The sequence below is a fragment of the Lycium ferocissimum genome, chromosome 9 (assembly GCF_029784015.1).
Source record: "Lycium ferocissimum isolate CSIRO_LF1 chromosome 9, AGI_CSIRO_Lferr_CH_V1, whole genome shotgun sequence".
Taxonomy (NCBI): Eukaryota; Viridiplantae; Streptophyta; class Magnoliopsida; order Solanales; family Solanaceae; genus Lycium; species Lycium ferocissimum.
Window position 1 is genome coordinate 11926181 of NC_081350.1, and position 72089 is coordinate 11998269.

A 72089-nucleotide genomic window follows, 5' to 3' on the forward strand; every position below is an offset into this window, starting at 1 on the left:
AAAAAATATAACGACAATAATAATGTTGATATTAGTATATCAATATTGGTATTGACATTTTTCCTTTAATCTTACTTATTACCGTATTAATCATCTTTTATTCTATTTTAAACTAAATACGTATATTAAATTACTTGTGTCATAATTTATATAGGTATACATTTTGTGGGAATTAATCAAGACGAAGAAGCATATTTTAATTAATTGATTGAAATAGAGGGGATTAGAAATTAATTCACCTACCCATAATATTGGGCCAATTCTCTTCTACCCACTAAAACAAAATCTGTGGCCCAAAACGCGCTAGCCCAATTCCCGCCGACCCGCCCCAACCCACTACCCGACCCGGCCCAAAACCCCCTAAACTAAAATCCCCTAAGTCCCAAAATCAGCCATTTCATCTCTAACCTAACCTCAACCAAACGACCATCTCTCTCTCCAAACCAAACAAACCTAACCATGGCTGCCACCCCAACGTCACCATCGCCGCCACCCCGTCACTTCCATCACTTCACCACCACCACAGCAACATCCCACAAAATCCGCTACCTACACCCCTCTTCTCTTTTCCCACACTAACTCTGAAAACTTGCAGGCTCCATGTGCCATTTCAGCCGATTTTAGGGTAAGTCCCATACCCATTTTCATCATCTCATCAGTTGAAAAACGTCTCCCAATTTTTTTTTTTAAGTGTAGAAAATCCTCTTTACGATTGACAAGTTCAAGTGTTTAAAATCGCCTCTTGAACAAACGCTCCACAACTGAAAACTAAGTTGAATTTTCAGAAAATATTATTCCTAATTCTAAGTTTTTTTTTTGGTTGTCGAAATCCCCTCTTTTGGTTCTCGGCTGAGCAAGGATTAGTTCGAGCGGATTCAAAGACTCGACAACTACAGTAGCCTTAGTTCGCTGTCCCGGAGAAGGTAACCATACTCGCCTTTGTATATTCTCATTCTTGTTCGTACAATAAAATGTAGTCGTTTAAATATTTCCCTTATTTGCTTGGCTCTGCTTGCTGGAATCTGTTTGTTGTAAGACGGGGTAAAATTGATTCAACGCACACTCAAGAAAAGCCATAGTGTAGGTTGTCAAGTATGTGTTTAATTTCTTTCCTTGTCTAAACATTGTTTACAAATATCTCTAAATTAACCTGCTTTGCCTATGGTTTCCCTTTGTTGGAAAATATTAGCTCCTACAAATAAGAAGTTCGGCATCTTCGACTATAGTATGGATGTATTAAACTCAACGATAGGAAATTGTCATTACTTGTTTCCCTGTGTTTAAAATAATGTCTCGGAAAGCAATGGCTCTTTCTCTTTCTTGAAAATTCTAGGTGGATTATAGCAGGACAAGGAGAAGGATTTGTCCAGGTTGTTTGGTCTTCATTTCGCCAAGCCTTTTTGATGAACGTTAGAAGATCTATGCTTTATGAAAACGTGTTCTGATATTCATGAATGTTGAGTTTAGGTTTACCTCTAAGTTTATAGTTAAGAGAATTAATTATGCTAGCAAAGGTACTAACTTATGTTGACATGAACTTGTTCTGGGCTGTTGAAGTTTCTACTAGACAGGGGCTGTTTACCTCACTCAGTTAAAAACACATGGGATGGTTAAATTGTTGGTGTCTCTTTTCAACTAGCAGGGGTGATAAATTGTTTAGGTTGTTTGTGTTTGGCATAAATCTTGGGGACATCAGAAATCAAAATTACCATTTTCCTTTATAATCTAAATGAGGTTAAGTAAATGATGGCTGATATACTACTAGTTCCTAAGTATGATGCATAAGTCGCAAGGGTTTTCTGTTTCAATAATAAATCGCGAAGGTTTTCTTTAAATCGGGCTAGAAGTTTTTTTTTATGAACTTTGAATTATTTCCACTGGTTAAAATTTGAGGCCAATCTATTTGCTTATACGAATATCTATCGTCTTCCTCTGTCCTCTTTTCATACTAGGATAACAGGGCTCTTGGATTTTTATGACGTTGTTAAACTAAATAAAACTAGGAAGTAGGGGTCCTGATTTGAAATCCTTTGTTGTTAAGCATATGTTGCTAGACTTATTGTTTCAGGAGTTAGTTGTAAAAATGCAGAGTTTAGCTTGAGTTATTTCGAAGTTGTGACTTTTACTCTTATGAACTCAGGGTGTCTTTCTGGTTTAGCCTAGCTCCCCTCTGTTTGCCTTGTTCAAGAGGGCATTCACATAAGTTCTCCAGTTCTAGAATAAGTTTGCTTGAAACAGATTGAGGTTGCGCTTGCATGTATCTTTGTGTCTTATTTAAGTAGGTCTGATGAAGCACATGAAAATGAGTACTTAATTTTGGGTACTTAGTTTTTGCTGAATTTCGATAAGTAGAATACTAATTATGTTGGGTTGTTGAAATTTTACTCCCTTTATAGTGGGATTATATTAGAACACTTGGGTTGGTTAAATTATCTTGCTATATCCTATTACCTTAGTTAATCGTAAATAAGATATTCAATCAGTAAATCGCTCTCGTCTCCATTTTTACTTCAGTTCATAAATAAATATGTAGTTGGGAATGTTGCTGCTGCTCGTCGAGATTCCTTTTAGGATATCTTGTCGAATGTGTTATCTCGATTATTCACTTGCTAAAATCAATATATGAAGGCCAGCAAAACATTTGAGGATACTACTTCTCAGTTAACTTCTTATTTGCCTTATCAAAAGTTGATCTAATTTTCTGATTGCCTTATTTATACCTGGGAACCATTCTATATCATGTGAAGATTAGATATCCTACCTGTAGGGAATGATTTTTTTTTTTTTATTAAGGTATTTGGCTAGCACCAAGGCGCCTTTGCTGTGTTTATAAAATATTGGAGTTTACTGTTTGGTCGAGCCTTCTATTTTGTTTAATAGAAAAAACCTGAAATGGTTGGGCACCATGCCTAAATTCTGTTTAAAGCGGAGTCGCAACGTACTCTTTTCCCTTATGAAATTCATTCAAGCTGATTTAGGGACTCAAAATTATTTAGGACATGTTCATGGTACATTTACTTGTCCCCTCCTCATTTCATTTAGCAAAGGATTAGTCAAAATTGTTATGGTTGAGGAAAACAGTTAACTTGAACTTGCCCTTTTTCAAAAGAAAAAAAAAAAAGAAAAAAGAAGAGTACTTTTTTTTTTACTGTTAGGCTACCAACTTAGCAAACATGTGACCTATCATGTATATTGCATTTATTCTTTTTTTTTTTGCACTCGCTCAAGGCTCAAAATTTATGTATCTATAACACGTCCCAGTATTAAAAACGGTTAGTGTTACCTTAGTATTCAAAACTGATTGATATTTACCCCGTACCTTAGTTATGCATGAGAAAGTGAATTAGCATGAAATATATTACCTTTGTGTTGTTTTGATTGTCCAACTTGCTGTTTGGGTTTGTATTTTGGTTTCAATACTCACACTTGTATGAAGTTAAGAGACCTAGTATAAATCCAAAATTTATTAAAAAAGACATTGGACTAAGGGCTGCTTTGTGTTTTTGGTTCCCTGAATAAGGTTTGAGTCTCGTTTTTCTTTTTACATGTACGCAAACTCTTAGACACCCTCTGATGAGTTTGTCGCCTCGTTTGGACTAATGCCTTGGGTTCATAAGTCTGGCTAAGTGATGTTTTGCTTAGAGTCTTAACTTTCACAAAAATGGAGTATGATTGGTACTTATATAGACTAATGCAGTTTTTTGTTCAAATCCAACGGTGACTAAGAACAAACCAACCCACTGCTATTTCAATGTTCTTAGCGTGGATATTAACGGGATCTTATTCATGGATATTGTTCTTAGCGTGAGGCCATATGCTTATCTTAAGGTTCAACTAGATGCTTTTTTTTTCATTTTTTAATCTGACATGCTTTAGTATTTCTTAACGTTGGCAAAGGCTAGTGTAATTTGTGGTACTTTGATTAATGGCTGCTAGCTAGTAATATTATTGATTTGTTCAGATACGGTTGTTGGGGGGTAGCTTTTACCGTCAGGAAAGGTTGCATAAATGTGTTTAGCACCCGCCTTAAAAAGTAGAATCATCATTAGTCCAATAAACAAATGTATGTGTTAATTCCACTCTTAAAGGAAAATCTGGTCTGGTTGTTCTGTTGTTAATGCTAATTAGTTAAAACGCTTGCTTTGTGATAGATAACATCTTTTGTTCTCATTAACAAATTTGCTTGTTGTTACTTATTAATGCAGTCCGTTATCTAATCTTTTCTTTCTTTCTTTTTTTTTTTTTTCATGAACACACTTGGGAAAATATTGGAGTTATGGCAACTCCAAGTTCAGCCCAGAATTAGAAGAAATCAGTAGCAGCTGCATTTAAGCGCGTGCATAGCCGTCCCTTATTTTCGTGTCAAGCGTCCCTCTTCCTCTCTTAAAATTTTTATATCTCTTGTATTATTATGCGTTATTTGCACCCTTTGACTAACATTTTTTATGGGTTTGTATTGATAAGATTTTATTTCTTGCTTGTCTGTGAATTCGCAAAAGGCCGAACTTTGCCGTTGGTCACTTTCCTTTAGAATTAAATTTGGGTCTCCATTTAGCTTTGCGTATTTCACAGGTTATAAACACCCTTTTTTACTAATAGATAAGGCGGAATTTTTTTTTTTGTATTTTTCTCTTTTCTTCTTCTCTTCTTTAAAGTTAATTAACGTTCCCTTTTTAAATCCATTTTAATAAAATGAGCGGTTTAAATAGGGGTTTTAAAAGGGATAAGATGCGTATTTTATGGGTAATCTTTTTCTATTTTATGCTAACATATTGAACAGGTTAGATTCATTAAATTTAAATGAGGAAGTTATATCAGAGCCCGAGTATAGTGGCTCAAGCTATTTTACGAAAGCCACAAGGTAAAAATCCCACTTTATATACGCTCATACATATATATACTATTCTATTTTCAATAATTTCTTTAATAGTCTTTTCATCATGCGTATATGTATACATTATTTCCATACAACAAAAAATAACTATTTTTGAACGATAATATGCCATCTGTCATAGGATATAAATATGGTACATATACATTATTTTTTCTAAAAAATATGCATTTCTAATATTCTCGTTTTTATGCTATTGTATACAAAATACATCGTGAACATATACGTATATGTTTACATCTCATATATACTAACTACTGCCTCTACGATAAACATACACGTGTATCATTTTCATATACATATACTATCTAATTCTTTTACATATCACATATATACATTAGTATTCTATAAAAAATATACACCTGCTTAATCTACATTAAACATACTATTCTAAACGTTATATATATTTTTCTCACGCAGGCATCATCATTATCTACTTTTACAAATATGCATTTATTCACATAACATAATCATCTTAAAATCCGCTTTTCTTTTACAAGTCATTTAGAGGAATAGTTTCTTTTCACAGGGCTTTTAAAAAAAATAGGTAATAATAAATAATAATAATCCCCCTCTAGTATTAATTAAGCTAAGTTTAAAGACTGTCCTCGGATAGGCTCAGAGAGATGCCTAATACCTTCCTCTCGGGGTAAATAAAACCCTTACCTAGAACCTTACAGGTTTCAAAGACTAAAAATGGAGTTTACATTTTTTACGAATGGTTTCCTAATATTTCCTAAAATTAGGTGGCGACTCTGAAATTTACAACACCAGAGGAAACATAGTCATAAGTTGTGAACTAGTTTTAATCCGTTAAAAATAGGGCATGACAATATCCAGAATAAGAAAAGACATCATGAGTAGAAGATCCTCGGGCGGCCTGGCATGAGAAGGAGCTCACCCCAAAATCTATCAAAGAAATATCCTCCACGCTAGATGTAAGGACGAGTAGCAGTCTCTATATCAAAATCTGTACTCAAAGAATGCAGCAAGGTATTATCAGTACAAACACTATGTACCAATAAACATCATAGGCCGACTAAGATTAGTATCATGCATATCTTATGAAATCACTAAAATAAACAAGCCAGTCAATCATACACGAATATCAATACATCGGACGCGGATGCGGGATATAACAATAAACCTCTCGTTTCCGAAACTAACCTCGGACCACGAGCCCATAAGCTAGGCCACATATGGGCCTTGTCATATCTTTTACAGAACAGTGTTTCTTACCTTCTCAATATCCATATTCACCTCATCATTTCATGTCACAATACCCTCGAGAAGACTATATTAACTGCTCCTCACAATACAACCACTACAGATTAAATCACACAGGAATTATGGCATGAAGCCTACACAACGTTCAATCACAACACATAGGAGCTCAACCATACAATTTCATGTAATGAATATTAGACATGATTTCTCCTAATGAAATCACAAACATACATTCAACTAACCAAAGTCTAACTCAAGTAAACCGTAACCTACCTCAAAGCAGAGCTGGAACAATGCAAGTCACTTTGCAACAGCCTTTCCTTTCCTCAAAGCCTCAGAACGCTCACAGTCTAGAAATAGAAGGCTCAATGAATCATAATACTCAATCACAAGTTCCAACGCAAGAATACCCTTCCCTTACCCTATTCCAAGGGGTGGATGATTTTATAGGTGATAAACAACCTATCTAGACCCTTAGTAATCATTACTCATCACTTTATAACAACATTCTATCAATATTCCCATTACAAGCAATTTTCCATGGCAAGACACCATTTTTATAGAACCCTAGGTCTCCAATCACTTAGTTTATGTCTCCAAATGTTCAATTTATAACAAATAGCAACCAACTAACGCATTTAGATGATAACTAAGCGATAATAATCATAACCCATCAAGTTTAGAAGTTTCATTAATATTCCAGGGTTTTTAATTCAATTTCACCATTAAAGACCCATGAGGATGATTATAATAATGAAGGGGAAAGGAATGATAGAATGAAAGCAATAGAACTTACCTCACAAGATTATCTTGCCCTAGCTTGAAAATTCTCTCTAAGTGTTTGTTGGGAAGTGTGTTGGGATGTTATGAATGAGAAAATAAAACTAAGGCATTTAAAACCCGGATTCTACCTCCCGTCGACCGCTGCGGCTGTCGCTACGCTGCTGCAGCGGTCCCGCTATAGCGGTCCGCAACTTTCTCGTCTGAACGCTATGGCGGTCGGTTTACCGCTATACATGCGGTGCGCATAGTGTCAACTTCGCCACGGCCACCAAAGAAAATGGTTGGCCGCTGGAAGCGGTCGAGGCACCACTATAGCGGTACCGCCGCAGCGGTAATCCCACCGCTGGCCCGTCCAATTTGGGCAGTGAGGTCGGTTTCTATCCAGTTTTTCCCCCCTATCACCCCACATTTCATCCAAGGCCTCAAAACACAATACGAAACATGCATGCATACAAAAAGACGCCCTACGAATCCACCCGCGGCCTCGGAATTCCCAATGGAGTCCTAAATTTCCATAACGACCGGAAGGGTCATTACAAAATCAACCTCCAGCCTTCTTGCCGATGCCAAATCGCAGTCAAGCAGCTTATTCGCAATCTGCTAATCAAGTTCCTACTCAAAGCCGAGCTAGTGTTGGACAAAGTTTTATTGCGCCAAATTTATCTTTCCCCACATCTGCTGCAAACACTTATGACATAGCCGGACAGAGCACCAAGAATGATTTCATTAAGAAAGATCACTAGGCGTACGGTGGGACTTTAAAAGAATGACATGAACTAGGATTTTTCTTTTTTTTGGGCTAGTATCTTTTTGGGAACAATTATGTACTTTTGTAAGATTTAATGATCAATCTTTTGTATGTCTTCTATTATTAAAAAAAAAAAAAAAAAAAAAAAGAGATACCTTTTTTTATGTAAGGCGAACTGCGCTTGACCTGATTCCTCGGTGGATAAGTAGGCAGCCCACATAAGGACTCGGTCATATTAGAGTAGAATTTTTAATTCCCATTTACATGTAGTTGGAATTACGTTTGACCTGATTTCCTGTCGGATACAGGATACGTAGGTAGCTTATATAAGGCCCGGTCTTATTATTATTATAAATTTTTAATATTCCCAAAAGAAGGAGCATCAAGACATCTTCATCGGAAAGCGTTTTAAACAACGGGCAAAATTTTGGAATATGCAATCAAGACATTTGGTGTTCGACATAAGTCAACCTTTCTTCAAGCATATTCTACTCCAATGTATTTTGCTTTCCCTTAAACACTCTGTTAATAAGTTGTTCAAAATTTAGGTCATCTCTTCTAGCAATCAAGACATCTTCATCTTCAACATGCTTCCAAATTTATTTTGTGTTTGTTTAGTTGCCTAGCATTGATTCAAAATGCCAAGACTAAAATGGAAAGAGATCAATACCTTTGGTGCAATGACGAGAGGAAATGTGGTTCTCATTTACGCAATACTTGAACACACTATTGTAGCTCAAAAACATTTCCTTCAATTTCTCCTCACAAAATATAATTTCTCCACAAAACCAAGCCATACGAAGTCAAGTTGTTCATCATCTAGCAGCCTATCGAGAAATGGAATAAATTCAATTAATTGGGATGACTCGGATACACAATTTAAGGAGAATTCTTTGAAGAAGAGATGCGAACAAGTTTAATATATGAAAGCTTTCATGCTTCCAAATGGAGTACACATGAGCCAGGACAATACCTTGATGGGAGAGAAATCTCATTACGCGGACTATTGTAGAACAAATTTAAGTTTAACATCGGGGTTAGTCCAAGCCTTTTTGATTAGATTGGTACATCGAGACTAGAAAGAATCTTTTCGCGACTTTGTATAACAATGCATCGGGGTTAGTCCAAGCCTTTTGATATGGTTGAGATAGAAAGAATCTTTTCGGGAATATGCCAAAGATACGCCCTTCATTGCTCGAGAATGAGTTGATTTCAACTTTTATCCAAATGCAAAAAGGCATAAATTATGAAAAGTTTTTATGTGCGCAGTTACGTGACTTTTCTGATCTAATTCAAGCTGGAGAGCAAGTAGAAGCGGGCATTCGAGTAGGAAGAATTGTTGACACTTCATCAATACAAGCAACTTTTCCAGCTGAGACATTCAACAACTTGCAATGCAAAAAGAGAGAAACTGAATCAGCTATCAGGTCTACAAATCAGCCGCAATCACGATAGAACCATCAAGTTTCGCATGATCATATACCTCTTAATCAACAAGGCTTTCAATATTAACCCGATCGAGCACAGTCTAGCTTACGACAATTGGAGCATGTAAAATTCTGCACTTTTATTCCTCTTGAAGAGTCATTAACCAAAGATATTTGAGAGATTGAAAGCCAAGGGACTCCTGAAGCCAAAGAAAGGATGGATCCCTAAAAGCCTACCGCCAGATTTTGATTGGTCTAAGAGTTGTGCTTACCACTCTAATATTCCAGGTCATGATACAGAAGATTGCCCAGGACTTAAGCATAAGATCCAGAACATGATTGAAAAGGATAAAATAAGCGTGCAACAAAATAAATCATGCAACAACGATGGCCCTCCAGTTGCAAATGCAATTATTGTTACTGGTGATCCATCAAAATTGGTACCGAGGCATTTGAAGAGGAAGCGTGGAACCAAGTAGAATAACTGAAAGGATTTACCATCACTAGCATTCTCCATCCACTCGCCTTATGATCCGTATTGTTTCTTGTAATTTTGCTAAACCTTTATATGAACTATTTTTGACCTGATTCCTTCGGGATAAGTAGGCAGTCCATTCTTGGACACGGTCTTAATATAATGAATAATTCTATTGTCCCCATAAGCAAAATTGGGGCAGCTTTGCAAATGGCCTATCATTATTCGACAAAAGCAGAGATCGAAATCACGAGCAATATATATTAGCATCGCCAGATTGCTGTAATGCCATCACTACGAGGAATGCAGATTCAACGCCAAAGCCTCAATGTTCAATGCAAGGCAACCACTTTCTTTTATACTAAGAAATTTTTTTTGAGTAACGCTAGGCATATTTAAGCTATTCTTGAATGATATTGCACGACATCCGAAAGCTCATCAAGTCGGAAGTTGCAAGATTCAGACGACGCGAAAGACAAATCCAAGTCAACATGAATCACACTTTGAGACTTACAAATTTCTTTGAGTGCAGGAACTTTTAGTTGTAAATGTTGGCAAGGTGGAAGATTTCCAAATCATTGGCACCGCATCATGAATATTTTCTACTACAAGCTCTCCTCACCGCATCAACCACATCAAGCTCTTCTCACCGCATCATGAATGTTCGCTACTACAAATCAAGCACCGCATCAAGCTCTTCACTCCGCACCAATTTGTTTTAGTAATTAAGAATCAAGCACCGCATTTGGCTTATCCGCCTTTAATAGGATACTTTAGGATCATCCGCCTTCAATAGGATATTTTAGGCTTATCTGCCTTGAAAATGATATTTTAGGCTCGTCCGCCTTCAATAGGACATGTTAGGCTTGTCCGCCTTCAAATAGGACATTTTAGGCTCGTCCGCCTTGAATTGGACATGTTAGGCTCGTCCGCCTTTAATAGGACATTTTAGGCTCGTCCGCCTTCAATAGGACATTTTAGGCTCGTCCGCCTTTAATAGGACATTTTAGGCTCATCCGCCTTCAAATAGGACATTTTAGGCTCGTCCACCTTCAATTGGACATTTTAGGTTTGTTCGCCTTTAATAGGACATATTAGGCTTGTCCGCCTTTAATTGGACATTTTAGGCTCGTTCGCGTTTAATTGGACATATTAGGCTCGTCCGCCTTTAATTGGACATATTAGGCTCGTCCGCCTTTAATTGGACATGTTAGGCTTGTTCGCCTTCAACTGAACATTTTAGGTCTGTCCGCCTTTAATAGGACTTATTTGGGTTTGTCCACCTTAAAATAGGACTTAATTATTTTATTTGGTTTTCTCCACCTTATAATAGGACTTAATTATTTATTTGGTTTTGTCCACCTTATAATAGGACTTAATTATTTATTTGGGTTTGTCCACCTTATAATAGGACTTAAAATTATTTTATTTAGATCTGTCCACCTTATAATAGGACTTAATTATTTTATTTGAGTATGTCCGCATTAAAATTGGACATATCAAGTTTTTATAAAGCGCATCGATTTTGCACTTACATATTTTTGCATTAATCTCGCAGGTGCACTAGTTTTTATCTCAACTAATCTTGCACTAATTTTTATACCTGAACTAGTTTTATCTAGAAGTAATTTTCTATTGATTTCTACACTTGCACCAATTTTATCGCATTCATTCTATCTTAATGCTTTCATTTATTATTAATGATAGCACCTTGTATCTTTGCAGCATATTTCGCAGGTAGCATCGCATAACGTGGAACTTTATCTAAGGCAGTGAACTGGGGCAATTTGTTGGGAAGGTACAAAACTTCCCAACAACGATCAAGGGTCTACTTCAAACTTTGCTCGGCTCTACCCTCAAATACCTTGTTTACATCTATAACTCGACGATTAAGTTTCTTCGTGTTCATAATTGGATTCCTCTAGTCAATACATTTTCCTCAACCATAATACCAGTGTCATCATAATTCGACACTGGGGCAACATTTTTAGGATTCACATCAACCTTGTTTCTTAACTCATAAGTATCATAGTTCTTCTCGAACTACATAAGGCCTGATTTTCGTGCAACCCGAGATATGTAGGCAACTCGTAAAACTAGAGTTCAACCATGACTTTTCCAGAATCTTCTATTTTTATCCCCATATTTTTTTCCTACACTTTGACTCAGCTTTAATGGTCGGGACAAAATCGGCTACTTCGTAAACTTTTTTGCCCAAAAACTCTTACATTGTCTCCGGTCCAAGAGGGGCAAGCTATTGACACCCAATTTTGACCCTCCTTTTATTACCAATTCACTTTTCGAGCTTCTAAATTAATAATAAATTAACTACTTTATTTTCATTTCTATTTTCGCTCTTGTTGTTGTTATTACTATTATTACTCTTATACTATTACTTTTGTGTTACGTATTAATCATAAAGTATAATCTAAATAATATTTGTACTGTATTATTACCTTACTTAATAATAAGATTATCATGCTAAATATAATTTATTATCATTATTATATTATACATATGTAGCATTTTGAAGCCAAAGGAATGAATTAGGATAGATGAAAAAGACAAATATTATCATTTGAAAAAAAAAGATCACTTTAGCACATTTTCATGCCCACAATATCAGCCCAAAATTAATTACCAAATCCATAACCCAAAATTGTCCACCATAACCCATCCTCTCTTATCCCAAAACCGTAAAGACAAAACAATTAGGTCTCATCTTTTCCTCTACGCCGCTCGTCCCCCTTTCCTATTCAGAGAAAATCCAACTCTCCCTTTCCCCTAAGCCAGATAAGGTCTCACCATTTCTAGCGAGGTTTGAATTCGGATAGGTGGATTGAAGCTAGATTATTTTTACCTTTTGTTTTCTTAAGTACAAAGCTTTAATTGCCTTTTGTCTTCTTCTTTCTCCTCTCTGATTTATGACTGCCATATCCATACAAAAAACCCTAACGTTGGATTTTGAATGGAGCATTTGATCAATAAATCCCGCTCAAATTTTGAACCCCAACAAATCTTAGAATTTTTCCTATAAATACTCACCCCCTTAGTCATTTTTAGGATGGTTTTTGCTTGCTGAAAAGCACCCTAAAAGCTACTGCTCTTACACTCTTCAAATTGTTCTGTTTTTTTTTTTTTAAAATGAAGTCCTTTCATTTACTTTTGGTCTCAGACGAGGCTTCGAATCTGAGAGTATTCAAGCTCGGAGTTGTCGGCATTCGAGCATAAATTTAAGACCCCACACCTCAGTTCACTGTACCCAAAAAAGGTCCTTTCTCCTCGCGTTATTTCTTTAGCCTATCTGTTAATTTATGTTAACATGTAAAAAGCTTTACGTTAGTCTCTGTTTTTGTTCTTTTCTCTTTTGCCATTTTATAAGATAGACTTGTTGCTTATTTGTTCAAGTGTCTCTTAAGTAGATCTAGTGTATTGAATTACTGTTGGTCGTTCTTTCTTATGCTGTAGAGATTATGTCCACAGGCAAACCTGAATGCAATTAAATGTGGTATCTAGATTATAAAATCCGACTAACTTTGAACGGGTATATTTAAAATATGTACTTTTCTTTGATTTTCTGGAAGTATTGAATTAGGAATTTTCCATTATAAAAAGCATGACAATGTGGCTGTATATTGAAATTGTTATCTTACTCGGCTGAAATTTGTAAAAAGGACTAAGGCATGTCTAGATCTCTGTGGTTTCAGGATAGTGTCCACTTCACCTATCGAAATATGTTTGGTTGATATATATCACTACTTAATTCAGATGATACAAATTTATATGCATTTTAAAAATTCTTTTTAGTTGTTGGTTGAATCTCAAGTTGTAAGCTTCAAAGATAAATATATTCCATGTATGTATTAGTCATGTTGTAAGCTAAAGTAGAGAGATGATTTCTGGTGCTAGCTTGATAATACATAAGATGATTTACTTGCACGTTGTTTAAATGATTCCTTACTCAGGTGTAATTACCTCTAGTTAGTATGTGGTTTATATCCAACGGAATGACTAATATGTATCTCCTTTCTTTTTCTTTTTCTTTTGCATATGCACTTTGGAGCAAATGGAGTCTTGATTCGAGACTCGCAAAAATGGAGTCTTATTATGAGACTCAACATACCCACGCTTGGAGTCATCAAACACTATCTTCCTTAGAATGCACCAAATAGCAAGAATACAAGCCTTGGTGCGCCTATGGCGTCATCCTCTTTTTCCTTTGTCGTCTGTCTAACTTATGTGCTTATTGATTTACTTATGTGTTTTTTTTGTGTTTTATCTTGTTTTTGTTTGGGTTACTCATGATAACATAAGATTGGAAATAAGGTCTTTATTTAGTCCTTTGGGATTTCCATTTTAATTATCAGTAAGGTACTTATTTTATAGAGTACAACGCCTATTTTCGTAAAGACCTTTGAAATCAGTTAGGCATTTTTACCAAAGCCTTTTTCAACATTCCAAGCGAACTTTGACCGTAAAATTACAGTCTGTTGCCTTAATCTAAAATGGTTCCTTCTTAATAATTGAGAGTTCAATTTCACTACTCTGAAATAAAGGAAGCTTTAAAATGGAGGAGCTTTAAATATATGAGCCCAATGTTTTCGGATTTTGAAAGACCTTTAAAATTATATAAATGCGTTGGACTTGAGATTTAAATTTAAGCATTGAAAGCATGTTTCAACGGAACGTTTTCCTTATATTGCTAGCTACTGTCTCAACACTTTTTAACAATTTCAATTTGACTTTGTTTTACATCTTTATTTACTACATTTAATTTTTTTTTTTCCTTTCAAGGATTCGAAACATCTAGTAAAGATGTAGTTTAATCAACCTAAGTTTGGCCGGTAAATCGTAGTTAACGGATCTTAAAGGATGCTTAACCTTTTCCCTTTAGGATAAGTAGAACTCTTACGTAGAATCACATTAGTTAAGTGGACCATTAATTGGAGTTAATTTTAAGTATTTACTTAGTTAAAATAGGTGCCCTAATTCACCTTTAAAAATAATTAGGTGGCGACTCCTTAATCTAAATAATTAGGAATCACAAATATGTTGTACTCTGCCTTGACCAGGTTAAAATAGGGTATAACAAGCAGGTATAGTAAAGTCCATGGTCAAATGTAGATTTGCTTTTTCCCAGACAACACTTAGCCCAGGACTCATCATAAAAAAAAAAAAAAAAAAAAAAAAAACTCCTAATGCACATGCTCAGACAGCCTGACCTATCCATTTATTGAGGTTCAAGCCACTTCCTAGAGGAAACCAGACATGATTACACTAATCCAGGTGATAGCATACATCCTATCCCAAACTAAACTCCAAGATACATATGTCCAAGCCAATCTCAAAAACAAGCATGGCCTTCCCATAGAAAGTGACCTAGGGAAGACCTTCCAAACAAACCGGGCTCATGGCAGTGTCACTTTTCCCAAGTAATAAAACAAGTTGACAAAAAGATTTAGAACTTTTAAGCCCACATTTAAAACTGGCAGTTCCTAAAAAAAGAACTTACCCCTCTTATTTAACTCAAGCACACAACAGGTTGATGTATACATCAAGGCTACCAGTTAATGAGTGAATAAGCTTTGGAAAACCTTTGTTAAGAAAAGGGAGATCCCAATGGATAAATCATATGGGCACTCAGTCATAATATTACAAAAAAAAAAAAAAAGGGTTTTTTGATTTCTAGGGATGGTCTTTGAACAAATGTAAACCAATCAGAAGTTCTTCTCAAAGAAACAAAGAATAAGGAGGGAAAACTTGAAATGGATTTGTGACATGATTACAGTTTTGCAAACAAGGAATTCAATCCTCACATAAGGAGTAAGCCTCAATCAATGAGCCAAAATGGCAAAGTTTCAGATACCAACCATGGATGAACAAGTTAAGAAAAGTTGGACAAAGGCACAAAGACAAGGCAAATAACACACTTGACACTTAGTTTTCTCATATGTGGACTCATGTCACCACACTGCCCTTATCAGCCCCCATTTTTCTTACACACCACTGGTTTGAACAATAAGACTCAAGGCAAGTAAATTCCACAGATAAAAGAAGCACACTTAGAGGTCACACATAGACGCACATTTAGGAGACATGGCAGAAATCTCGCATTACCTAAACTTTCAAACATTAACAGCAATCTATTTGATTCTAGGTATATCCTCCCCTCCTTGTTAGACATAGTTAGACTGTTCCAAACCACCTATGGCCTTTGTGTATCCTAAGGTCATGAAAAGAAGTTCTAAAAGAAAAGGATGGGGTCTCGGGGTAAGGAAAGGGAAACAGGATAGGGTGGGGTCATCACCTCCCCATTTCCTCCTCCTGAATCTCCTTTTAGCAAAAGGTCGCAGCCCTTAATGGAAGGATAATGCACGTTATGGCGACAGCCAGAGATTTAGGGGATCTCTTCTAATCCCATCAAGTATCCACGATCCCCGTGCAGTCACGAAAAAACGTGTGTAGGGTTAAGAAAATTAGTTAGCGAAGTCAATCCTATATTTATACCGTTATCCCCTAATTATATCCTATCTATTTTTTCGCCTAAATACAATATTACTCTACGCTGTCCTCTGCAAACACACAATTGTTTAAGATTCATTCATTAAGCAATTATCATTACTATCCAGAAAATCGAATAAAAATTTCCTTCACTTTATTATTTCGTTTCAATTATTATTACTACTTGGATCACTTAATTAAATGTTTGATAATATTTGAATTAATTGCGTTGCTGAAAACCTCTTTAAAGCAAATTCAATTGATTTCCTGATAAACGAATTTTAGGCTAAACACTCACCAAGACAATTCGTATTTTAGCTTATAAGCACTTTTATTTTATCAAACAGAAAAATAAGTCGAAAAGTAAGCTTAGCGAACGCCCTCTAAATCTATTAAAAAAATATGTTCGAAAATAGAAAACTTCTAGTTCTCCACGTACACTCAACTCTTGATTTTTTTTCCATTCACTATCACCATAGATTTTTTCCATGATGAAGCAAGACAAGTCCAACATTTCCAGTAAAAAAAGAAAAAGAAATGTACAAACTTAAAGCTTCAAAAAGAAAACTGGGACTGGAGTGGACTTAGCAAATGGCCATAGCACTGGTTATTCACTCTGCAAAACCATTCTCACCAAACCAACCTTTCTGTTTTACTACTCCCCATCATCTTAAATTCCACCATTTTCATAACCAAAAATTTATTCCAAGAATACCCTTTTCATCTTTCAGAAACAACAACAACAACAACCCTTTACCAGAAACTGAGTGTCCAGTGCCATTAGAACAGCAACCTGTTAATGAATTCAAGTCCCTTTGTGATTCTTTCCCATTTTCATGGGCTTCAGGTGACTTAGTTGAGTACTGTTCCCGTTTATTTGCTACTGGACTTGTTTTTGCACTTTTTGTGGGCCTGCCTGTTAACTTATTCGGGTCGGTTGGACCCGTACCCGAACCACTTAAACCATTCTTGGGTGCTGTTTCTGGTGGACTTATTGTTGTCACTTTGGCTGTTGTAAGGATGTATCTTGGTTGGGCTTATGTTGGTAACAGATTGCTCAGTGCTACTGTTGAATGTAATTTTCTTTCCTTCTTTTTTCTTTTTCTTTTTGTGGATTGAATTATATACTCTCTCTGCCCCAATTTAATGTCTTACTTTCCTTTTTGATCTGTCAAAAAAAGTAAAGAGTGTCCCTTTCATTCTACATGGCAAGTTTAAAACCAAGATTTAAAGTATATTTTAGTAATGACACATCTTTAATTTAAGACCACAAGATTCAAAATTATCTTTTTATTTCTTAAACTTTGTGTCCAGTTAAACTAAGACACTTAAATTGGGATAGGAAGAAGGGGGGGGGGGGGGGGTTTGGTAATTTCTGGGTAATTTTGCCAATTAATGACTTTCTTTTTGGTTATCTTGGTGATAGATGAAGAGACAGGATGGTATGATGGCCAGGTACTAATGCAATGCTACTTGGAAAGTTAGTACCTTTAGCTAATGTTATTGGAGTATGAATTAACTCTCTAATGCAATGCTACTTGGCTTTTTGCCAGCACCTTTATTCTGCAGAGAGTATTTTACTTTTTTTTCTTTTGTGAAAAGTTCTGATTTTTATTTGGACTAGTTGTACTAGTTGGAATAAAATGTGCCCAAATGGAACAAAATGGATGTAGAAGATTAATATATTTGACCCCAACTCTTTTGGAATTGATATGTGGTAGTAGTACTGGGTATGTTGTTGTTGTTGTTATTGTATGTGTTAGTAGTACCAGTTGGAGATGGTAAAATGTAATCAATTACTGGATAAACTGACTTCAATGTCTAATGAATTTCTATTTGCTGACATATTGGTAAGTACCTCTCAAATTCATTATTAGTGTAGTTTTGTTATCCTATTAAGAAAAATGCAGCATTACAGCATTAAATCATGAATAAAAAAAATTAACTACTCTTGATCCCTATAATCTAATTCAAATAGGATTGGAAAGATGCTGTGAAACACATGTTTAATGTAGAGCCAGAACTACAACTCTTGTTTGTGTCCAAAATTGTTTTGCTTTACTGATATTGCAATGACCGATCTTGTTCTTTCCCTGAACAATAATCCGTTTTGTGGTTACAAAATCGTCTTCAGTATACTGAAATGTGATATCTACATGAATATGACAATTTGGACAAGTTTGTACATTACCAGAAAGCCAAAACCATAGACATCTGTACAGGGCTCTCGTTTCCTTCACAACACCTCAAGTTTTAGATAAACTTGTCTCCAAATAGCGTATGCTTTTATAGGAGGAAGGCAGATTTTAGATGCAACCCTCATAGCTGACAAGTTAGTGAATTCAAGACTTTAGATATGGATGTTGGAGAACCTATGTAAGCTGGACATAGAGAAGGTCTATGATCAGGTTAATAAAAAATAATCTAATATACCCCTTGTTGAGAATTGGATTTGGATTGAAGTGGAGATATTGGATCTTGCATATCTCTAAGGTGAGATTTCTATCATGATTAACAGGGTGCTTCTTTAGATTCTTTGGAATTACTAGAAGCTTTGAGATAGGGGATCCCTCTTCCCTCTGCTATTTCTTCTAATTATGAAAGCCCTCAGTAGGATGTTGACAAGTAAAGGCAGGAGAATATATGCAAGGCTTTCAGGTCAATGGTTACGGTGGAGTGTATAACTGTGCCTCACCTCCTGTTCTCAAGATCCGTACATGTACAAGATCCGGTATCTATTCAGAACTTTAGAATGAGTTGAACTTTCAGGCCTGGAAATCAACTTAAGGAAGTCAGAATTGATTTCAGTGGGAGCAGTCCAGAATGCTTAGGATTTTCCCTAGCAGTGGGGTTGTGGGGTAGTCTCACTACCCACAGAATAATTGGGATTTTCAGTTGGAGGGAAGTTTAAAGATGTAGATCTCTAGAGGCTTGTGATTGAAAGATGAGAGAAAAGGTTGGAAAGGTAGAAACACGTGATTTTGTAAGGGATGCAAAATAACTATCATAACTATCCTATCTAATTTTCCACAAATTATATGCCATTGCCCTGAATCCTTTCTACTGTTGCTGCGATATTGAAGAAGTTAATGAAAGATGTCCTATGGGAAAGAAAAGAGTGGAGAAGACTTATTTGGATGGAAGACGAAAGAAGCTCTAACAGAAATGGATGGATTTGGAGTTTGTCAGTTATGGTCTTTAGTCTTTTAATCAAGCACTCTTGGGAGAATGGGAAAGAAAATGGATGTGAAAGTTGTGAACGAGGAAAATGTATGTAGGACTATCACTTCTAATTATGAAGGTGATATGGACATGCATAGTTGACAAGAAGGTTATATGTAGACGTGAATTCTCGACATACATTTATTTGTGGTTGGTTGGAAATGGGAATCATATCTGTTTTTGTTAGAACATTTCTATCCTTGAAAGAAAAACAAAACTATTTGTGTCCACCTCTTTTTTCACTTCTTTTTTCCTTTTGTAGCTGGCTTTGCGTTCTTTAACTTATTGATTTTCCTAGGGATAACTGTCTAATTATCTTCAATTAATGTTGTGAGAAAATATGAGAGAAAATATTATTATAGAATTGTGTATCTACATTATTACATTGAGCCCTATTTATAGAAACTACATCCTAATCCTTTTCCATGTAGGATACTAAATGCAAATCCTATTCCTATTCCTATTCTAACACTCCCCCTCAAGCTGGTGCATACAAGTCATATGTACCGAGCTTGTTACAGATGTATCTAATATGAGGATGACTGAGTGACTCGGTGAAAATATTCGCAAGTTGATCACTCGACTTCACAAATTTTGTAACAATATCTCCGGAGAGTATCTTTTCCCTGACAAAGTGACAGTCAGTCTCAATGTGCTTAGTCCTCTCATGAAATACCCGATTTGATGCGATATGAAGGGCCACTTTGTTATTGCACACAAGTTCCATTTGAGTGATTTCTCCAAATTTTAGTTCTCTGAGCAACTGCTTAATCCAAACTAGCTCACAAGTTGCTACAGCCATTGCTTGATATTCTGATTCAAAGACTAGATCGAGCAACGACACTCTGTTTCTTACTCTTTCAGGACACCAAATTACCTCCTATTAACACACAATATCCGGATTTAGAACGTCTATCAGAGAGTCATCCTGCATAATCAGCATCTGTATAGCCAACGATCTGCTCATGACCTCGATCTTCGAAAAGCAGTCATTTACTTGGAGCTGACTTAATATATCGCAGAATGCGGACAACTGCATCCCAATGACTTTCACATGGAGAATCAATAAACTGACTTACAACACTCACAGGAAACGAAATGTCGGATCTAGTCACTGTGAGATAATTCAACTTACCAACTAGCCGCCTATATCTTCCAGGATCACTGAGTGGCTCCCCCTGTCCTGGCAGGAGTTTAGCATTCGGATCCTGAATTTAGGAGTGTCAATGGGTCTACATCCCATCATTCATGTCTCCTCAAGAATGTTTAAGGCTTACTTGCGTTGCGAAATAACAATGCCAGATGTGGATTGGGCAACCTCAATACCTAGAAAATACTTCAGTCTGCCAAGATCTTTAGTCTGGAAATGCTGAAAGAGATGTTGCTTTAAATTAGTGATACCATCTTGATCATTGCCGCTATAACGATATCGTCAACATAAACCACCAAATAAATACTCAAATCGGAGCGAGAATGTCGATAAAACACGAATGATACCGCTTCACCGCGAGTCATGCCAAACTCCTGAATTAATGTGCTGAATTTACCAAACCAGGCTCAAGAGATCGTTTCGGTAATTATAAAGTGACCGACGCAATCGACACACCTCGATTAGACTCCCCCCGAGCAACAAAACCAGGTGGTTGCTCCATATATCACCATGGAGAAAAGCATTCTTAATGTCCAACTGATAAAGAAGCCAATGGCGGACAGCAGCCATGGATAGAAAAAGATGGACATATGCTATTTTAGCCACGGGGGAGAAGGTATCACTATAATCAAGCCTAAATATCTGTGTATACCCCTTCGCAACAAGGCGAGCCTTAAGCCGATCAACTTGACCGTCCGGACCAACTTTGACTGCATAAACCCAACAACAACCAACAGTAGATTTACCTAAAGGAAGAGGAACAAGCTCCCAAGTACCACTCGTGTGTGAAGCAGACATCTCGTCAATCATAGCCTGTCGCCATCCGGGATGAGAAAGGCTTCACCTGTAGACTTAGGAATGGGGACAAAGGACAATGATGATACAAAGGCATAATGGGGTGATGATAGACGGTGATAACTGTGGGTTAGTATTACGAGTGGACCGTTTACCTTTCCGAAGTGCAATCGGCTAATCAGGTGGAGACAAGTCCGCAGTAGGTGCAGGGTCCGATGCATGACATGAATCATCTGGACCTGATGTTGGGTCTGATGCTGGACGCGATCGACATTGATAAGTCAAAAGTGGTGGCACTGTGACTGGAGATGTAGAAGTAACTGTAGATTCCTTAAAGGTCGGTGTAGGTAAAACCTGAGGTATAGGTAAGACCTTAGAGATATCAGGATGATCAAAAGGAGACCTAAAGTAAGGTTGAGACTCAAAAAATGTGACATCGACAGATATAAGATATAGACGGAGATTGGGTGAGAAGTAACGATACCCCTTTTGAACCCGAGAATAACCAAGAAAGACACATTTAAGAGAGCGAGGAGCTAATTATCTGTCCTCGGAGCTAAGTTATGCACAGAACATGCGCTCCCAAAAACACGAGGAGGAAGAGAATATAGAGATGACTGAGGATATACTATGGAATATGGAATCTGATTCTGAATAGAAGATGAGAGCATTCGATTAATTAAGTGGCAAGACGTGAGGACTGCATCGCCCCAAAAACGTAGCGGAACGTGGGATTCAATGAGAAGAGTGCGAGCAGTCTCAATAAGGTGTCTATTCTTCCTTTCTGCTACCCCATTCTGCTGAGGGGTGTAGGGACAAGATGTTTGATGAATAATTTCTTGGTGAGTCATAAACTGCTGAAACGGGGAGGATTTGTATTCTAAGGCATTATCACTACGAAAAGTACGAATAGAAACACCAAATTGATTTTGTGTTTCAGCACAAAAACTCTTGAAGATAAAGAATAACTCAGAACGATCTTTCATTAAGAATAACCAAGTACATCTGAAAAAATCATCAATGAAACTAACAAAATAACAAAATCCTAAAGGTGAACTGACTCTACTAGGACCCCAAATATCATAATGAACTATTGAAAAAAAAAAAAGACTTTGCATGACTCTCAGGACTACGTGGAATGGTAGTGCGAGTGTGTTTCCCAAGTTGACACGACTCACAATCCAATTTGGACAGACTAGACAAACTAGGCACTATCTTTTGTAGCTTGAATAGACTCAGATGTCCCAATGGTTTATGGATCAAGTCTAGAGGATCTGTAACGAAGCATATTGTGGAGGAATTAGGAGAGGTAAGTGTTAGATAGTAGAGGCCTTGTGTTCATATCCTACACCAATCACCTGCCCCATACTGCGGCTCTGCATAACAAAAGAATCACCAAGAAATATTACGGCACAATTTAGGGCACGTGTCAAACGACTGACAGATGCAAGATTAAAAGGACAACCAGGGACATAAAGAACAGAATTTAGAGTGACAGAAGATTAGCTTGTCCAACCTCTTTTGGTTTTGTTTGGATCCCATTGGCTAAAGTAATAGCGGGAAGAGACGGTGACTAATCAATATCAACAAAAGCGATTTATCACCAGAAATATGATCAGAAGCGCCGGAGTCTACAACCCATGATCCAACGGTATTAGAATGTGCGACTGAGGCTACTTGTGGAGATGTCTGCTTACTTGCTCGATATTGAAGGTACTCATTATATTCTTCTTCGGATAAATAAACCCGTTGATTACCTGTGGTGGCAGTCTGAGCAACATAAGCATTCTTGGGTGGTGGACCATGCAGAGAATAGCTACTTCACGAGTGCAGACTATAAAAGATAACATCTTCAACTTTATCTTGTCATGATAAATTAACCAAGGCATAGAATTACGGATTATGTGATTTTGAAAAGTTAGATCAGACATTTTAAAAGTGTTATTAACAGGAAACAGCACCGCTTGACTGGAAGTGTAATTTGGAAATTTAAGGACATCATGATCAGTAAGAAGAGAGAAATATTGCAGAAGTCTAAGGTGGCAATCAACTAATATAGATGAATAAAGTGTGTGTTCGGTATGGAGGAAAACATTCTCCAAAACATGTTTTCTAACTTTCCCATGTTCGGTTGGACAAAAATTTTGGAAAACATTTTCTCCAGGAAAACGAGTTGCTTAACAATGAGGAAAATGTCTTCCCTAGTGGAAGTAGGGAAAACAAGTCCCACAAGTGGCATTTCACATTGATTGTGCCCTCCCCACACCCCATCACACTCCATCTTCAGCGCAACCCTTGTACCCCCCATCCCCACCACCCCACACCCCTACCCCGCACTCCCACCTCCCGTCAAATTTGTCTAGATTATATACCAATGTTTTTTGGATAATATTTTTTGCTACGTACTTGACACAAGAAAATAAGTAAGAAACTCACTTATTTTCCTAGAAAACATTTTCGTCCATACTGAACACACCCAAAATAAACAGGAAAGTGTTAGTCTAATAACTTTTTCCATATTTTACTCTACAGCACTTAGTCAGTGATAATAATTTTCTATGAGCAACATGTAAGGCGACTGAGCACTCTTTTTCATCTTCAGATTATAGTGAAGCCGACATTGCAGATCTGTTGTATATATGTTGCCAAACTTCCCATGAAGTCTGTTAACTTGAATTGAATGGAAGAATATAGCTTAGGCTAAATGCTGATTTCATGCCTGTAATTTGCTACTATTAATAGGCTGGTCTTTAGCTAATTTCTGATGAGTATATTTCCACATCCTTTGGTAATGAAGGAAAAATTTCACTGCAGATATGGGTGAAGACTCCTGAAGTTTTGGCACGGGACCGCCTTTTGGGTTCTTTCTCAGTAAGTAACTCAAACTTGCTCAAGTTATTGGATAGACTATCTCATTGTGGGACAACATTGTGGCATATTAAAAAATTAAGAATAATAATTAAAAATTAAATAAATAAGAGGTCTGATAGTTTTTCAAGGGCAAAAGTGAGCCAGAAAGGTGAGCAGAGGGGTATTTTCAGCAAAATAGGTGGATGACGGGTATATTTAGACCTTTTGAGATAGTCCAGGGGCATTTTTGTCCCTTTTCCGTATTTTCTTTTCTAAATAAAAGGTATTCTAAGTCTGAGTAAGATGGTCTACTGCTTTTATTTACTGACCAAGGTTATTGCTTGAAATATGATGTGTTAGTTATGTAGGAATAGCTATTCGGGTAGACTTCTCTAATGGACTTAGATTATGGCATCTTCTTATGGCAAATCTTAGTAATTGAATCAGTAGATCTTGTTCAATGCATTGTCAAGCCCATGCTATGGAACTTTTATACCCTATTCGATTCATCACAGCTCAATACAAAAAGACTCAATTACTCATAATTCCTAATTGTAATTAAGTGACTCTAAACCTTTGAATGAAAGAAAGATGCTCGTAAGCTGACAAGTGATAACCACCTAATATGGGAAAAATTTCCAGCATAAAATCTGCTCTAGTTGGACGGAAGGGTTTCTGAGTGCAAACTGATTGAATTGTGAAGTGATTATTTTTTCTGGCCTCACATGCAGGTCAAGCCTGTCCTGAGTAGATTAAAGAACACCTTGGTAGTTCTTGCAACATCATTGCTTGTGTGTGTCGTCGTTTTTATCAATATTGAGAATGGCCAAAAGGATGCTTATATACCACCTGAAGAAGCTGGTGGTAGATCAGTACCAGGAGTCTACAATGACGAGTCTGCAAGATCATTTGAACCAGATGCATTTTGTGGTGGTGAACCTGCTGGTCCTTAATTCATAATAACTGCTAGGCATTCTTCATGCAGTTCTGTATATGCTACCTTGTATTATGTCAGCCTCATGTGTACACTGTACAGTAATAGATTTAATGCATATTCTTCTATCTCCATTATGCATTAATACAGTTAATTTTGATGCTATTTTTCTTTTAATTGTAGTTCATGTTACTTGTGCTTAACATTGTTTTCAACCTTTTAACTCAAAAGTATCAAAAACCACTTTATATTTATCTTGTTCTCCACCTTGTGCGGTTTTCATGTGTTATTTTTATATTAAGGCCTAATACATACGTGGCCCCTTAAACTTGCATGAATTTTTCATTTAAACACTTAAACTTCACTATATTCTTGTTGAACACCTGAACTCAAACCAAAGTGTGTCTATTAGACACAATGTGATGATGTGGCAGAATGCATATCTGACTGGTGGTCATGCTCAAAGTTAAGAATTGAGGTATTAAAACTACTCGAAGGAGCTTTAGGTAATTTACTGCTAACAGGGGAAAAGGAAAAAGTGGAGAAAGACTAGATTTAAGAGAGCAGACAGGGTCTTCCAATTTTGATTTTTTCTTTTTTGGCGACGTGTCTTTTTCTTAGTGGTTTTACTTGTCACGTTGGCAGAGAGTGATGTACACTCACTTCAGTTTGCTTGGAGTTGCAAATTATATGTCTAAAAACACAATTTAGCTTGAGTTCAGGTATTCAATAGAAATAAGGTTAAGTTTAGGTGTTTAAATGAAAAATTTGGACAAATTAAGGGGCTGCATATGTATTTGGCCTTATATTAAGTTATATACTTAAGAAATGTTTCAAAAAATGTCTGTTAATTGTCCGTGGAGACTCATTATCAACCTAAATATAGTGTCAACATGAGTTAGGGGTTTGTGGTTTGCAAAGAATAAAAAGAAGAGTTGACGCACTGTCCTGTAAGTCGGCTGTAGAAAATTTGCCCTCCAATGAGTTTAATTTTTGTACTCCTCCATCCGTCCCGTTTCATTTTAATTGTTGTTTTAGCTCTTTTTCATATTTATTAAAAAAATAATTAATACAAGATTACTAAGTTATCTCTATTAATTAGATACTTTTGAGAGTTGAGTAATATTAAAAATGACTACTTTTTTTATGTTAAGGATATAGTTGAAAATAATTGTCAATCATAGTCTTGAATTTTTAAAGTTACACTTATTTTTGAACAATTTTTTAAACTAAAGCAACAGTTAAATTGGGACAGAGGGAGTAGTAAATTCGTATATGTTGGAAACATTTTAATATTTTGGCGGATTATGGCTTCAAGCAGTATGTGCTTTACTTTTCCCTTTCGACTTCAAGTTACATGAACCTTGACACCTCTTTTTTTTTTTTTTTTTTGCTTTTAAAAATACCAAGGAGAATTGTGATAGGTTGATAATCTACATAAATTTAGTCAATTTATGGTGATAATGATGATGATTAATGCATAGTTGCTACTCGTGTGGTTGACATCCTCCCATGTCTGTCCACACTGCTTTATTTAGCAAATATTAAAAAGAAAAAATGAGACTCTGTCCATCAAGTATATATGTTGGACAAATGACAAACACTAATTGACATCAATTTCAAGAAGCTGGGTAATTCAGCATTTTATTCAATATATGAAGCTCTGGAAGGATCCAATTATCTTGTAACACTAGAAATTTCACAAGGGAGCAAAGCTTATTTTCTGGAAGCTTCTATTATGTCTCTGTTCCTTTATTACTACTACCTCCATTCATTTTTATTGATCTACTTTTGACTTTGTACACGATTTAAGCAATAATAAATGAAGTGCATAATTTACTAATGTATCCATATTAATTGGTGCATATTTTTATTGGATTTAAAAAATAATTTAAAGTGTGTATATAATTTTAAGCGTAAAACAGGAAAAAAGATATTGTCTTCTCTTGAGATATTAAAAGTAATAAGTAAAAATAAAAATTTATTTTTGAAATACTGAACAAGTAAAAGTGAACGGAGAGAGTACTTTCTAATTCAACATTTCAACCAACATATTTGATACTCTCTCTGTCCCAAAAAGATTGTCCTCCTTTCCTTTTTAGTCTGTCTCAAAAAGATTATTCCCTTTTTATATTTAGAAATAATTTAACTTTATGAGATGATTTACAGTTATACAAATATTTAAGGCTTATTTTGGATCACATATTTCATAAATCTTTTTTTATTTCTTAAATTTTACGCCAAATCAAAAGAGGATAATTTTTTTTTGGGACGAGGGAGTACGTTCTTATGGCCAAATAGTCAAATCACACCTTCTGTGGTTGCAAAATTGCAATTGGTTATATCAGTCGTTGAATCTTTGCACGATGTGATTAACCTTTTTCCACTTTTTATTGTAACTATATCTTCTCTCTTTCTTTTTCCCTTTTTTTTTTTTTTTTTTTTTTTTTTGGGTGGAGTGGGGATAGGCCGTGGGGGTAAGATTTTTTTTTTTTTTTTCCTGAGACCAGATTTTATTGTTGGGTGTCGGCGGACCATAGCGGAGGAGTAATAGAGTGGAATTCTAAATAGCTATTGCAGTCAGAGATAATTTTAACGAAAAAGAATTCCTAATTTGTTTTCCATGAAATTTATTAATGACAAAAAAAGGAGGAATTGTATCATAGATAAAATGATAAAAAAAACTGCCCTTTGTAGCCATGCCATTTTTCGAATTTCGATTTCAGATTAATAAGAGTACCCTTTCAATTCCATTTTATTACTAGTTGACTTGACACAAAGATTAAGGATTTTTTGCTCTTTATAATTATTTTTTTAGTTTTATGACCTTTTTACGAGAGTTATTCACTTTTTATACATAAGAGATTTGAAAAAAACATATAAGAAATCTGAAAAAGACATTTTCTTCTATTAAAATTATAAGAAATCAAAAGATCTTATTTCCTCGAGATTAAGGCGTCAATTTTTATTACACTAATAAGTATATGTAGGAAAAAACATCAAAATAATTATTGAGAAATGAGTAACTATTTAAACATTTTTTCAAGCACAACTTGTGCAATAGTTTGACAGACAGATCTTGTAGTTCAATTTAATTTCTTCAAAGCTGTGAAAGAATATATTTATGAGTATGGTATCAAATATTTTCGTGTGTATTAAAATAGAAAAGATTAGAGGTGGATTTATGATTTTAAGTTAATGAAACTCTTTAATATGATATTTATTGGGTTTGAAATAAATTATTTATACAAATTAATTAAAGATCTTTAATGTAAAAACAAAATTCAGATCAAAATGTTTATTTGGCATTTTATAAGTTTTTTTAGTTTTATGACTCTTTTAAGAGAGATGTTCATTTTTACACATCTGAAAAAGTCATTTGATTAAATTTAAATTGTAATTGTAAATCATTTTAATTTAACAAAATTAAAACAGATAAAGTGGGGCCCACAGGAGGTAAACGTTTGCTTCTTTTTGCGTGTCTGGTTCATGTATCTAACCCAAATTCTGTCTTCCCTCATTTCTGAAAGAAGAAGATATTTATATGAATTATGAATATAACTGTGAAAAGAAGCAAAGTAGTAAATATTTATATTATATGTTTGTTCCCACACTTTTCCTATTCTTCTTGTGAGCTTCTTCATCTTCTTAATAATCAACCACCAGCTCTGCTGTTTTCACTTTGATTCCTTGCCTACTTTTGCAGGTACCATTTTTCCTCTTGTTTATTAATTCTTGAAATTTGGTTAGTTTGTTGACTCTTCTATCTAGGTTTTTATTTTTTATACATGTTTAACTTAGAATACATCAAGATTTCATTTTTGAGTAAGTAAGAGAAAGGGGTTAAGGTTTTGAACCATTATGCAGTTGTATTAGCAGCTTTAGCAATTCTTCCCCAACTCTTTTCAACCCCCTACCCACCCCCTTTCCCAAATAAATTATTTATACAGATTAACTAAAGGTCTTGACCCAAATAGGCGGAAGGAAGGGCAAATTTGATCCAATAGGTAGAAGAAGGGCATGTTTGAGCCATTTCGAAAACCTTTTCCGTAGTAACAATGTTACTAGTGACACAAAAACAGCTTTGCTTTCATCTTGGAGAACTTTTGCGTTTCCTTGATAGAGGAAGATGACAAAGCATTGTAGTGAGCAAGTGAAATAAGCTTGTTCAATTTTCTAATAAATCGTTGATCAACTTTATATACATTTTTTTCTTTTTAATTTAGCTACATAGTCTGCAATGTGAGAGATTTTTGGGAGGGAGTGCAGTGCAGTTTCAACTCTTACTAACCACTATGAAGTTAATGATTCTCTCATTAGCTGCGAAGAGAAAGAAAGATATAACACCATAAAAGTTAATTGCGTGGTGGTTGGGGACTGGGGGAGGTCTTAAAACATTTTTTTTCCTGATTAAAAGGAAGTTACATTTTATTGTTTACAGACTGATAAATTATATTAATATGGGTAAACTCCCGTATAGAAACATTATAGGAGTACCAAAGAAGTGGAGAAACCTACAAAAAATATGGTTCTCTATGAAAATCCCCAATCTTCTATAGTGACCAGGACCTCATGGTTGAAGATTAACTAAAAAAGGAAGGTTATTCCTCAAATATTCAAAGTTATTGTTGTTGACGTGTGTTACCCCTTCAGCTAAAAGTTTAAGCTATTAGGGTAACACTTTTTGTTATTTAATTATCTTTAACACACCCCTCACGTCTTGTCTGATTCTTTTTTATGGGGCCAAGCACGTGAAAATACTTTTTGGTAATGAATGGTGGAGAGATTCGAACCTAGGACCTCTGTCAGCTCTAATACCGTCTCATCTGAAAACTTAAATTGTCATAGAGAGCACACTTTTTATTATTTAATTATGTCTTCAACAATTTTCAACCCTTTCAAAAGCTCTCCATGCTCCTCCCCTCCCAAAGAATCCACATAAGGGCTAAAGGGGCTGCTTCCCATGCCCTACATCTTCTTTCCTTCTTCTAAGGTCCAGCTGGCTAACAGGTCCTTTATTGTGCCCAACATTATCCGCTGTGCTCAGGACTAGTTTCCGTCCACCACAACCTGGTAACAACATAAAAATGCAAAGTAGGTTGTCTACATATTTGCGCATTTACATGAAGCACCAACTGGCGTGTATGATCTTCCTTTTTCCTAAGGTTCTCAGCAGTCGAGATCACCCCCTTTACTGCCAACCATGCAAAACAGCACACGTTCCTTGGTGCCTTAGGAGTCCAAATCAATAGGTATAGGAAGCCCAACTAGCGATCGCCAGTAATTTGTAGTATGATGTAACTGAGAACATACACTTATTCTCACTTTACCAAAAAAAGAGAACATACACTTATTCTCTCCCCATCTCGATGTGTCCTAGCTAGTTGTCCATTGAGTGTTGTATGCTGTTTGGAAAGAAGTTCAATTGAACTTTGTAGTTAAGCTACCTCCCAATCTAGTAGTTTTTCCTGAATCTCGGCACCCGAACACTAGTATTGAAACTTCAATAATAAGAAATGTTTATGACATGTGTGAGAACATATCAGGTCTAGAAAGGTCAAAACCCCTTGAGATTAACTATATCTGTTTGGTTTCTTGCTACTTCAGATCTACAATGTCATGGACTATTAAACATGCCCGATATAATGTTAAAAATTCTTCTTCTGTGTGTTCCAAGCGCAACTTCATGTGGGTCATATTGACCTCAAATATGGAGGTATCGTGTAGTTTTTGCAGAATATCTTTTGCTTGATGGCGACCTGTTAAGAGGAATATTGGACCTATCTACATGATTATTTCACTGCCCCACTAGGACACTTTTATTAGGGTTAACTACTGTGAAATCATCCTCCTATATGTATTTTGGATAGTATGGCTAGAGAGAAATCATAGGTGCTTTGAGATCACACTCTCTTTACTTCTTCTCTAATCTAACAACATCTTTCCCATGTATGTATATTAGAGAGTCGATAGAACTTCACTGTTGGCCAATCAATCAAGCAATTATGCACACATTAAAGAAACAACCAAAATCAATAACGTGTATTAAGTCCCCAACAACGGCGCCAAAAACTTATTGCTCCCAAATGCACATGCAACCGCACGTGGTCGTCAAGTAATATAGTGACGTGTTAAAGTCGGATATCGTACCCCTAGAGACTTATGATCAACGATTGGACTAGAATGCACTAGTACTACTACTTACGCAAGTATTTTCTGAAAGGAGTGGTTGTTTTATAATCTAATGCAGAAAGTAAAAGACTAATTGAATGTGTAACAATTCGTCACAAACGTTGGTTCAAACTTGGTTTTAACACAGAGATATTAGTATTCCAGGGTCGTGGTTGGTTTACCAATCGTGTTGAGTCATGCAAGTACTTCACCCTAGCAGTTTTATTCACGTTTGCTAATTAACTGGATTATTAACTGTCGTAGTATTCTCCCGAACCACTACTCATCTATTCAAAACAGTTGGCCGCCTATATTCCTATGGAATTGACCCGTTAAGAACGCAATTCATTTACGGTGTTTAATTGAATGTGGCGACTAAGTATATTCCTATCCTAGCCACAAATCCTAGCCCAACTTTAGGGATAATCTGATCACGCTCTCTTTACTTCTTCTAATCTAACATCTTTCCCAAGTATGTATATTAAATAGTAGATAGAACTCGACTGTTCTGCAAGCAATCAAGCAATTAAGAACAGAAGTAAACAATCTATCGTGTATGAATAAACCACAGAGATGAAAGTACGATTCAAACGTCAATACTCATGGTTACACCACAACCCCAGAACTATAGAGTTTAGCCACTCATAATGGATTACAACAAATAGTTTTCATGTTCAAATCCAAGATAAGATGAAATAATGAAGGTAAAAGAGATAACCCTACGAAGAATAGCTTTACTCCTTGCTCTTGTGTGCTAAAACAGTCGAACACCTTTCAAAACGACCTAGGGGTCTATTTATAATGTTGGGAAATAATCCTCCAAGGCCCGTCCAAAATGGTTTAGGACTTAGAAAATATTCACATCGCTGAAGACTGCTCGCTGAGCGAGCTTGAGGGCGAGGTTGGGCCTCGCTGAGCGAAGGCTTGCTCCACCCTAGACTTGGTGAAATTTTCCACTTCTCGGACACCGCTCGCTGAGCGAGCTTGAGGGCGAGGCTGAGCCTCTCGTTGGCCCTTGCTCAGCAAGGTCTTGGTGCTTCCCAGACTTAGTTTAATTTCCCACTTTCTTTGTTGCTTCATCTTCTGCTCGCTGGGCGAGCCTCAGGGCGAAGGTTGCTCTTGCCTTTGGCCTTGCTCGGCGAGCTCCTTTAGTCATCTAACACTTAGCATTTTCTTGCTCTTCTTCTCCAAAACGACGCATTTTCCACGTTGATTACCTAAATTCAATAATAATGCACATATTAGTTCGATGTCGTAAATCAACATTAGTTAGGTGTATTTAATGCCTTTAGTCCTCAAAACAAGGTAGAAACATGGGTAAACACGGCGGTAGGCGTATAAATACACCTAACATCAGTCATCCTCGCCTTTTGTAAAGTTCGAATGTCTTTAAAACTTATATTTTTGGTCTAGTAGACAGGCTGTATATGATTCAGATAAAAAGTTGGAATTCCTGGATTCCTTGCACTTCTTACGGACAGGATACAATGCATTCTTTTGTCACTTTTCAGGTACTTTCTTGATATTGTGTTAGTCATAAAATTATCTTCTGCCTATAAATGAAAAAGCTTAATAATATGAAATCATCCGGCATGTTCGAACTGTCATTTGTTTGTTAGTTCCTCAAGGAAATAGGCAGATCCAAGTGCTTCTTCAATTCTTTACTCCTAGAGGAGCATCTTTTACCATCTACAAAATGAAACCTAATAGTGCAGGTTTAGAATCACCAGAGAAATACTTTTTATTTTTTTTTATGCCTCAATTTAATCAGCCCAGAATATAGCAATATCATCACTGCCTGGAATCACCAGAGAAATACTTTGGTCGTTGAAGTTGTGAAACAACTCAGAGAACTCCAGAAAATCTTAATCATTCACAAGAAGTACCAAAATACTACATATGACTGCAAAGGAATAGCATGGAAGAGAGAGAACTGACATAAGCTTTTGTTGCAGTAGAGATCTAGAGCAGATCATTATGAAGATATAATCATTGTTAAAATTCCACGTTAAGTTGGGGCACTGAAATCTGGCATTTGAAACCCTAGAAAGAGAGTAAAATATTCTAAGCTCTGATTGAAGTTTTGCTGAAACCATCTTTTAACTGTATTCTTGCATAAATGGGATCAGTTACTACCTTTTATAGGAAACCCACAACAACTTTTCCACTTCTGGAGATTGTTGAATTTGAGTTGCATCTAATGAAATATCTTGTTATTTTTATGATGGTTCAACTCAATTTTTGAACTTTAACCATCAGCAGTCATGAATGTTTATGCTACATCTTCGATTGGTGCAGTCACTGATTTTTGTTTTACTCCTTCTCTTGTCACAGAAACCTTTTTTCATGACTAGAAAATTGTATATCGCCATATGCCATCAGGAGGACTTTCTATAATGGATTTTGAACCTGCCTACAAAATGGAGAGCATAAGAACAGTCCAAGAGATTCAGCATGAATTTTGGCCTCTTCGTGAAATAGATCCAGAGAACACTAAGTTCCCCTGTTGTTTAGTTTGGACTCCTCTACCAGTAGTCTCATGGTTGACACCTTTCATTGGACATGTCGGAATATGCACAGAGGAAGGTTCTGCTGTGGCCTTTTCTGGCTCCAACTTTATTAATGTTGATGATTTTGCATTTGGTTCTGCAGCCAAATACCTTCAACTAGACAGAAAGCAGGTACACGTTGTCGCGGCATGCTCTTAGCCTTTCAGTTATTAGTTGTAGCATTATGCCACTCACTAACCTCTCCTTCCATCTCCTTTAGGGGTTGTTTGGTTGCTGGTTAAAGTTGTGCAGGGATTTATTATGTAGGGTTTAGCTATTCATGTATTCTTCCACCTGCATAAAATAATACATAGATTCCCTCATAACTTGTACATGTATTAGTTATGTGGGATCGTAAGCTGGTAACCAAATGTTGTACATGGTGTGCTGAATTTTATACATAGCAACTAAAATGCTACTCCCTGCGTCCCAATTATTGTGGCATCTTTCGAATTTTGAGATTCAAACAAGTCTTTCTTCGACCGTAATTTGTTCACGTATCTTTTAAACGTTTTGAATTTTTTTTTTACGTAGTTTCCAAATATGTAAATTTTATTTCAAAAAACTTAAGATTCAATGCCCGAATTCAGAGTCAAAATTAAAATGTCTGACTCTCGAAATCCGAACTGTGCCACATAAATTGGGCTAGAGGGAGTACTAAACACGGTATTAGCTATACTAATTTTAATAAATGAATAAATCACTTCCTAACCAGCACCAAATGACCCCCTAATGCATCACCCCTAGTATTTGTATTCACACGCTGGATTTTGATAATGTCAAGCATAACTTCCAGCATTTCCACCTGAAACTCTATGCTTTAGTTCTATTCTTATTTACCACAGATAAAGAAATAGGTCAATTTGATCTTACCAGCAAAGTATTGACAAGAATTTCTGAATGTTGAATTATTGGACAGTGCTGTTTTCCACGAAACCTTGCTGCGCACACATGTAAGCATGGCTATAAACACACAGAGTTTGGGTCTGCCCTTACTTGGGATGACGCCATTCAATCGAGCGTTCGTCATTTTGAGCACAAATCGTACAATTTATTCACATGCAACAGCTATTCGTTTCTTGCTAATTGCCTGAACAGGCTCTGCTATGGTGGATCAATGGATTGGAACATGATCAATGTTGGGGCTCTTTTATTGTTCAACGGACATTGGGTTGACAACATCTCAATCTTGAGAGCATTTTCACCTTTTATCCTAGTTGCGTGCTTTGGCATTTTCATGGTGGGATGGCCTTTTTTGGTAGCATTATTGGCTTTCGCACTACTTCTTTTAGCATGGTTTATTTTTGGTACTTACTGTCTCAAAAATCTGTTGGATTCCTAGGTTTCTTGTATCACGCTGCTACAAGATTAAAATTTGTTAATCCTTAATATGCGAACAGCTCCAGGTAGACCAGAAAGTGTAGATTTGGTACCCAAAACTCCAGTACAAAAAGAAAATAAGAAAAGAGATGATATAGTAATGTTCATTGCTGATTATTATGCTTTTGTTATTAACGATTCTACGCTTGATCTAAACCTTTTAAAAGAAGAAATTGCATGGTTAGCCCTTCAAATGGGCTGGTTTTTAATTTTTGTCCTTCAAAATCGAATTTATGTCTAGCTAGATATAAGTTCTTTAACGGCGCAGCCGTAGGGCATAACTTGTGGGAATTACTATGCGAATGGCACAAAATAGGGCATAACTGCCAACGACCCCTTTAAAACAAGAAACCTGCAAATAAAATAGGACTTATTAGAATAGAGTTTAATATCTAAACAGTGTCAGTGTAGAAGAACTTGTAGGCTATAAAGTTACTTGAGAGATAACAGTATGTTGTCATCCATGATAAGCGGGATTAGTATAACCTGGAAAATAGGACGACTATCTGCTACAACAAATTAAAATATATTGATGCCTCGCATCAAAACCAATTTCTGTTCCAAGTTGTGCTATTTGCACTAAGTCAGCAATCCAAGCTCTCTATCATGAAGAACACTATATATCAAATTGACTTGAATCTCAAGTCTTGCCTTCTTGAAGAGCGAGGCGACATGAACAATTCAGAGGCCAAAAAGGTCGACTCAACCTGGTCAATATGTGTTATATATGCTTCAGTCAAATTATGCCTCTTAGATGCTAGACCATTTCCATTTAGGAACACGAACAGACAACAAATACATCATAATCTCGAACTAATTGTGGTTATGCAAATTTCCATCATCTATATCATTTTATCTAAATATGCCTCAATTCAATATTTTAAGTTTTAGGTTCTTTAGTACTAGAAATTATACAAATCTTTAACAAGATTTAAGATTTCTAACATTGGACCTAAAATAATTATGCCAGCATGACTAACGTAATCCAAACTTTTTGTATTATCACCTACATATGGAATTTTTAATTCCACTATGCTTATGTTTACAAGGATTTTATAAAATTAAAATCTTTTGAGACAGCTTCCTTTTATGTGATGATTTTTGGTGTACTTTATCTCATTTTAAAACCTTCAATTACCATAATTTCACACCTCACTCTTACCCCTCGTCTCCAAAAGACCATTGCAACCAGGTCGCTTCCTTTTTAGTAAATTTAAATGAATGACGTTTCTTTTGTGGATATAGTATTCATTATGCTTTGCTCGTTAAATTGTTGTGACCGTAAAATTTTATATAATTTTAATGAATGTCTATCTTAAGAATAGTGGTGCACGGTCCTTACTCATGGCACTGGGTCTTCCTGAACTGAAACATTGCTATCGCGAGCAAGATCAAGTAGCAGATATGCTGGCAAAGGAGGGTGGAAAGCAACAGCTTTTTGATGGACCTCTAATTTTGCCTACGCCTCATGTTTTTGTTAATAGTACTGTTTTGGCCGATATGTACAACGTTTTGCATTAAAGACTAGTTTTTGTAAGTAATGATCCTGGACGGGGTGTTTTCCTGGAACAATTTGATGGCAGAAATGCCATAACAATTATGTAGTTTTTCTGAAAATATTAATACATCAGTAAGAGATCAATTTCACCAAAAAAAAAAAAAAGTGCTGACCCATATTCTTAAAAACCCTAATACTCCTCGGGGCAGTTGTTTCTTGGAATAGTTCATGATCATAGAAGACTATCTATACACCTAGCTTACTTTTAGGAACTATCGAAAGATGAGCCCCAAAATTTAGGGACATAAAGCAGTTGCCTTAGTGGCTTGTGTATTGAGCCGGACCTGTAGCTTATTTTTCAAAACCCACCAACCAACTATTTATGGCGCAACAGCATTGAATATTTTTATCGAAGTAAATTAAAAGGTTCGAGTAGTTCGTAGTTAACATTTTCATTGCCAGCTAGTGTTGGCAATTCAACAGCACAGATTGTGGCTCCCCACCTCCCCAACCACTCCACAGTATGATACCTCCTTGCTCCTTGGGCTCAAAATAGTTGTCGTTTAATAAGGTTAGTATTTTAAAAAGTTTGTCCATTAAAAGTATGCACGGCATAAACTTGTTAAGAAATTATCAAACTTACGCGACTTAAAATATATCATAACTTACAAGTTTATTCCGGCATAAAAGTTTGCTTTTCTCAATAAATATTTATTTTATAAATTTGGTAGTTCTCATCAAGTATATGCGGGTCCAGAGGCATCTATATCAACTCCATCAATGATGTACTCCTTCTTAAATGATGAAAAGAAGCATTAAAAATACAAATTCAACAGCACGGATTGTGGCTCCCCAACCACTCCACAGTATGATACCTCCTTGCTCCTTGGGCTCAAAATAGTTGTCGTTTAATAAGCTTTTAACTTAATATATTATTATCTTTTCTCAATAAATTTTTTTTTATCTATATCAACTCCATCAATGATGTTTTGAATGACAAATATAAAAGATAAAATGAAAAAAGCTACTTAATTTTATTTTAATTTTTTTTTTTTTAAATGATAAGTATTTTGAGACAAATATTATAAGTAAGGAAGATAAGTATTTTGAGACATATTTTTAATAAGAAAGGGGACTTTTCAACATTACGGTTAGGGAATAGTAAAGTGTTAACCAAAGTCTCAAAAGAAGTTAAAGAGTGGGACATGCTGGCTCAGGCTAACCAGACAAACTTGTACAGTTGTACCATATGTAGAAGCCATCTAACTGGCAATTCATGAAAAGGGACCATTTCTGAACTGGAAGCATGTGAAAAATAAAGAAACAGCCACTAGATATTAAAGAACAAACTTTCTAATTTATTGAAAAAATAGCACGAGATCTCCATACACAACAATTATGTAGAACAGAAAAAAAGGGCATTTCATAGTGATAGGCTGACAGACTGGCTGGTTATCATTAGTTTAGGAAAACTTGGATTTGCAACAAGTTATCTATGAGTGTTCTCAATGCATTTGAAGTACTTGTTTAGAACATGGAGTTGCGTTATTGCATTGAGGTGTATGCATTTCACTAGAGATGGATTTGTATTTAAAAGAATAATAATAACCTAAAGAAACAAATTCATGGCAAAAATGTATATACAAGGCAATTTTTTTTTCTCTTGTTGTTCCTTTTTGTTTTTTTGTATTGTAACTAGATGCCTAGGTTTGGGCAGAAATACATTTGAAGATTCACCAATCAATCTTCTTATATCACCATCTAATACAATGGACTTCAAAGATTGATTGTGAAAATGAATGAGACTGCCGATGGCAGCTTAAGCCATTATGACTTTTAGTAGAAGAAAAAGAAGAAAAGCTGCTGGCTGCTAGTTTAGACTTGATGACCAACATCTCTCCTGCTATAATGTAGGACATTTCTTGCAATGGCTCAAACCATCTTAGGCAGATTAACGGAATTGTCATCGCCAATCATATCTCAAGGCTATGGTCTACTACACAAGTCTGTCACAACAAATGGCTTTTCTCCGAGTCTTCAACCTGTGTGTGGAATACAAAACTTGGGAATGCAGTAGTGATGTCCCTGTAAAATAAAGTACAAGAAATCAATATTTTTAGAGGTTTCTTTCTGACTAGAAAAGTTTGGACTTCTCTGGTTTGCACCCAAAGAGAGGAAGCAAAATGACATAGTAGAAAACCAATTTTCTTTTTGCCACATGCATAGAAGGTATTCCTTCTGTGAGAGGAGAGAACTTGACCTAGCAAATGACCCACCGAACAAAAGAGAGTCCGTAAATGCAAAGGACAATGAAAAAGGAATACACATGATAAAGGATATTCACATCTTGTGTCCAGACATTTTTGACTATTCATGAGATAATAATGAGTAGATACCACAAGCTAGCTTCTTTCTTTGATGGAGGTTCAAAACACCAGAATTTTCTGTTGCTAATTAACCTTCACCAATTCTTTTGTTGAACCAAAATAATGAAAGCACAAAAGCCATGATAGAGAAGAAGAGTTAACATACTTCAAATAGGGAAGAGTCATGTTCTTCAGCAATGATGGGTGTCTAACAACAAACTCTTTCCAGTCCCTCTTATCAATCTTACCATCTCCATCAGCGTCAGCATCAGAAAATGTCTGTCAGCAACATGGAGACATAAAGATCATTATGATATGCAGACATGGGTTGAGAGAAAAGATCCACCTTGACTAAAGCATACCTTATCAATAATTTGCTCGACCAGTTCATCAGATAGCTTCATTTCAGATTCCATCAGAATTGCAATTACCATTTGCTTAACCTAAATGAGGAAACTTTCCAATCAATTCATTTGATAAATGCATCTAGTAATAAATTAGATGTCAACTTTAACAAACAGAACACCCCAAGGAGATTCCAGAGGTAGACCTGAGCTATGCATAGGGTTCTGCCGAAACTTAAAATAGCTGAAAGCATACATATTGATTTCAGGAAAGATTGGTCGCACTATTCTGGGAGCTGCCTCTAACTCCCCACCCCCAAGGATATTCCCACGTTCAGTCGACATATGGACAAACATTCATTAGTTCCAACAATGGTCCAAATATGTGCTTTCCTTTTTACCACTGATGGACGCTTATATTTCAATATCACTGAATCAACACTAGAAGAAAAAGAAGGGCATTCTGGCTTAATAGAAGGATAACTGATGACTTCTGATCAAGTTTTGGATCAGCATTGTATCAACTATGGAATCGATCACCTAAATGGGCGTTTAGAAGCTTCCAAGTTAAACATGCTTCTAAGCATATAATGCTATCAAGGAGTGGTCACTGCGGCCAAAATATTATCAATCTCAAAGCTTGTGCTTCATATATATCAGCTGTAATAGCTTTTAATAAGTTGTAGTAAATAACTTATGGGAAAATATCCTGTATGAACCCTTGTGTGGTGTCACTCTTTTGTCCCATTTTGGGGCACATGAAGTAGTTTGATATTCTCAGATATATAATCCAGTCTGAGCTTATGAATCAATCATTTTGCAATAACATTCCCATATGACTTTACAAATCCATCACTTTGCATTCAGAGTAGTTTTTGAGACATTATCAGATCTATATTCTAGGTTCAATTTCAGAATCAATCAACTTTCTAGGTTCACATTGGTGGAAACTAATCGAAGTTAGGTTATAACCTGTAATTATGTAAGAGAAAATTATATTCGAATTGAAGGTAGTTATTTAAAAAGCATCTGGTAGTATCACATCCAGTGGAGTAGAAAAGAAAGCCAAAGCTGTTGAAAGGAAAATTCCCAAAGTTGTTTACTCACCTCTTCTCGTTCAATGTACCCAGTTTGTCGTAAATCATACAATCTAAACGCAACTGCAAGAGAACCAAAAAGCAAAAAGTGATTACACACACCAGATGACTTGAATGGAACAACTATTAACTACATAAAAGAATGCCTTACAGTCTATTTTGTCTTCTACCGGAGCATAGGGATGGAAGATATTAAGTGCATGGATAAATTCCTCAAACTCAATGACTCCATTCTGCTTTTCATCAAAAAGATCAAAAACCTGCAGAAAAGGAACTGGAAAGCTCATCAACTTGAAACTAAAGGTGATTTCTTGATGAAGAAATTCAGGTCAGCCAATGTTGATACAAGGCAGATTTCTTATAGTAACTCTTTGCCTCATTTGTATGCTATCTCCAATATATATTTCAACCGTTAGAAAGGAGCATGTCCTCAATACAGTTCAACAAGATACTACATGTAACACTAAATCCACATATAATGTGCTATCATTATTCTCATACAATGGAAATAGATTTTCCGAGAGAGAACATGAGATGAACTAGGAACAGAAGTTTTAGTGCATTTACCCGGTCCAAGAAGAGATTCTCACCATATGGAGTTTGAAATAAGGCTAGCTGAAGCTCTTCCTGAAAAAAGAAAGCAAAAGATTAATATAATATGACAATATTTTCAAAACTCTGCATATACTTCGGTCAGAAAAAAGTAAAGAGGGAAAGGAAAAGACCAGTCAAGGATCTAAAAACTTGGCAAAACACACACATTGTGTATGCAGACTCATTCTCTTTGTATGCAGACTCATTCAATTTCAGGATAAGCTATATATTACTATGTCAATGGATAAAATACACACAAATACATTGTGCATAGTGTAGAAAAATTATTTAGTTCAGCACCACACCAAAGGACAAATGCAAGGGGCACACCTTTACTTCCAACACTTCAATTCCATCAAATGACAAAAGGGTTTCTCTTTCTCTTAAAAATCTACATGTTAATATTACTCTTTCACAAAATCATTTCAGTTTGGAAGAATCAAATAGAATTGTTTTTTTTCAAATAAAGTAACTTCAACAATGAGCAGCATCAAGAAGAATCAAGCAATATTCTGAGAAAAATGTTCCCTTTTTCATCATTTTGGACAGAGAATTGCAATTTTATGTACTTCTTGTAAAGTTCTTGAATATGCCGAATTAATCTAAGTGCACAGCACTAATATTCAAAAATTTGTCAGAAATTATCAATGGTGACAGATGGGTATAAATTTAAGTAATAAATCAATAATAACCAAAGCAATAGCAAATTTTCGCCTCGCATATTCTTGATGCCATCTAATGAAATTTCCTTAGCATATTCTTGATGCCATCTAATGATTACTTCATGGGAAAAAAATAAATAACAAAAGCAAAAGCAGGAAAAAAGGAAAAAAACAAGAAAACTCACCTTATGTATCAAACCATCATCAATAATTGAACAACTCAACTTCTTAAACAACTCGTGCAACGCTTCCACTTCATTTACATTAACTGAAAATCATAAATTCACAAAAAAAATAAAAAATGCTTCAACCTTTCAAAAAACTTCAAGAAAAGAAATTAAAAAGAAAAAGAAAAAGGAATGTTAATTACATCTTGAGTCTCTGGAAAGTCTAGCAAGGTCCGTGTAGTCATAACCCAACTTTTTTTTCTTGGGACGTTGTAATTCCAAGCAACCAGACGTAGCATATATTAATACTTCAATCAATGCAATTATTGGGAAAAATGCAGCACATAATTTCTCTGAGATTGTCAAAGAACTTGAACTCTGCAAAAAATGAAGAACAAAAACAAAACAATCAATTCTATGCATAGATAGATAAGAGAAGTTTTTATGTAAAAAGATTATGGAAAAGTGGTACCAGAGAATTGCGGGTGGAATCCATTTGATTTTGTATCACATTCTTCTATTTTGGTTGCTTTGCTCCTTGTACACCAGATAACCAATAATTGAGAGAGATTAAAAAAAGAGAGAGAGGAGAGAGAAATACGGGAGTATGTGTTTATGCGGTGTATGAAACATTGTCGTGATACGATTGAACTGCTTACTGACAAGTGACAACTTATTCATTCTCATCTCTACATTATTGGTAAAAATATACTGTGGTAAAGGGACGAACACAGCTTCCCATGATTGTACCATGGGCTTTAAAAATTATACACGCAATGAATGTTTGTACCATAAATTATATAAATTGTACAGTTTAATTAACTATTTCTATATCCCACATAGACATATATCATAAAGACTTAATATTTATTCCCTTCTCATGTACAGACGTATATACTTCAAATTTAATTCTCTGATACATTTATTTCCTCTGTGCACTTTTACTTGTTCACTTTTGACTTTTCGTGTTCTAAGTTTAATATTTATTCTCTTCTCATGTATAGACATATGCAATTCAATTTTAATTCTCCCCGCACAAATTTATTTCTTCCGTGCACTTTAATTTGTTCACTTTTGACTTTTCACATTCTTTAAGAATTAATAAATCTCACGTGGATATATGTCATAGTACTGAATATTTATTCTCTTCTCATGTATACATGTGTGCACTTCAAATTTAATTCTCCGACACATATTTATTTCCTCCGTGCACTTTTACTTGTTCACTTTTGACTTTTCATGTTTTTGCTGAATATTTATTTTCTTCCGATATATACATGTATGCACTTCAATTTTAATTATCCGACACATATTTATTTTCTCCGAGCACTTTTACTTGTTCACTTTTGACTTTTCACGTTATTTAAGAATTAATAAATGAAGTACTCTTTCCGTCCCATATTTCTTGGCCACATTATTTAACTTTTCACGTTCTTTAAAAATTAATAAATGAAGTACTCTCTTCGTCTCATATGACTTAGCCACATTACTATACTTGACTTTTCACGTTCTTTAAGAATTAATAAAAATGAAGTACTCCGTTCGTTCATATTACTTGGCCACATTACTAAAAATATATGTCTATTTTTCTATTCTATATTTTTCTTCTTTTCCTTTTCTGATATATATAAGTGTGAAGAGAGGACTAACACAACAATAGACATTTGTACCACAAGCTATATAAATTGTACATTTTAACCAACTACTTTTTTAATCCCACGTGGTCATATGTGATAGTACTGAATATTTATCTCTTCTCATGTATACACGTATGCACTTCAAATTTAATTTTCCGACACATTTATTTCCTCCGTGCACTTATACTTTTTGATTTTTGACTTTTCAAGTTCTTTAAGAATTAATAAATGAATTACTCCCTCTATTCCATATTACTTGGCCACGTTACTAAACTATTTTTTTACTGAATATTTATTCTCTGCTCATGTATACAAGTATGCATTTCAATTTTAATTGTCCAACATATATTTATTTCGTCCGTGCACTTTTACTTGTTCATAAATGAAGTACTCAATATTACTAAAAATATATCCAAATTACTTGTTCATTTACAAAATCAAAATAAAATTAATTAAATGTTTTACATCTTATCCTCTCCGTCCCATATTTCTTGGCCACATTACTAAAAATATATGTCCAAATTACTTATTTATTTACAAAATCAAGATAAAATTATAAGATAAAATTAATTAAATCTTTCCCATCTTACTCTTAGTAATAAATGTTCTTGAAAATAGTCAATTTTGATTAGGATGTATTTATTGGAGAGACATAGGGGTAAGATAGTAAAATATATCTTTTACTTTTGATTTCTTAACGGGGCGTGCAAAAGGAAAGTGACGAGTAATATGGACGGAAAGTATGTATTTTACCATAATATTCATATTTATGTGGTGTAAGTCTCAATAGCCTTCGAAAATAATTTGAAAATGAGTAATTAAAGGGTAAAAATTAATAATAAGAACACACAAATATTCACTCATTAATTCTATGGAAATTAATGGCCGACTCTTCGCATGATTCTCCTCACTCGTCTTGCATTGCCTAGCTTGATAGTCGCCATGATAAATAAAGGAATACAAGAAAAAGGATGACATGTATAAAAATATATATGCCTATAATATATGCATAGTCGTTATCCTTATACACAATCGACATAATTGAAGTTTGATACTAATTAATAATTACCATATTAGTTTCTTTCTCTTGATATGTTAACGTGGACAAGTAAAAATAAACAATGGGAGCGACTTTTATCTCTGTTTTTCTTCTTTGTCAATACTTTAAACGTGAAGAGATAACTAACAATTGCAATGCAAATTTGTACCAAAAGTTATTTTAATCCTCCTACACATAACTTGTTCACTTTTGACTTTTCACGATCTTTGAGAATTAATAAATAAAGTATACTATATTTTATCATAATATCCATATTTATTGGTGTATAATCTCAATAGCCTCAGAAAATAATTTGAAAATGAATAATTAATGTGAAGGGTAAAATAAAAAGAAGATTTTTTTTTCTTGATATGTTAACGTCGACAAGTAAAAGTGAAGGGAGGGAGTGACTTTTATTCGAGTTTTCCTTTATTGTCAATACTTTACTTATTTACTCTCATTTAAGTTTCGTTATTGTTTTCTTTATATTTTCATTTCAAAATTAAAATTTGGTGATTAATGATATAACATATATCTTTCTAATTTTGATTTCTTTGTAACAATTTGTTTTATCTATAATTGTTAGCATAAAAAATTATAATATATTTTTTAATTAATTTAATAAAAATATTTTATTAGTTTTGTTTTTAAAAAATTCAATATATACAACAATGGTTCTTATGTTTGGATCTGAACAGTTACTTAATTGAAATGGATATCAATCTGTTGGTATACATATAAAATATTAAAGAATTTAAAAGAAAAAAAATTTAGAATCAAAATATTAATTTTCCCTCATATTCTTATTAATTTTCTTTTACATCGATGAACAACTTTCATTGTCATGATAATGAGAAAAAAAGTCCGACTCTTTCCATCTCAAAGACTTAATTCCATCAACTCCATTTTTTAATTATAACTAAAGTGATGGTACATAAAATACATTTATATATGTTGCTATATATATATATATATATATATATATATATATATATATATATAACAATTAAAATATTTTTAAAAGTTATTTTCAAAATACAATCTTTAAACACTAAGCAATTAAAGTGAATAAACATGTTCGGCCCGTGCACCGCACGGGCATGTATTGCTAGTGTGTGTGTGTATATATATATATATATATCACGAAGATCGCTCTATTTTTCAAAAAAGATATTAATCCCTCCGTTATATATATATATATATATATATATAGATATATATATATATATATATATATATATCACGAAGACTGCTCTATTTTTCAAAAAAGATATTAATCCCTCCGTCCATTTTACTTATTCTCTATACTGATAATAGATGTTTACTGTTATTTGTTTAGATTCAAAACTCATGCGATAATTTATCCTTTATGTCCATTTTACTTATTATATGTTTAGATGACTTAAAAAATTAAAGGTGATATAGTAATAATATCATTTTGGTAAATGTTTAGGGCTTGTTTGGTACGAAGAAAAATTTTGTTAGTAGAAAATATTTTTCTAAAATGTTTTCTTGAAAAATAAATGGGTCTTTTACTTATTTTCTAATTTGGTAAATAAGTAAAATATTTTTTTCAAAAGCGTTTATATTTAATCTAGCAAAATACATGGGGGTGGGGAGTGAGGTTTCGAGGATGGTGGGGGTGGGACAGTCAAGAGGTGGGAATTGGGGGTGTTAATGGCTGGAGTGAAGACAATAAACTTGAAACGTTATTTATAAAACTTGTTTTCCCTATTTTTATTAGAAAATCATTTTCTTCATTTTTAAAAAATTTATTTTTCAAAAAAAAATATTTTAATCAACTAAACATGAAAAAAATAAAAAAAATATGTTTTCCTCAATACCATACACACCCTTAACGCCTCCGCTCCATATTGGAGTGGGTACGTGCCTTTAAAACTTTTGCAAGGTCATCTAATAGTTTTAACTATAAAAGTATATCTCCAAAATAATTCGTTATCTCTTATATTTTCAGTTTTCATTTAATTAACATCCTATTAATTATATTATTAATCAATGATTGATTTTTAAAAAAACAAATGCTTCTTATTTTTCTAGAACAAGTAATTTGGAAAACAGTTTGTCAAAACGGATGAATCAAAATAATAAGCTAAATTGACTTATACCAAACCGACAAGTTTAACATAACAATTTTCAAAAAATTATAAATAATATATATGCTATGCTGATTAAAATTTGATCGACGGTGTAATAAATATGATTTAAAACTTTTAAAATTTTAAATTTTAAATTTCCTTTTTAGAATAAAATATTTAAAAATACTTGAGATTGTTATGGTAAAGAAAAAGAAATTGTTTGATCATGCAGATTATAATAAACGGAAAAAGCTCAAATATGCCATCTAACTATCGGAAATGACTCATTTATGCCATCGAACTATAGGAAATGACTCATTTATGCCATCGAACTATAAGAAATGACTCATTTATGCCACTCATCAATAGTTTGACTCATTTATGCCATCGCCCGTTACCAAAATGACTCATCCATGCCATTTTTCATTAACGCCAGTTTTATAATACCAGATATGACACGTGGCCTCCAATTAGAGGTCTACGTCATTTGATTAAACTAACCCAATTTTGGATACCAAATTAATAAAAAATCCGACCCATACACATTACCCACCCACAACCATAATCTAGTTGGAGGTCACGTGTCATATATGGTATTGTAAAATCAGCTTTAATGAAATATGGCATGGATGAGTCATTTTGGTAACATGCGATGGCATAAATAAGTCAAACTATTGATGAGTGGCATAAATGAGCCATTTCCTATAGTTCGATGGCATAAATGAGCAAAACTATTGACGAGTGGCATAAATGAGTCATTTCCGATAGTTGGATGACATATTTGAGCCTTTTCCGTATAATAAATACTTATACTAGAATACAGTTTTCAAAAATTATAACAAAAGGCATTACTTTTTTTTATTTTATCTATTTTTTTATAGTTCTGTTCTTTCCCGGCCCTATGCCAAAATGATAACCGAACTGTTTCATTTCATTCGATCTAATCTTGTCTTTTTGTTAAGTTTTTACTAATTTTGTACGTAGACAATCTCAAATGTTGAGTGAATTTCTTCTTTTCCTTCGAAGTGTGGAGTTTATTATGTTACTCGTATACTTACGTATAGAATGATCGAAAATAGAAGTTGTTTTGAAAAAATAGCATATCTATAACCTGAATATATTTTTCTTAAAAGCTTGACGGAAACGGAATTAGGAAGAGAATTACTTTATCTGAAATGTTATTAAAATTATAAAACTACAAGAATTGCAAAATAAATATACTAAAGGACGAAATTAAATACAATTACCAAAAGTAAAAACTTATCTACACCCTTATACTAGACGAAATAATTTGACCTTGATAGTTAAAACTTAAAGTGAGCATAAATAACACTTAGCTATAATTAAGTGTTGAATGTCTTTGTAAAAGATATTTGTAATGCATTCATTCATTTTAAAAATTGAGTACGGATAATTTTTTTGCATTACGAAAACACATTAATTTGTTCTTTAATCATATATTTGCTCCTAACGTATATAGCGGCTGACTCTGTCTGTTTTACGTCCTTAATCTTGATTTATTTTCAGGAGCATAGATGAAATGAAATAAAACAATCAAGAATTCGAAGAAATAAAATTCTGACTACAATATTATTTTAATATTTCAAGATCAGATCTTTACTGATGGTTCAAGTGTTAAGGTGCTTATCTAATAAGGTTTGTAACTACACTTTATCTTATATATCTTGTGCCACTGCAACAAATATATGATCTTCAAAATGAAATTATAAGCTATAATAAGTAATTTTACTAATTATTAGCTTCTCCTGGAAAAAGTTATGTTTCCTATTTAAAAATATTAGTCACATGCTTTTAGTGACAGACATAAATTTCAAAGAAAAGGTTGTATTTCTACTACTATCTTTCACCAAAAAGTATATGAGTCACATGCTTTTAGTTACAAACACATTTCGTAGCAAAAGTTGTCTACTAAGGTCCTGCCCCCATCAATAAATGGATTGATGTGATTATTTGTTGAGTAATATTAACAACAAAAGTCATATTGCAGATGCTACTGCATTTCTCTATGCAATGGCGTTGGAAATATTAACAATATTAATCAATAAAACGAATAAAAGGATAGAATCACTTATCGGATCACTGCTGCGTCGTGGCAAGCCACTGCCTTAAAAGCGATTTCGGATCGACTACGGTGCAAATTGTTAAGCCCGTTCGCTCCCCAAGGTGCCACGGCACTCCCAAATACTTGTACTAGTGGTTGGAAGTTTGAAGTTTGCTCAAAACCAAATGCCCAAAAATAACACAAGAGGAAAAGAAGAGAAGAGTTTTTCTGTGTGTAAGTAACTCACCAAGAAGGCTAGTTTATATAGGTTGGAAATCTGAAGGAGTCAAACAGGATATAATTAGCCATTAACTCAGCCACTAAAGAGAACTTAATGAGCCATTAATCTGGTTGTTCAAATCAACAATAAATCAGTCAAAATGGAATTGAAGAGTCAGTTACTAATATGGAATAATCACTCATTATATTGTCACACTTAATGTCAAGAGAATGAATCAAGACATTTTTATTGTAACCATTGCATTACCCATGTAGAAATACTACAATAGGAATAAATAATTCCAACAAATGGTGCATCAACAATGGCTTTAATTAGATTATGGAGAATCAGTGATACAGTAAAAGAGATAACTAAAGTCATTGGTAAATACTCATGATATTAGAACTTGACATTGCTATAAATTAAGAAGCCAATCATGTTGACAAGTTGGCATCCCTTAGCCCTGGCAGATCTCTGTATATATAACACTTTTGAAGGCCTGTCTAGGCAAGTTAGAGGCTTGTTTACATATCGCGATAGATGACAACTTCCTTCATTTAGAGTCAAGAAGAAAAAAGCAAGCTCAAGATAAATTGGTTTTCAAGTGAGTTTTCAACTTGAGTTTTCAACTTTATAGCCACTATGTAACTATTTTTTGTTGTTAGCTTTTTAGCTTTATAAACTTGGTTTTCAAGTTCAACTCTTGTAGTAAAAGGTCAGACAAAGCCCCCATTTTACAAAGATATTCTCAAAGTGGCTATAAAATCGTGACTCAATTTGAAGGTTAAAAAAAACACAATTAAAAATTGTCAATGACACACTGTTTTTCAAGATAAAGTGAACTATTTTTAAAAAACTTAGGCATGAATAATTTCTAGCACACAATGTTTAATATTTAGATATGTATAAATTCATAAGTCAGAAATGTAAGCTAATTTAGAGCAGTTTAGCCAAACTTCAAATTTTGCTTTTAAAAGGTGCTTTTAAAGTGTTTTTCTTTGTCTAAAATTTTTGTTGTCGTCAAAATTTTTTGTTGGAAAGGTATTTTGAGGTTGTAACAACTTTTGTTTGGCCAAGTCTTTTGAAAAACGTTTTTATTATTGGTATTAGACAAGCTGCTGCATGTGTTTGTCATATTTTCCCAAAAGGCTTTTAAACGACAAACCAAGGATATATGTACCCATTTACTTTACGGGTACTTTATTGGTTTATTTGTCTTTTTCATTTTTTTTCTTTGAGCACTTCAAATGTGTAACATCTTAGTTCTCCTTGTTTTAAACATTTAGTGGTAATTCTCCTAGTATTAAGAATCACGAATATAATTTATATACATTAACAATATAGAAAAAAATTGTTTTATCGGTATTGTAGTTTGGTATAGCGCGCAGATATTTACTTTATTTTGTAAATTATATTAGACCTACTACAAATTTAACATTGATAGAACCTATGAATCCACCAAAACAATCCAAGGGACCTGGTCCCTAAACTGTTTTCACAGATATATACTTAAAGTAATTAAGGCAAGATATTTACGTGGAAAACTCCTTGCTCAAGGGATTAAAAACTACGACCTACCTCAGTAGGATTTCCAACTTCACTAAACTAAGCAATGCTTCAGATTACAAGCTTTTGCAACCTAGGAATTAAACCACTAATCCCTCCCCTTACAATAACTCTATTGCAAGAACCTTTTTGACTAACTGTAGTCAACCACCAAACTGATTCAACTAACTCTAGCTGAACCTTAACATCACTATAACTAACTCTAGCCAAGTTTTTACAACAAAAGCTTGATAAAAATAAAATACCTATGAAACTCTTCTCTTGGAAGTGTAGGTTTACAATGTGAGATCATAAAGACTAGACAACCTAGGACTCAAAACATCTTCCTTTGTCGAGATATGGTCCTTGAACTTGTCTTAGCTTTGTTCTTGAAAGCACCAAAGAGAAACAAAGTGTCACCGCACTTAAAGGATCCGAATTTTTGGTTTTTCAAGTGGTAGGTTGAAACAATGCCAACATTGTTTAAATAGGAACTCAAACGAGAGTACGTGATGATCGCGAGATGCGATGTGACCTCAAAAGAGTCGTTACACCGGTCTTTAATTTAGCATGCATACAATCTGATGTTGTGGTATCGCCCGGGAATGAAGGCACATAACTTTACGGTACATCATGTGATGTCGCCTTTTGAGTGGAACTTGATCAAGGACCTGGTCCTTGGCTTGTTTGTCAGATCATCAAAACTATAAGAAGTCATAACTCATCAATTTCGCCCTTTTTGATGATGACAAACTTGTAACTGATGTTCCCCCTGGGAACCAAGTTCCTCCTGTGAATTAAACCCTCAACTTTATGTTGACATTCTCACCTGCTATGTAATCAAGACAGCTGTGCACCTATACCAGGTTCACTTGGAACTTACTTCCCCCTAAGAACATGAACCATATCAATCTCATCAAAACAACTACGTAGCTATACCCTTGAGAACACGAGCCAGAGCTTACAACCATACAACGATATCAATCTCATTGCCGTACTATCCTCGCGAACATGAGCCAGAACTTACAACCATACAACAATATCAAGAAGAGAACTTACAACCATATAACAATATCAATCTCATTACAACACTATTTCCCCCTTTTGGCATCATCGAAAAGAGACACAAGTTTAGTACAAGCTTAAAGAAGTTCAAAGATATTAACTCGTGCCACAAGGCACTCAGGAGCACCGAAAGCAAGCAACCAAAACAATACAAAGGAGACACATATGCACAAAACAAAGAGAACACCATGGAAATAAATTTCAAAAGAGCTTAGCAGTCAATTTGTGCCACAAACATACAAAATAAACTTGTCATAGTGCCAATGTCATTAGTTAGACCAAAAAGAGTATTTTGCAAAAACAAGGACAAAGTTTAACAACGAAAGTGAACTAAGAGTATTGAGTCATAGGTTTGCAGGTTTGATGGGGTTGAAGGCTTTGAGCATCATGTCCAGCCTGGCATCTGCAGCTTTGTGAGTATCCAAGATCTGCTCCTGAAATTTTTCAACCTTCTTCTTCAGCTGAGCATTATCTTCACTCAACTCAGCAACCTCTGTTGTTCGCACGTTACTCGAACTGGGTCCTTCTAGCTTCAACTTAGCAATTTTAGCTTTCAATAGAGAATTTTCAACCCACAGCCTCTCCACTGCAACCAAAATCTTCTTGTTTGTCTCAGTAAGACTAGAAATAGTAGAGGTGCATCCTGCTCTTCCTTTCTTTTGCACAATATCACACTCCTCTAGGGTGCTTAAGGAAAACATTTGTTTTTTAATTCCTTTGGTGACCTTTCCAAAGGATTACCTTGAAGTGATCAAAGACTTTAGCCAGAAGGAAGCCATAGGGGAGACCATGCTTGCCATCCTTTGTGTCCACAACTTTCATCATGTGCTCGATCATGATAAAGGGTAGGCTGACCAAATGTCCTCCATCTAGTATCTCCATTAGGAACAGGTCCTCCTTAGATGCTATGTACCTCTTTTCAGTCCTAGGCAATACCACTTTGTTGACTAGCTCAAAAAGAAGCTGATATTGTGGCTTTATCTATTTCTTGTACAGAGTTTCAGTGGTCACCCGCTCTCCTATTAGGACTATGATACTTTTGAAATCGTCTGAGGCCTTGATGTCTTTGTCATTTCCTAGTTCTTTAATTCCTTCAGTTGGGACATCCAGAATTTTTCCCAATTTCATCCAATGTAAACTCAACTTTTCCAACCTTGCAAACCAAGGTATGATTATTTGTATACTGCAGATTCACAAAGAATTTTGCTACTTCCTTCTCATAGGCTAATGCAGGCCCTTCAAGAAGATGATCCCAACTTTGAGCTCTCAAGATCTCCATTAAATCATCAAATCCTTGCTGCCCAATCGCCTCCGGATCAAACACTCTACCAAGCAACACTTTTTGACCTCTTAGATTCTCTTGTCTCAAGTATTCTTCATTCCTTCTAGATTTTCCCTTTTTAATGGAACCAGGTCCCTCTACAAGATTACTTTTCTTTTCTTAGAGGAACCTGCTTCCCCACTGGCTGTGCTTTTTCTTTTCTTAGGAGAGGGGGTTACCTCCTTTTCCTTTCTTAATTTTTCAGCCACTTTCTCAACTTTTAGCTCGCCCACATTTTTATTTTCATCAAATACAGATTTTCTCTTTCCTTTTGAATTTCTTCTTTATTAGACACAGTCACAACTTCCTCTTCATCTATCAAACATCTCAAATTGACTGTTTTTCCAAACTTTCTTTTCATTCTAGTGCTCTTCTCCTTGTTACCTTGAAGAGCAGAGTTGAGTTGTGTTGTGTTGTGGCCCTTTGTCTAGTGGTAGGAGGTCTTTTTTATCTAGCGGATGTGGGTTTACCTTTGCTTTTACTTCATTTTGATTAAGCACTTCCAGTTTTGCACTTGAAGAACGTCCCCAGTGCTACATCTTCATCAGAGTTTATCTCTTTTCTTTAAGGATTTTCTTTTTCAGATGGTTTTGGGAGACCAGGTTCTTTTTCTGAAGGGTTTTCCCAGGGAATAGCAACGGTGGACAGAGGTATAATATCCCAACCATCTCCATCGGGACCAGGTCCTTCGTTCATTTCCTTTGTTCCGCTGGAATTTCCCTGTTCCCTTTCAGTTTCCACAATTTCCTTCTCAAACTCTTCTTCAACAGAAATCTTTCTCGATTCTCCATTAGCAACATCATTCACAACCTTTCTGATAATGTCATTAAGATAGGCACCAACATTGTCAAAGCCAACACTTACATTATCACTTCCTATTGGCAATTTCTGTCCAAAATCGTCATTGATTTCCACATTTTCAACATTTTCTTCTCTTAATTTCTCTATGTTTTCAACCACTACAGAACCTTTCTGTCTTTCTTCACCCTCAGTAGATATGACATCCACACTTGTCTCTTCATTAATAAGAGCACTCAAATTCTCCTTACACTTAGCATTTAGAGGTTCTCTATTAGCACATCTCTCTATAACTTTCTCACTATTCAGAGAATCTGGGTTACCTGAACTTGAAGATGTTTCCTTTAACACCCCTGCTTCCTTTTTAAGTAGGTCCTCTTCCACTATCGAGTGGACTTCAGTGATACCCTTATTCGTCACCTCCATTCTATCATCCTTCTCAACGGTTTCCTCAGAAGATCAAGGTATTGCGAAGTGGTCATACTCCCTTGTGTGTTGGGCTTTTCTGAAGATTTTGGGGTTATGGCAAAGGAGGAGTCTCTTTCATGAGTTAAGCACTGATCAGTAGTAGAGGGACCAGGAATATCTATTATAAGGGAAGACGAGATAGAGTTTTGGTCAGATGAGTTTTGAGATTTTGTGGGCAAAGGGATTGACTTTGGGTCCGATGAAATAGAAGGTTCGATAGAAGAGGATGTAGGGTTAGCTTTAGTAGAGGTGGGAGATAAAGATTTTAGCTCAGACATGGTTAAATATGCACTAGGGGAGAAGAGATGGAGCCGAAAAGAAAGAGGGTTTGAAGATTTGAATTAGTGAGGAGAAGAGAAAAGAGTGATTTTTGGCTTAAAGAGGAAAAGAGATTTGTTTCTTATTGGTTAAAGAAAAGAAACGGGTCGGTTCTGAGAAGATGGAAAATTTGACTCATTTAGAAGAGGCGAGAACTAATAGTGACATGGCACGTAGGCAAGATTAAAACGTATGTAAGTGCCTGAAAAGACTACTAACCTGGGTCAAAGGGACCTGGTCCCTTGACACTTTTGAGAACAGCTTAGGCACAAATTCTGATGAGTGCTATCTCTCCAATATTAGGTTGTCCTGAGATTGCCATGTGAGCATACCTGCAATGGTATAGGATTGAGTTAGATATCTCCAAAAAACACTTCACACATTGTACCTTTTCTCTTATCATAGCCAGTCACAGAGGATCCGTTAGATGATCTTGAATAACACTGACTTTGAATGATTTTTTTTTTATATGCACTCGACTCAAGGCCTTGATGAACAAGCGAGCAAACTGGTATATGAGGCAGACCCTCATGTAAGATGTCATTCTTTTCACATTGTCCCACAGAGGTTATATTCCACATTATCAAAAATGCTCTCGCTCTCTCTTGCTCAAATTCTGCAGATGACATACCATTTTAAGGTTTGGTGGCATCACTGACATCATTATTCAACTCATATCATTTGCTTATTTGTATCTAAAAGTCATCCATATTCACTCAAGATATCTCATTCCATAAGTATTCTTCAAATTCATAAGGAATCCAGTTCAAAAGACTTCAAAGATATCTGACAGACCGATTCTATCTCCTGAGGAGGAGTAGGGACCAGATCTTTTCTTCCCTTAAGATACTGTTGTTCCTTGTTGGCTACAGTCAATAATAACCCCTTGAATTTGGTTGAGTTTTACCATCCATCTCACCACTTAGTACAGAAATTAGTAGTTGCTGATGGTTAAGAGATTCACTTGACACCTCAGTGATCTTAGTATCCTTCATCCTGAGCAAATCATTGATTCTACTTGAGTTGACTGATCAAAGTACTTTTTGATGGCTACTATTGGTAAAACCAGGAGAAAGATTCCTTATTTGCCATTTCTTCTTTAGAATTTACTATCCATGAGCTAGATACCCTTCTCTTTTCTCCTCCCATGTCATTTCTTATGCAATATTCTTCAGACTTAGAAAGAGCTTAGCAAAGACATGCTAAGAGAAGGAGATTCTTTCACATCTTCTGAACACTTTGCTAAACCTTCTTCACTCTCTATCCTCAGCTTGAATCATCATTTCAACTTTTCACTCTGTCCTCCTCCGTCATAATGCGAATATCGTCTTCCGTTAGCCCATCTTGACATATTCTGGGAGATCTGTCTTCCTTTTCTTTGACACAATTTACCAGAGGAAAACTTGCACATCTCAATTCTAGTGACATGCCCTAAGAGCCAGTATCCTTCTTATTTGCATCATTGAGAGAGATCAATTATCCATTTGTTGACCAAATGAGGTTTATCATGTTGAGTTCCCTGTGGCTATCACAACTCAGCACATTTTTAGTTCAAATCTTCAACTTCGTACGCACAATCAATTCCAGGAAGAGTGTCTTGACAATTTTTCTCACATAAAGAGTACATTATCTCATTATGATAATACTTGACACGCTCTCACTTTTTAAGGCTTTGAGTGAGAGAAGATTTTCCATTTCTTCAGTCATTTCCTCAGAGCAGCACCATGTTCGAGCCACTGTTGACTGCCCCCTCTCACTCCAGCCTTTATGTATGGTCACTTGTTGGTCTTAGGAACCCATGCCAATTTGGGTCCCAAGTACTGATAGAATGGGTGAACTAGATGTCTGTTCGCCCCTACTAGTAACACACTCTCCTTCTTCCAAGGACCAGGTCCCTATTTTCTTTGTTTGCTCTCAACATCCTCTCCGTTTCTCTGTATAGATTGAGGTTTTGCTTTACTTAAGTCCTTATGATGAGCGGCATAATCATAATCCGTGCGCCACCAATTTTAGTCATAGAGGAACATTTACTCTGCATATTGTAGGAATTTTTGACTTGTTTAGCACCAAAACTCCATTTTCTTTCATCACCATTGCGTGTAGCCGCAGTTTTATCTAAGGCCAAGGTACAAAGGTGTGACATCTCAATTCAGTTTTGACTTGTTTTAGCTACTTTTGAAGTAGTCTATTCTTATCTACTTCATCAGTGAGGCTCATCCTGGCCTTTTCAAGTCTGTTTTCAATCTCAAGATGAATTTTACTTCCCTTCCTTTCTTGTTTTTTCCATGACGTGTTTATCTATTTTTTTCATTTGGTTGTTTAACAGAGTATTATTTCTATATAATTCCTCAACTTGTTCCGTTAAATCCACTATAGTGACCGCCATATCATCTCTTGCTTGTTCTAAGACATCAGCTTCCTCAGTAAGAGAGTTTTTCTCATTTATAAGGCTATGGTATGCATCAATCAATACATTTGCAAGAGATATTAACTTCTTTTGAGAGTAGTTTTTTGGATTTCTTTGAACATCGAGAAGATTTACCTCATTGTCATTCTCATCTTTAGATTTTGCCGCAAGTGCAAGGAAGGAATCATGTTGTGAAGCTTCCCCGTCAATATCCATTGAGGAAACCTTTCCAACATCATTTTCATCTTCAGATTTGTCTAAGGTATCTTTCCAAGCAGCTAGAGCCTCTTCTACTATGATGTCAGCAATAGTTTTTGAATTTAACTTGTTGATCGGGACCTGGTTCTTTTCCTTTCCTTCTTGAGCATTTCTGCTGCAACATCCCATTTTTTTTACAGTTCCTCAGTAATAGAGTTAATCTAGACTCCTCATTTCCTGGGTTATTTTTGTCCTTCTCCTTGGTAACTTTTCTTTTTAGCTCATACGTCTTGAGATCGTATATAAGCTCATCAAGAGTTATTTTTGCCAAATCTTTAGATTCAACGATGGAACACACTTTCTTTTCCCATGACATTGGTAATGCCCGTAGTATTTTGCAGTTAAGGGACTATTCCTTATATTCTTTACCCAGAGAGCGAAGCTCATCAATTATTGAGGAAAATCTAGCATACATATCAAAAATTGACTCTCTATCCTTCATTTTGAAGAGCTCATATTCAGTAGTGAGCATCTCAATCCTAGACAGCCGTGCCTTCCACCTTTCATAATATCTTGGTGGCCTATCGATATATTCTTCTTTCTCAAGACTTGGTGGATCAAATGTAACGAGAGATTCTTTCTAGGTGTTAACCTTTTAGAAAGCACCCGCTCTAATACCAATTGATAGAACCTATGAATCCACCAAAACAATCTAAGGGACCTGGTCCCTAAACTGTTTTCATAGATATATACTTAAAGTAATTAAGGAAAAATATTTACATGGATAACTCCTTGCTCAAGGGATTGAAAACCATGACCTACCTCAGTAGGATTTTCAACTTCACTAAACTGAGCAATGTTTCAGATTACAAGCTTTTGCAACCGAGGAATTAAACCACTAATACCCCCAACAAAGGCTTACAATAACTCTATGTAGAAAGAACCTTCGACTAACTCAGTCAACCACCAAACTGATTCAACTAACTCTAGTTGAACCTTAACATTATGACTAACTCTAGCCAAGTGTTTACAACAAAAGCTTGATAAAAACAAAATACCTACAAAACTCTTCTCTTGAAGAAGTGTAGGTTTACAATGTATAGATCATAAAGACTAGACAACTCTAGGACTCAAAAACATCTTCCTTTGTTGAGATCTGATCTTTGAACTTGTCTTAGCTTTGTTCTTGAAAGCACCAAAGAGAAGAAAGTCCACTAGGCGGCCGCACTTGTAAGGATCCGAATATTTAGGTTTTTGATCAAGTGGTAGGTTAAAAACAATGCCAATATTTGTTTAATTAGGAACTCAAATGAGAGCATGTGATGATCATGTGAGATGCATGTGACAGGACAAAAGAGTCGTTACACCGGTCTTTAGAATTTAGCATGCATACAAGCATTGCGGAAGTTTTGTGCACCGTGGTACTACTTGACCATACCCTTAGGAATAGCAAAGGTGCCATGAATTTAGATTCCCATGCCAGCCATGTGATGTACAATTGGTACCAAGATGGATGACTTGATCAAGGACCTGGTCCTTGGCATGTGTTGACACTTAATTTTCACCTCATAAGACACGTATTTTAGTTTTCAAGTTTTCTCGAGTCAAATACGGAGTAAGGATACACCCTTTAAAGGTTAAAATTCAAAATCCCGAGAAAATGGTAAAATGACGCTTAATTATTATTTCCTGAAAAAAAACTGACAACTACGAGAAATATGAGTTATTTAATTTCATCCCGCTCCGTCTAATTCGAGAAAATTATTAATTAAAACGACGTATAAATTACCGCTCATTTTTTACCGCAGTTTTTCATATTGTAAATATTGCTCAGATCTATGTTAATATTGGGCTCATTTTAAAGCTCGCATTTTAAATTTATGAGTTTTTATTTTTATTTAGCCTAAATAATTTTTATGTTTAGCAATATATGCATTTATAATATATGGTTTTTATTTTAATTAAATAGGGAGGGTCTTCTTTTACATTTTAATAAATTGGAGGGGGGTTTTTTTTTTTTTTTTTTAAAAAAAAAGGGGGGAGTGGAAGTTTGTTTCCACACCCCCCCCCCCCCCAAATTTCATTTTTCGTTCACTCGACATCCTTTACTCTCAAGGAGGCGATTTGGCGATTAGGTTTTTGGCCGCTTCTGGTGGCGTTTCACGGCTAATTTCTGGTCTTTTTGACCCAAATTGAGAGGACTTTTATGTCCTTTCATGTGTTCTTACTATTACCAGGTTTAATTTAGCTTTTTTTATTTTTTTGTTTTTTTTGTTTTAGCTATTTACACCATTTGAGCTGTGTTTTGTGGATGTTGCTCTGGTTTTTTCCACGCATGATGGTTGCCATGGGTAGGACCTCGAGTCCTTATCCATCTTGCGCACCACACGCACTTGTGTGGGAAACCTAGGGTAGTTTCCACTAATTTTCATCGGTTAGGTACGAATTTTAGGGATTTTATCCTATTGGTGCAATTCTAGTACAATTGCACCATTGGAATTGTACCGTAAGTCGATTTTTTCTGGCAAGTGTACTATTCTATGTATTTATCTGATTTTTGTGGATGTATTTGATTTTAGGGTACTAGTTTGTTAGATTTTTGTTTGTCTTATCTGTTTCCTTTTCGAAATTCTGATAAGGTACAATTTGGGGAATTTTCGTTTTGGGGTGGGGCGGGGGGAATGAGAGGACATGTGTCCTTCATTCTCATCCTAAGGATTCCTATACATTGTAGGTGATTTTAAGGATTTGAGGAGGGTTTTTGTTGCTTGGAGTGTTGAACCAATCCCCTTTTGATCTTTAGGTTGCCCCAACAAAAGGTAAATTCTCATTTCAATCCTTGTTTTCATTTCAAGTTATGATTATCTATTGTTTGTGATGTTTGTTAGTTGGAAAAAATTATTACATATTACTTTGGTTATATTTTAATGATTAAGTGAGCATTCTATGTCTTTTTTTTTTTTTTTTTTTTTTTGTGATTTGAAATTGAAAAATGAGTTAGAGAGCTTAAACTTAGATAATGTTAAGTAATTTTGAGTTGGTTAAGTTAATAAAAATGAAGAAAAGATAGTTTAGGTTAGGATTCTTGACACTAAGTTAAGTAGAGTTGATATTTTTGGTCTAAGTTAGTTACTTTTAATGTTTCTTGTTAAGTAATATTAGTTGGTTGAAAATCTGTCCTAGTTTGTGATCTTATATCTTCTTGAAATTTGCTTGATAGTTTAAAATTATGAGTTAGATTGGAAAACTGTTTGGATGGTTTGAAAGGAAAATATGATTAAGTGAAAACACCTTTAAGTCGAAAAATGTCCCTTTTGAGCCTGTTTTAGTCTCAAGTATTGAAAAAACTTCTTTCCTCCATTATTAAGTGATTGTTTACTTGTTTCAATAGCTGATTCATTTTAGAACTATGTGACTGTTTCTAAGAATGTTAAGACTGTTTAAGAAAGTAAGTTTTTTCCAAAAATGGATCCTGGAGTCTTGTTTGAAATCTAATTCCAATTTATGAAAATTTGAATGTCTTGTATGATTTTGAATATGAGAAATAAGATTTGCAAGTCATTCTTGACTTTAAAACTGCTAAACTTGATTGGAGGTCTTATAACTTGATGTGTGGTCTTGTTAGCTTCTTGTTTTGTCAAAAAATGACTTTAAAGAAGTAAGAGTTGTTCCTGAGATGTGGTTTGAGTATTTGAAGTTTAAAACTGTCTAAGTATGAATTATGGTTTAAAAAATGAAACTTGGACGTCTTACTGGCTCTTAACTTTGTAAAAATAAATAATTTAGAAAAAAGGATGTGAGTTAGTCTTGTTTGTGGATTAAAGAGCTGTTGAGATGTTAGACATAACTAAGGGATGCTAAGATTAAGTTTTGGAACCTGTTTTTGCTAAACTATAGTCTTATAATCCTGTATAGTTTTATAGTTGTTCTTGTCTTGAAACTTTGTAAGTTTTTTTTAATGAAGTAGGCTAGAAATACCATTGTTTTAATATTTGTCCTGTTTGAGGTCATTTATGTTATAAGAAGTTGAAAATTGAATTGTGTCTTTCAAAAATAAGTGTAAGAGGTGCAAACTAGTTTTAATGTTGAATGCAGTTCTTGAATCTATAGAAATTGTTTTTCTTCCTTTGTAAGTCACAATTTGTGCAAAAACTGTTTGTTTTATGACTTGAGTTCTCAAAAAAACAATTTGACTTGATCACGGATTTTTGGAATCCCTCAGTTTTAGGAATTTTAATAGCTAAAGGCTTAGGAATTAAGTAGAAAATGACTTAAACTCATGTGACTCCTGCTAGTCCAGTCTGTCCTCTTTTGTGCCAAAATAAGCCTCAAAGTGTGCATTGTCCAGCTTATTTTGTGTTGTCTTGACTATCTTGATCACTATTTACCTTGATGATTCTAGTATAGGTACCATATACCCTCTATGAGTTCCTTCTAGTTCCTTTTGGAGTGTTGAAATTCTTGTTTTGTGACTGCCTTGGTTGTGTGACTTGTAATGTGAGAAATTTGACTTAAAATCTTTCCTAGACTAGACTATGTCTCTCATTAGCCTCATTTAGACATTGATAGATCTCTTGAAATCAATCTGGTTTGGAATACCTCTGTGTGTGATAGTATTTATAGCTAGTACACTGCTTAGGGTAATTTTACCTATTTTCAAAAGAACTAAACCTTTTTAAACAACAGGAACCTTTAAGATTGAAATTTTGAAAGAGAGAAAAGGTAAAAAAAGTGTTTTGGCTTAAGATTAGTAAATCATGATTACAATTGTGCTAAGTTGGCATTTTGTTCATTTTCCAAATATGAAAAATTCAGTAAAACTGTTCCCTGTGTGAAACTGCCTTTGTGATCCTTGCTAAGTGATTAGGGTACCCATTGAACCTAGTATTAGCTACTTGTACTCAAAACTTGTGCGTCTCACTTCTGATTATCATTGTTTACAAATTTCTGTTGATTGATGGTTTAAAAGCTGAGAAATTAGATATGTTAACCTATTATCTATAGATTGTGTTTCCATGATTTCATTTGAGTGATTATTTTGACTCTACACCTAGATAAGCCCTTCTAATAGTGTAAAACTTAGTCCACAAAGCTGGTCTTGATAAGTAAAGCCTTTAACATAACACTTGGTGTTGAGGGAAGTCTAGGATAAGAAATAGGATTCTGAAAAGGTTCCTCTCTTTTTACTTGCTTGAATTCCCTTTACCTGAGGCCATAAGACATTCCTGTCAATTTAAGTGTGCATTACAATTTGATTTAGAGACCAAAAATTGATTTATGGGAAAGAAAAATCTTGTATTAGTGCTTCATGTGAATTGTCCTCTATTTTTGCAAAGCTGGATTGGTTACTTGTGTTGTTTGCTCCTCTTGCTTCTTCCTTCTTGACCACATTGTGACAGTTGGACTTTAAAATTGCTTGACATATGTTTGGAAAGGTGTTAAGTACAAAGACTATGAATTTTTTGTAAAATGTGATTGTGTTAACTATAGATGTTTAAAAGAAGGCCATGAATATCTTTGAAAAGCTGAACTGCACTTGCTTGTTTTTTAACTTGGTTGTTTTCTCTTTTCTTGACTAATGTATGATCCCCTGTTTGAACTTCAATAATATTGCTGAGATTTCTTTGAACCTTGTCTAAATTGGTACTTAACTGGTTAGGGAATGAATATGAAGCTGTTATGATTCTGCCCCTCTTGTCTTTTTTCTTGATGGATATTGTTGTGTCTATGAGTATAATCTCTTCATGATCATCTAGGTCTAGGCTTACATGTGAAACCACTGCCCACACTTACATGAGTCATATTGGAAACTATTTGAAATCTATGTAGATGTCTTTGTCTGAAAATTGACCCCTAAGACTATGTGAGTAACTGTCATTTGATTCCACTAGTTTAATAAGACAATTTAAAAAATAAGTTGGGATTTGAAGCATTCCTTAAAGGTTCTTGAACACCTCACAAAATTTGGCATTGTTGAGTTGCTTATGGCTTGCCTTAATCTATGTTTGGAGACCCCACCTGTGCATTATCTTAAACCAGTCAACCACTTTGTGTTTCTGGAAAAATGCAAGTTTGTATCTTTACTTTGAGACTTGGTTTAAAACCTGTTGACTATCTACATGAATTTCCAAAACTTGTTGAGTGTGATTTGAAGACCTTGAAAACTGAAAGTGCATTTAGGCCAAACTGGTGCTGTTTCATTTTGCTTGAACCTGCAATATGTTGGTTGTAGTTTTAGGTGATGATTCATCTCTATGCCACTTTCTTGCATTGACACTTCTTCAAAAGTTTTGAATTTGGCTCATGAATAGCTTGCTTGCTTGAAACTGCTTGGTTTTTCCTCTTGTACAAGTTGAGTCACTCTGTGACACTCTTGCTTTGAATTTGTTGATAGCTGGCCTTAAAACCGTGTATAATAGAGAACTTAAGATTGTTTGTTTGGTCCTAATTGATAACTAAATACTTGAGCTTGAACCTGTGGCATTTGCTGGGTAGATTTGAAGTTTTTTTGTGTGAGCTAAATATGGTGTTTGAGAGTTGATACCAAGCTGAATACATAGTATACATTGAGGTGTATATAGGGTATTCCCTTCATGGGTTTTGCTCTCTATTTTAGTAAGTATATCAGTGGTATATCATGTATATCGCGGCCTGAGACTTAGAAAATTTTAGAAGACGATGTTTTGGGCCACAATTCTGGCCTGTCCTTAGTTTTGGCGATCTGATAATTGTTATATTTAGCCACTGATGGGCTTTTGCATAAATTATCCGCTATTTTTTTTAGTATAATAATTGTGGGCTTGGCCCAAAAGCATTGTAATTCATTGTTTGGCTTTGTAAATTAATTACCATCCTCGGTTACTTTACTAATATTATGTATAGCTATTTGTTGTGATTACCCCTATACGTTGGTGGGTCCATCGAGGCCCACTAACAATTCTAGATCGAGTCTACCCCTAGCATGGATGGCATAAGCATTGGAACGCATATTGGAGCGGAAAATATTCATTTGTACATTTTTCTGTTGGGCTTGGTCGGCCCAACTCCTTACTCTATTCAATTTTGTATTTAATTCATTTTGTGTATGATTTATTGGAACCTTTAAGATTATCACATATTTAGAGTCGCAAAAACTATTTTTTAAAACTTAAAAAAACAGATTTTGGAAAGTTCTTATGAAAAAATGATTTTTTTGACTAATATACTTAGTATAAAATTGAGACATCTTTAAATTTGAAAAATAATGATTTTCGGAACAAAAATTGACAAACTTAGCCAATTTTTAAAACAAAAAATAATCTTGGACCTATGGACTATTGGACCGTTTTGGACAAGATTTGGACTTGCACTATTTTGATTAACTTAGACTAAAAATCTAAAAATATGGAATATGGTTAAAATATGGATAATAATAGTATGCCAAAAACGATTTTCTTAAAAAACCTAACTTAACTAAAAAATCCTTTTAAAACTCGGGTGGGCTTAGGTAGTGTTCTACTTAGATTAACGCCTTCGGGTTTTAACCTAGATGTTCTAGGCCGAAACCCAAAACGCCCAATTTTAAGCAAAATTTTACCACTTTTATTTCTTGAAAATGTTGTATTTTGCATAAATGACTAACCTTTTATTGCGGGAATCTAAAACAAAAGCAGTTTTTATCAAAAACAATTTATATTCACAAGGCATACTATTAGAACCCTTAGGTCAACCGTATTTTACGGATCTGTAATACCGGGGTGCCTAACACCTTCCCCGGGGGATCACCAGAACCCTTACCCATACTTTGGTCTAGATTGGTTTCTTTTAAAATTTTAACTGTTTTAAATGAACCCCTTCGAACTGATTTTCCTAACTTACCTATAAGTTAGGTGGCGACTCTAAAACAATATCCATTTAGAGCACCATCCACGTAGAAGTATATTTTTTCCTTTTTTCCAGTACGATTAAAACCGTACTTTTCCGGGACATTTTTCTTTTTAAATGAGGCAAGTGCAAACCCGAATCGAAAAAAATACAACCGCTACAACATGTTTGTCAGATCATTAAAACTATAAGAAGTCATAACTCATCAAACATTTATCTATATTGCTGGTTATTTAATATGATATATGGTCGTAAAATAATCTTATACCTTCAATATACAAGAGTTAAACTAAAAAATGACATCGGTTTTTCAACATATGGTAGCTCAAACACTAGATTTTATTATTGGATAGAGGATAAGTATGTTATGACTCTCTCTCCATATTCAGAGATAGAGAAAGATGCATGGATGAGGCTGAGTTAATTTAAAATATGAACGCGTATGTATACATAGACAAATATGATAATGTTATTATATATTTAATTTCAAGAAGTTGTTTCGTATAAGTTATTCAACATTATGAATGGAGCATACATGCAAAAAATAATAGAGCTTCAAACTTGAACAATAAATATCTAAACAATATTGGTGGCACTATATCTTTCCTTTGAGAATCTTTAATTCTAGCCTTAGTTTATACTTATTCTAGAATGCCAAATTAAATTAGTCAATTATTTGGTCGAATAACAATGATTAAGGGCATCAGCTTTAGTTAAGTTTTAATAAGGCCCCTTGAACACGCAAAAATTATGGGATCTTAAATTCTTGATTACGTATAATACTTCATTGGAATTGATTACGATATCCTCTAGGTAAAAACATAGTGTTGGTCGTCACTAGTGACTTTATGGTCCATTTGATATACTATTGGTGGTGATGTCTGACTCTAGGGGTGTATATGGATCTGGTTGGTTCGGGATTTTCAAATATCAGACCAAACCAATTGCATTGGGTTTTTAAATCTATAAATCAAACCAAATCAACAAAAGTCGGGTTTTCTCAATTTTTTCGGGTTGCTTGAGTTTTTTGGGTTTTTTCGGTAAAGTCTTCATACAAAATATATAACTTGTACTTCAAATATTTCTTTAGTCCTAGTATCATACGACTATCTAATTAAGATATTTTTAAGAAAATAACACAAAATGTGAGATGAGAGATGACATCATATTAAAATATTAACAAAAAAAAGTAATGAAATTGCATAAGATAAAATGATCACAATCTAAAAGTATTAAGTCATGCTAAAATAAGTACGGCAAATAAGTATTAATTACATGACTAAATATTAAAGAAAAATTAAAGTTAAGTTGTTTATTTTCATTGTCTAAAACAATATAAAACTAAAGAATAGATATCTAACATTATTGTTATTCCTATGTTAGAACTGAATTTCTTTTGTTAGCATTAATATTAATTTGATTTTTGTTGGGTTTCTATGGGCTATAAAACTCATTGGACTATTCAAAATTCTAATTCTAAGCTTGAAATAATATGTTAAAAGACAAAAAACTATAAAAAAAAAAGGTTTAAGAAATATTTGTAGATTATATTATAAATAAATATTTTGAAATTTTATACATGTAATGTCAGGTTGGTTTGATTCGGTTTGACTTTTTTTAGTTAAACAAAACCAAACCAAGAGTGGTTGGGTTTTTCTTTTTAAAATAAAACCAAGTCAAACCAAACCGCTAGTCGGGTTTTTTTCTCGGTCTGATTCGGATTATCGATTTGGTACAGTTTGTCGATTTCCTTTGTACACCCCTATCTGACTGTATGCATGGTCCATTTTGTTAAAGGTTGTTTACGTATTATATTTAGGTTGAACCCATTGGTACGTAGACACATAAGGTTGGCATTATCTTTCACTTAGACACCTTAACTAAAACTTGTATTATTTAAACATCTGAAGTAGAGCCCGGCTGTGCTATTTAAACATTTTTCACTGACTTGATAACTTGCGTGATTTCCACACCAAACAGGCGCGTAAAGAGCCAAAACAGATTTTTGTTTCTTTTATTCTTTTTATTTCCTTTTTTTTTCTTTGTTATTTTCTCTTTCTTCTTCACTTAATATTCCATCATTAGCAAACCTTCAACCATTGCTATCTTGTTCACTGAAAAAAATGAAGACCGCCAACCACCCCCCCACCCCTCCCTCCCCCCTCTCCCTCTCCCTCGAAGCGTTTATAGGAATAGGAAATATGATTTTTCTTTTGGCTACATCTATTTCATAAACAAAAGAAAAAGAAGAAACTTAATTTACACCCAAACTCCTCTATGGTCATCAAGAGTTCATTTCAGATTCCACCATTATCCAGAAGTTATCTCCCACTGCGTGAGGAATGAACTGCCACCAAGAAGATTGGTCCATAATTGGATGCAAAAAATCAAATTAGATTTTATTACTGTTCAAGTTAATAAGAAATTATCTCGAAAATATTTGGTGATGGTTGTTGTGACAGAAATTGAAGATGAAGGAGGTGGTGAGTATGGTTATATATGCCATTAATAAGTCTTTAAAAAGCTTGAAGGTTCAAAATAGATTACTTTGTAATACCTCGTACCTCCTAACTAAGCTTATTCATGATTCAGGGACTTAGAAACCAAGATGGGAAGTGTTGGGATTGAAAATTAGCCTCGGATCGTTAAATTTACGTTTTACGTCATTTGTACGAGTCGTACATTCATGTACGGGCCATTCTTTGTGGACGTACGTCACCAGGAGAAAAATTAGAGTTCCTGGAATTTGACATTCCAGGTACGGTCAAGAAGTACGGGCCGTACATTCAGACCGTACCCTGCAGTCAAAAAATCATGACCACTGGATTTTGAAAAAGCAGGTACGGTCCCACGGTACGGGCCGTAAATGGTATCCGTTTCAGTGAAAACTACAAATTCGTGGGTTCAGTCTTTTATTTAGTTTTACATACTCTCAAGCCTTAGAACGAAATTCTTCTTCTCCCACTATTGAGATACACCAAGGTAAGCCTATTCCAAGCCTTTCAAGTGAATTCTAACATGTATCCATGACTTCTAAATAAGAATTCATTATTCCTAACCTAGGGTTTTCAAGAAAACCCATCACAAGGATTCAAGACTAAGGCTTTTGGACTTCTTCTCAAAGTTCAGACTTTTATACAAATTTTGGAGTGTTACAAGTATGTAGGGTTTCTTTCTATGTGTGAGAACATGATGTGATTCTAGATGCAAGAAGAATAACTTGAACCACTATTAAACAAACAAGATAATATAACAAGGATATAGTTAAGAAATAGAAATGAGGGAGAATAGATTTTAGAAGAAAAGAAGGGATAATCTAATAATTAAGATGCATTAATCATTAGATTCAGTCCAAGGTGAAAGAGAAATGAACTTATACATAGAATACTTAGTGTATTCAAGAGAGGTTCATTGAAGAGATACAAGGGAATCCTCCCATAAACTCACACAAAGAGTATTTTCTATCTTCAAAGTTGGCTACCCTAAATGAAGACTTAAAGACTATTTATACTATGCTTCCAAAAATAGCTAAATTACAAGAATGACCAAAATTAATAAAAATAGCCACTTGAGCATATTGGTGGCCTTGAAGTCCTCCTTCCATGCATCCTTTAAGTCCTCCAAGCTCATGATGGTTGGAAGAATGCTCCAAAATCGTTGATCACCTCCTTGGTTGTCATCACTTCCTTCATAAATCTATTTGAGCATGTTATGGACTTTAAAATCTCTTTTATTAAATCTTTCATGGCACTTTGAGCTCTTCGTGGGTGATTGAAAGCTTCTATATTTAAGATGGTTCATACCCTCATTCTTGATATTAATTTTGATACCATGATTTGCATCATTCTTCCTTTCTTGAAAAGAATTCGTCCTCGAATTAAAGCCTTGCAAATTAAAAGAGGGAATAACAACTAGAGAAAGATTATCATAATTCTTCAAAATAATGCCAATACAACAGGAAACATCCCCGGGATCAAAAACAAACTTTAATCCCCTAACAACATCAAGAATCACAATTAGCATCCCCAAAAACATCCATAAGAAATCATCATTCAAATATGAAATCAAATTAAGCTCTTTAACAAGATCATTTAGATGACTTGTCATCACATTTTAGACAAGAAATATTGGCATAATCCAACAAAAATGGGTTTACAAATATGGAGTAGAATAAGTAAAGAAACTAATACTAGTGCTAGCATCAATTACTTCACTTTCATTTGTAAGCTCATTATAATCTTCCCACATTGTATCCCATAGTGGATTAGCATATACCTTGTAGCTTTCAAAAGTTGCTACGTCATCAACTTCACAATAAATATCATTGTGCTCCTCATTATAAATGGTCATGTTATCATCAAATAAAACATTATCTTTAAAGAGAGAAAAATCAATATAGGACGAAGAATCAAAGCATCAGAATTCACTCTCAAAAAGACAAATGTCCTCTTTCACAAGATTACCCATGATATGATCTCTATGAGGGAAACAAGAGATAGGATCAACAACACTATGCATTCTCAAAGAGTCACTTGTTTGGCCTTCAAACTCATTGGCTCTTATATCATTAGTTGGCAATAATTTAAGCTCAGAAGAATCAAAAATTTTGGTCCCACACTTTAACTCAACTAGTGGAGTAAAATCAAGATGTAACAAGTCATCAGTATTTTCAACATGACACATGCCACCAACATCATGAATTTCATCAAATGAAATCAAAGTAGAATAAAAAAAAACTCATTTTCATCTTTATCAAATAAAGGTGGAGTGTCATACTCAAAATCCTCATTCTTTCCAAAATAACCAACTTCATTTTCAACACTAACTTGAGGTTCACTAAATAATGCAAAAATTCCCTCACTAGTGGCATATCAACACAAACAAGTTGGCTATCACAAACAATTTCAAAAGAGTCACATTCTTTATAGTCAAGTTTATCACAAAGTGACTCATCAACACCATTATCAACAATAAGAGCATTCTTTTGACATAAAGAATATTCATTATCCAAAACATCACATGTAGTCAAAGAATCTCTTTTTAAGCCAACAAACTCATCACAAGTGTGAACATTAGTTGCAATCACATTAAACTCAAAAATATCATCACAATGATTTGAACAAGTAACTTCAACTAGTGCTTGACTACCACATTCAACATGATTTTCATCACAAAGAAAAGATTCATTTTGCTCAAAAGAAGAATGACTTTCACCTAAACTAAAATTTCCATCAAGCTTCCTTAAAGGAAATAGTGTACTAGGGTTAGCCATTTTACATTGAAATTCTTCTAAAATTCCATATTTACCTTTATTTTTATCATTGAAGCTCACTTGTACACTCGAAGAAGTAGTGGGTGTCTCGGCCAACACTTGCATCCTTAAAGGTAGAAGGATTCCCATTGTTCCATCCGCCATGCCTTCATTTTCAAACTTACCTATAAAAGAGACATTACAACTAGGAGATGAAGAAGGATTAGCATTAGAGTGAAAACAAGAAGCAAGATCTCTCAAACTCTCTTTTTCTTCACTTCTCTCAATTTTCTTTCCCTCTTTCTTTTCATTTTTCTCATTTTCAAGTGCTTCTCTCTTTTCTTGTGGCAATTCACTCACTACCCTCAACTCAAGCTTTCCTTTTTCCACTCTTGAATTGCCACTTGTCACTCCCTTACTTCTCCCAATCTTTTCTCTCTCAAGATCATTTAAAGGGGGACAAGGCCCAAGAATTCCTTTTGAAGGATTAGGATGACTCTTTACTTCAATTTTTAACTTGACACTTTGAGAATCATCAAATTTCCTCTTCATGTTCTTCTCTTTAACAATGACATCTTTTTTCTCAAACTTTTCCCTTCTTCTTGTCAATCTTAGCAACTCCAAGTACCTTTCTTTCACCTTCAAAAGTGTAGATGACGTAAAGAAATATTCTTGACCTCTTAGGTGGACACAACACTTGTTAGTCTTTCTATCAAATGTAACTTCCCTTTTAATTGTCCAAGGCCACCCAAGTAATAAATGACAAGCTTTCATTGGGATAACATAACATAGTACTTCATCATGAAACTTGCCAATTCGGAACTTTACCAAAACTTGTGTTGTGATCTCTAAAGTTCCTTTTTCATTTGACCATGGCAATATATATGGTTGAGGATGCTTCCTAGTATTCAACTTGAAGTGCTCAACAATGCTTGAACTTGCAATATTTATGGAACTCTTATTATGTATAATGATGGCACCATTAAGTCCTCAATTTTACAATAAACATGAAACACGTTCGTTCTTTCTTCCACAAATTGGTCAATGCATGCTTCATCACACTCATGGTGTTCAACAAAATGGTCTCCTTTAATCAAAGCATTGCCTAATGTAGAATATTTCTACCATTAATAGCAAATATATTCACATTTTGTCTCAAATTTATCGTGAAAGATCTACCACCACCCCCTCCAACAATACAAACATAAGAACTACCACCATTCTCATGTTTAGAATTAGAACCACTATAAGAAGAACAAGAATATTTTCTAGGAGGTTCTTCATTATCATCATCATGCCCATAATCACTTCCATCGCTATTAGATTCATCACAAGAAGAGTATGTAGAAGAGTCATATCTTGAAGCATCACTATCATCAAAATCATTATGGGGAAAACAAGAATCTTCATACTCACATTTTTCACAATAGGATCCATAATCTTCATCATAGTAACCCTCACTATCATCATAGTCATAGTCTTCAAAATCATCATCACAAAGATCATCTGAAGCTATGGAAGACATGATTGCAACCAATACAAAGAAGCAACAAAGTAAAAGGACCTCACCAATTCACTCCCTCACGTGTATCACTCAACACTCGTGTATACACTCAAGGTCAAGGCTTTTAGACCTCACTTAATTAATCTCATCACTCTTGCCTTTTTCCTCTCAAGGGAATTTCCTCAAATCTCTTCAAGAACCAACAACTCAATAAACTCAAAGTAAGCCCAAGTATTGATTCGGAGTGGAGTTTATGGTTAAACAAAGAAGTACAATAAAACTAGTAGGACTTGAATCAAGCAATTCAGAACGAAAATAAAGAGAAAAGCAAGAAGAATTGACACGAAAAAAATCTAAAGCACACAATTACTAATACAAAGGATAAGAACAAGTATCCTAAAATATTAGCAAATGATTAGTTATGAATGAAGAGTAGAATCTGGAATCAACAAGAAAGTCACCACAA

The 72089-nt window shown here is 34.8% G+C and overlaps 3 protein-coding genes across 4 annotated transcripts; 2 read left to right on the forward strand and 1 right to left on the reverse strand.

Annotated features, from left to right (window-relative positions):
* The first annotated feature begins 16477 nt into the window (after nucleotides 1-16477).
* On the forward strand, nucleotides 16478-25168 carry LOC132029639 (uncharacterized protein ycf36). Of its 2 annotated transcripts, XM_059418930.1 has the most exons (4): nucleotides 16484-17127; nucleotides 17479-17507; nucleotides 24034-24090; nucleotides 24801-25168. In XM_059418930.1, the coding sequence occupies exons 1-4, from the start codon at nucleotides 16644-16646 to the stop codon at nucleotides 25020-25022; spliced, it is 792 nt and encodes a 263-aa protein (XP_059274913.1). In that variant the 5' UTR covers nucleotides 16484-16643; the 3' UTR covers nucleotides 25023-25168. The 2 variants fall into 2 exon arrangements, with proteins under 2 accessions (XP_059274914.1, XP_059274913.1); XM_059418931.1 differs by lacking the exon at nucleotides 24034-24090 and having other exon boundaries at nucleotides 16478-17127.
* A 3385-nt stretch (nucleotides 25169-28553) lies between these two features.
* LOC132029640 (protein REVERSION-TO-ETHYLENE SENSITIVITY1) lies at nucleotides 28554-35220 on the forward strand. Its single transcript, XM_059418932.1, has 3 exons — nucleotides 28554-28709; nucleotides 33509-33855; nucleotides 34643-35220. The coding sequence occupies exons 2-3, from the start codon at nucleotides 33547-33549 to the stop codon at nucleotides 35063-35065; spliced, it is 732 nt and encodes a 243-aa protein (XP_059274915.1). The 5' UTR covers nucleotides 28554-28709; nucleotides 33509-33546; the 3' UTR covers nucleotides 35066-35220.
* Nucleotides 35221-37938: 2718 nt separating this feature from the next.
* LOC132029641 (calcineurin B-like protein 10) lies at nucleotides 37939-42462 on the reverse strand. Its single transcript, XM_059418933.1, has 9 exons — nucleotides 42304-42462; nucleotides 42035-42209; nucleotides 41850-41932; nucleotides 40976-41035; nucleotides 40560-40668; nucleotides 40419-40471; nucleotides 39330-39410; nucleotides 39134-39246; nucleotides 37939-38686 (listed from the first exon to the last, which is right to left on the reverse strand). The coding sequence occupies exons 1-9, from the start codon at nucleotides 42325-42327 to the stop codon at nucleotides 38611-38613; spliced, it is 774 nt and encodes a 257-aa protein (XP_059274916.1). The 5' UTR covers nucleotides 42328-42462; the 3' UTR covers nucleotides 37939-38610.
* Between the last annotated feature and the right edge of the window lie 29627 nt (nucleotides 42463-72089).

Coding starts and splice junctions, on each gene's coding strand:
- LOC132029639 (XM_059418930.1), top strand. CDS start 16,644: ATGGCCATAGCACTGGTTATTCACTCTGCAAAACCATTCTCACCAAAC. Junction 17,128..17,478: donor GCTCAGTGCTACTGTTGAAT/GTAATTTTCTTT, acceptor TCTTGGTGATAG/ATGAAGAGACAGGATGGTAT. Junction 24,091..24,800: donor GCCTTTTGGGTTCTTTCTCA/GTAAGTAACTCA, acceptor CCTCACATGCAG/GTCAAGCCTGTCCTGAGTAG.
- LOC132029640 (XM_059418932.1), top strand. CDS start 33,547: ATGCCATCAGGAGGACTTTCTATAATGGATTTTGAACCTGCCTACAAA. Junction 33,856..34,642: donor TTCAACTAGACAGAAAGCAG/GTACACGTTGTC, acceptor ATTATTGGACAG/TGCTGTTTTCCACGAAACCT.
- LOC132029641 (XM_059418933.1), bottom strand. CDS start 42,327: ATGGATTCCACCCGCAATTCTCTG. Junction 40,472..40,559: donor GGTAGAAGACAAAATAGACT/GTAAGGCATTCT, acceptor GTTCTCTTGCAG/TTGCGTTTAGATTGTATGAT. Junction 38,687..39,133: donor ATGACTCTTCCCTATTTGAA/GTATGTTAACTC, acceptor TTTATTTTACAG/GGACATCACTACTGCATTCC.